We start from the raw sequence: 72,089 nt of genomic DNA on the forward strand, positions 1-72,089 counted from the left end.
AATGGTTAATGAGGCTCCAACTGCAGGTGTATAAAAGGGGTAATCACAGGTGTTGAGATTTAATGTTGGTGAAGGATAAGGTGTGTTGCTGTGTTATGTCCGTGAGTTTTTGTAGAAATGTTTTGTTTTGGCCCGTGCACAATAGCGCTTAACCTGCAGCTTTTTGCTTCTGAGTCTCTTCCTGCCAATAAAAATCTGGGCCGTGACGCTACCTTATCACACTTGGTGTTAGAAGGGTGATAGCGCCCCTAGAGACTCAGAGGAACTGCAGGGTTTTTGGGGGGAGGGGGGGATTGCTGTGGAAGACTGGAACGACCAGCAATGCCGGCTGGAGGCAGAAGGAGAGCCATTCTGTGGTGCCTGTGCAAAGTTTCCTTCTATGGGAATGAGGTGGAGTCGGCTGAGGAATGGCTGTCCACGAACCGGCCTTGCAACCGTCAGACAGAGCAACACCCCCCTCCCTCCAGTCCTTCCCAGTGCTGAGGGATGGCGGCCTGGACACCTTCCTCGCCTGCCTTGAGGACTAAGGTTGGTGCCTTGCCTGCTGGGAGTTGAGACACTCTGTGGCCTGCTGCCCCCTTCAGGGTGAAGAGGAGTTGTCACTTGCCCAAAGAAGGAAAAGGGAGGAGTGACCGGTCCCGGAGGTGAACGAAGGAGATACAGCCTGCCCAAGTGCCAGAGAGGGAGGAGGAGGAAGAGCCTCAAGTTGGTGCCTCACCTGCTGGGAGTGGGAACACTTTGTGGTCAACTGCTCCCTCTAAGAGGAGGAGGAGGAGGAACAGCTGCCGGCCCGAGGGCCCAAGAAAGGGGAGCCATCTCCAGCTGCACGTACGGAGGGGCCAGCGTTGATGCCAGCATTGCCGCTGCCGGAGTGCCCCGCACCACTGCCAGTATTGCCATTGCTGGAGTGCCCGGCACTACTGCCAGCAATGTTGTTTCCGGAGTGCCCCGTTCCGCTGCTAGCTGTGCCACTGCCAGCGAAGGGACCACCACCCCTATGACCTGACTCAGTGCTGATGGGTCGGAGCCCTTGATCCAGGCTCCCAGACACCCGCCAATGGTTTGCCTGGTCTCCTGCTGTGCTCACCCTGGTGGCCCAGATGTCGCTCCACGGTTGCCGAGGATTGCACATCTGCCGGCTGCTCCACCTGCCTGGTTTCCGGCCTGTGCTCCCAATGTCCGGGAGGCACTGGGGTCAGGGCCAACCCGCCCTCCAGCCCGCCCACGGGAGCCCACACGGAGAAAGATGGACATGAGGGGAGGGGCTAGATTGCGGCCAGGTGTGCTGTGCACATGGTGGGAGTTATGTGGCAGGGTGGAATATTGTGGGAAATATTGGATTGGCAGGGAGGGGGTTAATTCATCCTTGCCAGAAAGCACATGGGAATGTGGCTGGGGCCATAATTGAATGATTAATGGTTGATGAGGCTCCAGCCACAGGTGTATAAAAGGGGTAATCACAGGTGTTAGAGATTTAATGTTGGTGAAGGTGTGTTGCTGTGTTATGTCTGAGTTATTATAGAATCTTTTGTTTTGGGTCTTGTGCCTATTTATTTTTTAGTAGTGTTTTGTTGTTATTTGTATTAGTTGTAATAAACATACACAATAGCGCTTAACCTGCAGCTTCTTTACAAATTCCTAAGATATTCATGATAAAACATTTTTTAAACAAATTGCCCGGCGGAAGTGCATTTATATATATATATATATATATATATATATATATATATATATATATATATATATATATATATATATATATATATAATTACCAAATACTTAACATTCCCACTGCATTATTTTTTGGTCCATAATTTTGCTCACCAGTAACAGAATTGCATTTCCCATGTTCTTCTAAAGCCTGTACTGCATGCACTCAAGTGTTGAAACAGCACATTTTCTCAGTCCAGGTATTTCCTGTGGGAACAGGTATTCCCCAGCGGTGACAAAGTTTCTATGTTCTTTCTACAGTCTACTGTAGTAGGAATGTACCATCTATCTTAATACAGGAGTTATCACAAAACAATAAATATTTGTATTACATTTATTGTCCGTTTTATTATTTTTATAATTACTAAACTAGCAGTTTTATTAGTTTACTGTTTATTAATGATCTTGGAGAGGAAAATAAAAAGGTGCTGCTCTGGAGATCCGAAACGCAGGGCACACTTGGTGCAAGCAAGAATCCAACTGTGCCATCATCACAAGGCAGTGTTTCTACAGAAATATTCAACCCATCCAGTGCAGTGCTGTGATCCCTTTTCAGTTCACAAGGCAGCAATGAAAGGTAAGAGCTCAGAGTTACTAAATATTTATTAAGAATTGAAACGGAACACTTCAATTTATCCATAGTTTTGTTTGGAGTACTGATTTTTATATCTTGAAATGTATTTTTCATCAGTTTTTTGTACTAATTAATCTATACATTATTCACATAATGTAGCCGTTCTATATCAGATTTGTAAGTTAGTTAAAGAGTAAGTACCTTGAAGTATTTTCTTACAGTACAATAATAGTTTTTTTTTTCCCCTTTGGTGTTAGCAATCATTCTAAGTTATGTTGATCCAATGTTAGGTTATAATCTTTTTAATTAAACCCATTCATACCTTAATTTTTATAAAAGTTTCCCTTGGTGTACTTATGCGCAGATGTGACTTATGAACATTTCTAGTTTTTTGATCAGCATTACTTGTGCTGCAGTGAACAAGGCAGCACAGCACCACTTTGTTGCCAAAGCTCAGGCTGAATATCTGAAGGACTTCTATCGTTATATAAGTGATATCTCTTCCTGTAAGTTCTCTCATTGTCCTGCTAGATTTTGCAGAAAATTATTCATTTATCTGTCAAGATGCAGTACAGGGCTTCCACTGGGAGAATTCCCAAGCAACATCCATTTACCGTGTCGACCCAGGGGACTTTTTCGACCTGAAAAAAGAAACAAGGACCAAGGGTCACAAATGGCGATTAGATAAAGGGGCATTCAGAACAGAAAATAGGAGGCTCTTTTTTACACAGAGAATTGTGAGAGTCTGGAACTAACTCCCCAGTAATGTTGTTGAAGCTGACACCCTTGGATCCTTCAAGAAGCTGCTTGATGAGATTCTGGGATCAATAAGCTACTAACAACCAAACGAGCAAGATGGGCCGAATGGCCTCCTCTCGTTTTGTAAACTTTCTTATGTTCTTATGTACTACCGCCAACAAGAAAATGATGAACTTCATTGCCTTTAGCCTGTGTGTAGTGAGCTATGAATTGGATCATGGAGCAACTACAGTACACTGTTTTATTACCACAGTAATGCAATACCTGAAGTCAAACTTCCCTTCTGCAGGCTATGTCTACTACTTCAGGGATAGAGCAGCTGCACAATACAAGAACCTAAAAAAACTGCCACCACCAGGAGGATTTTGGTATCAAAGCGGTGGAAATTCTTTGCTACCAGTCATGGAAACAGCCCCTGCGACGGCATTGGTGGAACAGTAAAACTACTGGTAGTAACAGCCAGTTTGCAAGCTACTGCTTTAAACCAAATATTGACTCCCCATCAACTGCACACATGGGCTGAGAAAAACATCAAGGCAGTGAAATTCTTTTACATTTCCACTGAAGCTGTTAAACAACACTCAACAATACTTGAGCAGTGCCTGTCGGTTGCCAAGACCATCACAGTTACCCGCAGCTACCTCAAGTTTGTGCCTCTGAGTAAAGAGGAATTGGAAATGTTTCGTCTTTCAAAATATGACTTTATTACACATGTGCAGGCAACAGACTCTTAAAAAAGGTTCCAGCAGCAATTGATACTGGGTAGTATGTGGCTGCCATGTATGATACAGAATGGTATGTGTGTGTAATCACAGAAAGGTCTGATGAGCACACTGATGTGCTGGTGATGTTCATGCGCCAACACAAACCCTCAGGCATGCTGACATGGCCAACTCAGCTGGGTGACTGCCATGTGCCTTTTCATCACATCCTGTGTTGTTTTCCTGTTCCTACTCTAACTGGTAATGGTGGGAGGCATGATTTCCATTACACGAGAGTAGATGTTAAAACATCATGCTGATTTGAACTCGGCTCTCGCCAAGATAAGCACCAACTAGTGGTTAAAGAAACAGGCTTGTAACCAGGAGGTTCATGGTTCAAATCCCACCTCAGCCACTGACTCATTGTGTGACCCTGAGCAAGTCACTTAACCTCCTTGTGCTCCGTCTTTCGGGTGAGACGTAATTGTAAATGACTCTGCAGCTGATGCATAGCTCACACACCCTAGTCTCTGTAAGTCGCCTTGGATAAAGGCGTCTGCTAAATAAACAAATAATATGTTCAGATGCTGTAAGCTGCCACTCTGTCATGGTTATCATATCAAAATACAATCCATAGACATAGACCTTTACAAAAATCACAATTAAATTTTGCCACCTCAGGTGGTACCGATATGTGAAAATTCTGATCTTGGCCCATGGACTATTTGTTATATTTTAGTTATTTCTTGTTTGATGTTTTCTGTCCTTCTGCCATTTTCTCCCATTTCTTCCTGTATTTCCCAAAATTAAATTTTCCTGGTGTTTTTCACTGGCCTTGTTTGCATTGTGAGTGGTTCTTATTTCAGTTATTCAAATGTTGTGTTTTTGCTTTGATATGTTCTGTATTAAGGTGCTTTAATCTTGGTTCAGTATCTGGGGCTGGATGTATAAAACGCCTTAGGATTTAAGTTATCACTTAAGGATACATTTGCCCTTAGCTAGCATATTGACTTAAATGTGTTATGCTGCTTTCTGCAACACCCTTCAACACAAGGAACATTTAAAGCGAAAACTAAGGCTTTGTTATGCAACTGGCACTGCTCCTCTGTTCTAGTTGTCTGCCATAGATATATTTAACAGGCTAGGTAGGGCAAAGTATTTTTTTTTTTTTAGAAGTAACAACCAATACTTTCTAGTGCACTGTTTATTGCCTTCAAAACAAAAACTTGATCCGTAATACTGACTTTGCAAACCATTCAATTAGATGTCTAATTCCACCTGGAGATACTTTGTTTTTGTTCACTGATCCGTAATACTGACTTTGCAAACCATTCAATTATATATGTAATTCCCCCCTAGAGATACCTTTGTTTTTGTTCACAAAAACAGCTTTCTAGTTTCTGAGTGCTGTCTATCTTGTCTGAATATTGCAGTTACTTTGTATTGTGTGTATTATGTTTACACTGTAATCCCTATTGGTGTGTATTAGGCATCCAGTTGCATAAAAAATGCAATAGCACTCATTCCAATTTAATGTAAAGCAACATAACTGTTATACTGAAATTCTGCAATTAAATCTTGGGCCTGTTCTAGTATGTCTTACTGTTGTCTGTAATTTACTTTTGTTTTAAAGGAGAAAACATCTATGTTAATGTTATAAAAACAAACACATTATAAGTGCTTAAGGTACCTAGAATTATATTATAGTAGAAATGTTGTTAAAACAATAAAAAAAACATGACAGACTACAGCAAAACACTTTGAAAATAGGGCCATAGTCTTTTCTTTAACATTAGTAATAATGTACATTCGACAACTAATTTAAATGTTTGTCAAACGTTCAATACAAATTACCCTCTATCATTTTTCAATAAAACTTATTCAAAGACGAATCATTACTAGTGATAGGATTCTCCATCTAATCATCATTTGATTGTGTGGTTGTGTCCAGTAAATTTGCAGATCACTCCTTTTGGCTAAAAACGTGTCAGTGTCAGGGCAGAAGCCCTGCTGCTGTAAATAGTGTGTGTGTGGGAATGTAAGATTGGCAGAGATGGGGTTAAATCGTACCCTGACAGCAATCACAGGTGTGGCCATTCCCCAATTAGGTAATTAGTGCTAATTGGGGAGTGGCCACATGTATATAGGAAAGGAGAAATCCTTCCTCTGGGAGAGGGCGTTTTGGTGAGTGTAACCTGCATCTTAAATTTGTGTTTCTGGGTTAGTCAGTGAAGGGAATGCCCAGCCTGACCTCAGTGTTATTATTCATTATTTTGTTTAAACCTGTTATTTTGGCTCCTGTGCCTTGTTTATTTGTTCCAGTATTTTGTTTGTTAATAAAAGTGTGCATACACGCTTGAACTGCAGCTATTCCTGACGATATCCTGCCACATTTGTTGGCAGAGTGGGATTGCACCCCCTGCAGGACTGCAGTTTAAAAAATTAAGTAAAAAAAATAAACTAGCAGACAAGTGGGAGCAGAAGCAGATGTGTCTGGAAGCTGAAGAGGCTGTACTTTGTGGCACTTGCCTGGAGATTGGGCACTGAAAAGAAGAATGCCCATATGAAAACCCCTGTTTTGTGAGGGTGTACGCGAGTTGAGGTGGAGGGCTCTTCACCTCCTCTGGAGACAGTAGTGGCTCCTCCCTCTGTGGCTGTTGGAACAGTAGAGCAACTTAAAATTATATCACGTTATTTTTTACATACAATTACCCATTTGGGATTTTACTGGAGCAATCTAGGTAAAGTACCTTGCTCAAGGGTACAACAGCAGTGTCCCCCACCTGGGATTGAACCTATGACCCTCTGGTCAGAAGTCCAGGTCCCTAACCACTACTCTACACTGCTGCCCACAAGAAAAATCTTTTGTAGCAAAAGTTGCTTTTGTGGATGAGGAAAAAAATTTACAAGAAATAGATGTCTACAATTATTTATTAAAGCATTTATTTATTAAAAAAAAAAAAAAAGTCAGGAAAAAAAATGAAACCGTGAGCACTACAAGACACCTCTCTCTAAGTACTGCTGAAATGAATACAATTGAAGCCGATGAAGAGCGGAATACTACAAAAGTAACCGCTTGGGCTGTGCCAGTTAAGTTTTTAATGATTGTTCAGCACAAACAGAAAATAATATGGAATGGAAAACTGCACCTAAGACTGAAATAAACACAGTTTTAAGAAGTTTCTTTGCTGAAGTGATAACATCAGCTGGCACACTGTATTCAGTTAGCAGCTACACAAGCTTGCGAGCTGGCCTGAATCGTTTTTTAGAAAACTGTACATTCCCTGGTACAGTCAACTTCATGAGACAAATAATGAAAATATTTTGATAAGTTATTTAATTTATTTGAATTTATTTAATTTATTATTAAAAATAATTTGTTTATCTAAATTCATTGGAACTATTACATTTATTGGAACTATTTTTCCTAGCGTAGTAATATATTTAGGAAAAAATAAACCTATATTCATTTTTAAATAAAATGTGTCTATCTTTATTTCTATAAAATAATAACCCATTTTATAAGTGCAATAAGACACTCCAGGGTGTTGGTTGTGCTAGAATGACCGCACTTCCAGGGGCTATTCTACAGCCTCATGCCTTACTACGCCCCTGGGCATGCGGTTATGCTAGCATAACCAACACCCTGTCATGCCTTATTGCTTACTTATAACACAGCTTGTAAAAAGATCTGCTTCGATCTTCAACTTCATCTGGCACAACGTGGACCCGAGGGTGTTCGACAACTAACAAAAACATCTTTTGAGATCCGAGAGGATGAAAACAGACTTGAATATGTGTGCCTCGCATATAACGAGATCAGAAACTCACCTCAAGATCCAGCTTCAGCATCCATCACAGCTGCTGTCCTGCCTTTCTCAGTGTTATTTGAAACTCCGTCCAGACCATCAACATCATTAGCATGTGCTCCGTTCTCTAGTTTCAAGATGCCACTTTCGATGCATAAATTCACAATAAACGTGCAATTTATTTTTTAATAAGTGAACAATAAATTAAATTAAATTAAATGTGGGACTATATTACGCTGTGGATGTATACACAATATAAGTTTTTGTCTTAATTTAATGTGTTTTAATTCCCCCTAATGACAGGTAGCCGTGTTATAAGCGGTATAATCCACCGAAGATATATACCACTTCTGGGGTGGTTTATATCATGGGAACCATATGGCCCATCGTGGTTTAGCTTATACCTCACATTATATATATATATATATATATATATATATATATATATATATATATATATATATATATATAATTTTAATGTTGTTTTTTTATTACACAAAACAGATTATAGGAAAAAATTAAACATTTTATAAGGGTTATATATTCAATAAGTGCCTTTAAAATGGTTCTTACAAAAATAGCAGCATGCTGTCGCCCCCCCTCCATGTTCCAAAAAAGCTTATTCTATACTTCTATACGACGTATGATGTTTCAATTAATACATCGAGAGTGTGAAAAATACATGTTTCCTTCCCTCTTTTTGTTGCCATGCTCCTAACACGTGGGTTTGTGCGAGCCCTTTTCAGGAATTCATAGGTTTGATGCTACACAATAGAAACTGGACAGATGCACAATTCTTGCAGCTTCTCAGAACGCACATGCTGCCTTAGAATTTAGATTGAATCTGCCCACCAATTTCACTTGCACTGTATTTACTGCTGTGTTTATATAAATGGCTAAAGAAAACACCAACAGTTTGCTTCCACTTAAACATGCACAAGGTAAGAAACATTAACAAACACTTGAATGTCTTTAGCTATAGCTACTTTGGTTGCTGATCTCAATTTTGGTTTATTTAAAGCTACGTTGTAGTACTTTACTAAAATATAACTTTTAGTTGTATTGACCTGATTGGCTGAGCCAGTGTCCAATATTCCATCAGTTTACTTAAAATATGACAACATGTGTTTACAAGGATTTTAAAGGCAGCATACACTCTATTCTCTTCTCCCTCCTGATTGTACCATCCATTGTTATTTGAGTAGTGTATTAAGTCTTCTGACATATGTAATGACTGGGTCAGGAAAGCACAATGTACAAAAAATAGTCTGAAGTTTTTATAGTTATCTACAGAATAACACAACATCACGCATACCAGATTTTTGTGTCAACTGAGTTTACAGATATTTGTGACCGCAATACAATCTGAAATCAATGTTATGTACTGTCCTATTGAACAACCACAATGTACATTCTTAATGTCACAAACAAATGTTTATAAAATGGTCTAATGAAATGTAAATATCTAAATATAAATAAATTGTAAAATATAGCAAGTGAAATAACAGAATGTGGCAATATAATTCACAAAAATATATGTGGTTGTATCTCATTGGATCCAATGAATCCCAATATGTTAATGGTGGATCTAAATACTTCCACTATTTAACTGTATTAAATCAGGTTTATAAATTCAGGGATGATCTACCATGGTTTAGATAATTAAAATAGCCCCCAGCAAAGGTTACTGTACGTTTTCACGTTTGTTTTAAACTGAAAAATACTGACTCCAAAAATAAGCCAATTTTAGCCACATAAAAACAGTTTTGTCTTTGTTATACTTTCACTGGTAATATGTTTACTGCATTCCATCCAAATAGATACTGCTCCATTTTCACTCTGTTTATTATGCCCCCAAAAGCAAACCAAGATAATCAATATTTAGAACATGTCTAGCTAAATGACAAAACCTGCCTACAGCCGAATAGCTTTGATATCAAATACATTTCTTTGGTTAATATTCATAAAATTAATTAAATACTTTGTACTGTGGCTTCAGAAAGCATGTAGACTGATTACTGCACCCTTTGCTATTTTTGTATTATCTGTGTGATACACCATTTAAAGAATCAGTTGTTGGCGCAGATGTATATGTTGTCCTGGAAAGTCAAATTCACAGACTCCTCTTACTTAAGCTGTTGGAGCCAGTTGATTTTCACCGTAACAATCTGAAAGTATCAATACTGTGTGATTTTAAGCTAGTCAAACATACTGAACATTGTTAAATGTTAGTTATTTGAACTATGTATAGTATGCTTACTACAAAAATAAATATTGTTTCTACACCCCATCTTGCAAAAATATTTGTTACTGCAGGGGAAATGTAAGGCATGACAATTGAAGTTCAATGGAACAGAGGAACAAAGTTATAATGCAAGACATGCAGGACAAGTACAGTAATATACCTAAAGACCAGGTTTAACAAGCAGTCACCAAGACGGTTAAATAGAACAATAAAACATACTTAGAAAAACAAGGTTGTATATGGCCTACATGAAAAAAGGAAAATTGGGAAGATTATAGGAGTATACTGGAAGTTAGGAAATCCAAAAGAGATCTAGAAAGAAATATTGCCAGTGATGCTAAACATAATCCTAAACAAATCCTCCAATATTATAAAAGTAAAATAACTGAAAGTGGAGTTTAAGGTATTAAGGGATGAATATGATAATGAGGTCTGCAAAATATCTGATGTTTTAACAAATATTTCTAAAATGTTTTCACCAGAGAGGATACACATAATATGCTGCCAGTTTGTGCACACACACATGTCTTAAATATTTCAGCATCAGTGAAGCAGTGGTATTAAATCAGCTACATAAGCTAAAAAAAGGACAAATCACCAGGCCCTGATGAGATTTATCCAGGGGTGCTTAAGGAAGCAGGGGTAGAAATATGCACAGGCTACTGTCATGAATAGTTCTATAGAAACTATTGAGGTTCCTGCAGACTGGAAGCTTGCAAATGTTATACAGTACCAATGCTAAAAAGGGGGACAAGACAGACACAGATAATTATATACCTATTAGTTTAGCTTCCATAACATGCAAAATGATAGCATCAGTATTAAGAGGTAAGCGTGAAGACTATTTATACAGCAACCGTATTATAGGGGACAGCCAGCATGGATTCAGAAGAGGGAGGTTGGGCTTAACTAACCTGCCTGCCTTTTACAGCTAATGTAGAAGATGGCAGTGCTTGTGATATAATTTACCTTGACTTTCAAAAAGTCCCACTTGAAAGACTGGTACTTAAATTAAAATCAGCAGAAATACTGAGGACAGGTAACTGGATACAAAACTGGTTAGAAAAAGAAGGCAGTGACATAAGAAATTCTAGAACGAGAAAAGGCCATTTGGCCCACCTATGCTCGCTCGCTTTGATGCAAGCGTGGTCTGTTAGAGGAAAAACAAAAGAAAAACCTAGCCAAGTTAGTAGCAGAAATTAAACCTCTAGGAATCCATAGCTAAACGGACCGCCCTCCTCCATGAGGCTAGCTAAAAGTATTAGTATGGTCACAGAGAGGGTTATACAGTATTGTTCATGACAGCATCCAGTCTACTTTTGAAGGTGCCGATAGTCTCTGCTTCAATGACTCTGTCCAGCAGCCTGTTCCAATGGTTCACCAGCCTTTCCGTGAAAAAGCTCCTTCTCCCCTCAGTTCTGAATATGCCCTTCAGCTTCCACCCGTGGCTCCTGGTTCTGTTCTCTGTAACCTGTGAAAAATAATTCTCAGCACTTCTGTACTCTCTCCAATGCTTCAATGTCTTTCTTATGATATGGGGACCAGAACTGTACACAATATTCTAAGTGTCTATAAGAAGTCTATAAAATCATAAATGGTATAACCCAAGACACTACTTGAAATTTAGCAATGAGACTAAAACAAGACAGCATATATGGAAGCTGAGTAAAAGTATGTTTAGAACTGAAGTTAGGAAGCTCTGTTTTACAGGAGCGCTATAAATTCATGAAATAGCCTACCAAGTGACGTAGTAGGATCTAAAACACTGGGAATGGTGTGCTAACAAGGGATGACCCTTGAACCCTTGATGGGTCGAACAGCCTTTTCTCGTCATGCTGTATACTGTAGTTTAGATCCCTTTAAAAGCTGTTGAAAAGAAAGATTTCACATTAAATGTATATACAGTAGCTTTGGTTGAAAAACAGTTCCTTACATGGGTAATTGTATGTAAAAAATAATGTGATATCTTGTAACAATTGTAAGTCACTCTGGATAAGGGCGTCTGCTAAGAAATAAATAATAATATATAAAAATATATGACTATTCACAGCAAGACATTGGAACTTATTAATTATCTTAAGATTAGGGCCAAATCTTGAAACTGAATCCTACAGTCAGCACTCGGATATATGACACTCGGATGCACGTCAGTTGCGTTTTGTCATCCTTGTATTAACAAACAAATCAATTCCCATTATATATATAGAATAAATTAATACACTTACCCGTCATATGCGATTTCCGACTCCATCACCAGTTTTCTGATACAAAGCCCATCTCTTCAATGTTACAATTTATTTGATTATCCGTCACAGCCCACGTTTTTTTTGTTCTTGCATGCCAAATCAGTCTGTATTTATTGTGCAGTTACACAGCTCTTCCTCCAGTTTCAGGTGACGAAAATGCAGCCAAAACAAAGCGAACGAGACAAGCTACGGTAATGTAAAACAGTTAATCATTAAACAGTTTTAGATACTGTGATGTATTTTTTTAAATCCGTGATCTTTAGTTACTTTTGTGCATTTTCATTTGCAAGTGAACTGTGACATTAGGGCCTCATCGAGCACTATATTCTGTAATTTTGAATACTGACTTTGGATACTGTTTTAATTCCGGAAGCTGTGTTGTTGTTTTTAATCTTTTGCTAAATTGCATTACCTTTTACGTTTTACGCAGTTCTGTGCATGGGTAACATTTTGTTCCCTTTCAAGTCGAAAATAACCATCAAGGTATGGGATATTGCCGTCAGGCAGTAGGGATTGGCTGAGCTTTTATTTTAAAGCTGCCGATAGGCCTCTGCGTGAGCTGCCACGTAAGCCCGCCCCCCTGGGAGCTTACTATACGCAGCGCGCAGAGACTCTCTTCCTCTTTTGCCTTCAGCCTATGTAGGACATTGAGCTGGTAAGTTTTCTCTCTGAGAGATTTACATCACTGATTGTACTCGTCAGCCTTGAGCTTGAGAAGCTGGCTACCGCCCCTTCTCTGAGTTGATTTCAGTGTTCGCTCTACTGAGCATCATATATATATATATTTATATATTTATATATATTGTTTTCACCTTCACGCTTTGCTTCGGCATTGCGTTCTTTCCGCGTTGGCTCTCTGTCTTTCTTACATATTAATATTTTATTAATATTGTTTAAATTTTTTGTTATTGGGTTTTTGGTATTGTCTATTCTCCCCGTAGGTATAGAATAGAGTTTAGAGGACACGTTGCGCGCTTGGCTAGGCCACGCAATTTTTTGCAGCCTCGGTCTCGCCTCCGCTAGACACGGAGTGCAGCCTGCTGCTAGCAGCCACTCCAATAATACCACCCGCGGATTATAACATCACACCGCGTGGTTGCTGTACGACTGTAGCTACGCTACAAATATAATCTGCACTTTAGTGCGGCTGCAGTTCCTCTAAAATAAATAAATAAATATATACTAGGAAGACTACCGCCAATTGACTACCGCCAACTGCACTTTTCAGTTGCCCCTTTTAACAGCAGGTAAGTATAGCACAACACCATTGTCTTTTAGACTGAGACACTGTACTAGCACTTAGCGTCTCCGCTCTGCGGGTCAGCTGACGTTTCGGCGTCTAGTGCATAGCGTCTTCACGCTCAGTACATGCGCTCCGGCGTTTTTCGGTGTCTTTGGTGTAGCGCTTCAGCGCTTTGTGCTTAGTGCCTCGGCACTTGGGGCTCGGCGCATCGACGCTTGGCGCACGCACCTTGACGCTCGACGCTTCGGCGCTCGGTGCACATGCCTCGACGCTCGGTGCACGCACCTCGACACTCGACGCTTCGGCGCTCGACGCTCAGCGCACGCACCTCGACGCTCGACGCTTCGGCGCTCGACGCTCGGTGCATCGACGCCTCAACGCTCGGTGCACGCACCTCGACGCTTGGTGCACGCACCTCGACGCTCGGTGCACGCACCTCAACGCTCGACGCTTCGGGCGCTCGACGCTTCGGGCGCTTGACGCTGGGCGCGCGCACCTCAACGCTCGACGCTTCGGTGCTCGGTGCATCGACGCTCGGTGCACGCACCTCGACGCTCAACGCTTCGGCGCATCGACGCCTTGACGCTCGGCGCACGCACCTCGACGCTCGACGCTCGGTGCATCAACGCCTCGACGCTCGGTGCACGCACCTTGACGCTCGATGCTTCGGCATTCGACGTTCGGTGTTCGACACCTTGGCGTTTGGTGCACGCTCCTGACGCTTGTAGCTTCGACGCTTGGGCGCCCAACGCAACCCATCGACACACAACGCTTCGGCGATCGGGGTGTCTAAGAATGTCTGGGTTCCACCGTTGCGTCACCTGCGAGGCAAAATTGCCGGCGAATGACCCGCATGAGGACTGTGTGGCATGCCTGGGACCAGAGCACGCCACGTCTGCCTTGGCAGACAGCTCGTTTTGCGCATTGTGCGCTAATTTTCAGCCGCACACTCTTCGCCAGAGGGCGAGGAAAGCGGTTGGGAGCCACTCCCCCTCCTTGGGGTCATCTTACACCATGTCTGTCTCGCCGTCGTCTGCAGCGACTCCGCCTGTCAAACTGCGGATATCCAGGAGCCCCTCCCAGCGTACAGCTAGCCAGAGATCCCCAGACCATAGACGTGCTCGGGAACGCTCTCGTAGCCCGTCTACCCGACCCCGCAGGGAACGCCCTCGCCGGTCACGGTCTTGCTCCATGTCACCACGCCATAGGGGACACTCCTGTTCCCCTCGTCGGGACAGGCGTTATAGGGACAAGTCAGGCGTGGCAGAGCTCACGTCAAAGATGTCCCAGTTTATGGACGTGATGATGAGTCAGCAATCGCTGCTCATGTCTCTGACAAACATGGCACCACGAGCCACTGACGCACAGGTCGGGCTGACTGCCAATCAGCCAGCGTTTCCGCCACAGCCTCTGGCGGCCCCGGTCGTCCAACAACCCCAAGGGGTGTGGGGCGTAGATGCCATCTCAAGGGATGCTTCAGAAGGGGAGCCTCTCCTTGAGGAGGACAGTGTGAAAGCTGAACTAACCTCCCAGCACTCAGAGCAAGACACTGAGTTGGAGGTGCTGGACACCAATGATCCCTTGTGGTCACTGGTGGAGCGAGCAACTCGCCACCTGGGGATTGAGTGGCCAGCCGTGGAATTACCTCGGCGGTCACTGTTTGAGTCGCCGTCTGTACAGTCTCCACAGCCCAGGACGCTCCCAGCCTTCCCTGATTTTATTAAGGAGGTACAGTCCACCTGGGGGGCCCCAGCTTCTTCACCGGCAACTTCACGGAAGGCTTCCGCGTTTGCCATGCAGGGAGCGAGTGAGGCTGGACTGGTGTCCTTCCCACCAGTTGATGCTGCCTTTGCAGCCCTGGTTAGAATGCCGACACTCTCGGGTCTAGCTAAAGACCCTGCATGTCCTAACAGACAGTGCAGGACCACGGAGGTTCATTTAAAGAAAGGCTATTCAGCGGCTACAGAGGCAGTTACGTTGTCCAACGTGGCCAGCCTCCTTTCAGTTTACCAGGCGTCGCTGGTGAAAGATCTCCCGGAGCACCTATCGGTGTCTCTGAGGGCGGAATTGGCGTTGGTCGCTCAACTCCTAGTCAAGATAGCCCAGCTAAATGCACGGGCTCAAGGCAAGAGTATTGCATCCCTGGTAGTCGCCAGAAGGCAGCTCTGGCTCTCGCAGGCGAGAGTTCAAGCGCCTGACAAGGCCCCATTATTAGATGCTCCTATTACACCGGGGCACACGTTTGGCCCAGCGGTTGAGGAGATGCTACAACGCTCTGCTAAAGCCCGGGAGGCATCTCAGCAGATGGCGAAGATGTGGCCGCGTAAGCCCTTCCAGCCTAAGCGCCAACAGGAGCACCAGTGGCGTAGAACACCACCGCAGCACCAGCCGCGGCCACGGGGTGCTAAGACCTCTCCCTCAAGTAAAGCAGCGCGCGGTCAACCTCCATTTGCAAGACCGCAGCGCGGAGGGTGGCGCCCTAGAGGAGGTGGCAGGCCACGCCCTCGTGGCTCTGGCCAGGCCCCTCGCGAATGAGCGCAGCCGAAACAGCCCTGAAATCTCCAGGCAGCTGTTAACCCACCCCTACACTGTCCCACTGCTCCAGTTCTGGCAACAATGCACCAACGACATCTGGGTGCGCAAAACTATATCCACCGGGTACACCCTTCAGTTCCGGTTAAAGCCTCCCCCCTTCCGGGGAGTAGTCGTAACTGCAGTGAAGGACTTGGTTCAGTCCTCAACTCTGAATGTGGAAATACAGGCATTGCTCAAGAAGCGTGCCATTCAACAAGTAGACCCTGCTCTGATCGACCAGGGGTTCTATTCCAAATACTTCCTAGTGCCCAAAAAGAGCGACGGGCTCCGCCCTATTTTAGATCTGCAAGTACTGAACAAATACCTGCGGGTGTTATTGTTCAGGATGCTTACGCACAGGCACATCATCCAGTCAGTCCGACACGGCGACTGGTTCACCACCGTGGACCTGACAGATGCGTACTTTCACGTTCCCATCTGCCCGGGTCACAGGAAGTATCTGCATTTCGCATTTCAGAGCAGCGTATACGAGTTTTGTGTCCTTCCATTTGGCCTGTCACTAGCTCCTCGAACCTTTTCGAAATGTATGGATGCCATTCTAGCTCCCTTGCGGGCTCAAGGCGTCCGACTGCTGAACTATCTGGACGACTGGCTCATCTGCGCGCAGTCGAAGGAGCAGTTGGCACAGCACACAGTGATGGTTACAGACCATCTTCAGCGGCTAGGTCTGAAGGTCAATTCAGAAAAGAGCCGCCTCGTACCGAGCCAACAGACTGAATTCTTGGGTCTGCATCTGGACTCAGTGTCCATGGAAGCGACCCTGTCGACACAAAGAGTTGCCTCGCTGGAGCGGTGTCTCTCCCTATTCAGGTTGAGAGAAACAGTCAGCATGGAGCTGTGTCAGTGCATGCTGGGGTTGATGGCTGCCGCCTCGCAAGCCCTTCCTTTGGGCTTACTACACCAGAGACCTCTGCAGGCCTGGTTCAGTGCCTTCGCGTTGCATCCGCGGAGAGACAAACACCGCAGGTTGACGGCATCCCGAACCTGCTGGGAAGCACTGCGCTGGTGGAAAGTTCCGTCGAACATCCGCCAGGGCGTATGCTTGGGTCCCATCTTCTGAAGGGAGGTTATTACGACCAACACTTCCAACCAGGGTTGGAGAGCAGTCTAGAACGGGTCAGGGACTCGCGGAGTGTGTTCAGGACCCTGGAGGTCAGCCCACATCAATGCTCTGGAACTCAGAGCGGTGGACCTCGCCCTTCGGCACTTCTTGCCAGTGCTTCTAGGCAAGCATGTGTTAGTGCGGTCAGACAACACCACAGTTGTGGCGTACATCAACCGCCAGGGCGGCTTGCGGTCCCCCGGTCTTCACCGGATGGTAACACAGATGTTGCTATGGGCACAACCGCGTTTAACCTCTCTGCGTGCGGTTCACCTACCGGGCAGAGTCAATTACGCAGCGGATCTCCTATCCAGAGGAGGCCCTCTTGCAGGCGAATGGCGTCTTCACCCTCAGGTGGTAGAGCACATCTGGGAATGATTCGACACAGCACAAGTAGATCTCTTCACTTCGCGAGAGACCACGCACTGCCCCCTATGGTTCTCGGTGAAGGACCTCGACAGCCCCCTAGGAGTCGATGCACTGGCTCACGAATGGCCACCAGGGCTTCTATACGTTTTTCCACCGATTCCGATGCTCCCCGCCTTCTTAGCGAAGGTCAGGGTAGAGCAAGCGACAGTGATTCTGATTGCTCCTCGGTGGCCTCGGAGAATATGGTTCCCGAGTCTGGTGCAGTTGTTGCACGGTCGCCCAAGGGAGCTCCCTCTGCGAGCGGACCTGTTGTCCCAAGCCCAAGGAGGGCTATGGCACCCGAACCCCAAGCTCATGCAGCTATGGACTTGGCCCCTGAGCGGGAGCACCTGTCAGCCCTAGGGCTTTCTACGGCGGTGATTTCGACCATTCAGAGCGCCAGAGCACCCTCTACTAGGTCGCAATACACGTACAAATGGCAGTTGTTTCAGGATTGGTGTCTGGCAGAGGGCCACGACCCAATATCCTGCCCTATGGCAGTGATATTACAGTTTCTACAGAAACTGTTAGATGAAGGGAAATCTCCCTCTACACTTAAAGTGTATTTAGCCACCATATCGGCTTGCCATGTACGCATTGACGGTTTATCACCAGGTTGCCATTTTCTGGCATCGCAGTTCCTGAAAGGTGCAAGACGTTTGCGGCCTCCAAGGATGACCAGTTTACCGTCATGGAGCCTTGACGTGGTGCTAGAAGCCCTTACCAAGGCACCGTTCGAGCCTCTCCACAGCGTGGATATGAAGCTCGTGTCTATAAAAACTGCGTTTTTGCTGTCAGTGGTATCAGCCAAACGCGTGAGCGAGTTACATGCACTGTCAGTGCATTCATCATGTACTCGTTTCGCAGGAGACGGTTCTAAGGTCTCTATGCGCCCAAATCCAGCCTTTTTACCCAAGGTCATATCCCCGTTTCATATGAACAAATCAGTTGAGTTGATGGTGTTCCATCCTCCTCCTTTTTCTTCCCCAGAGGAAGAACGGTTACACATGCTCTGCCCCGTGCGGACATTGAGGTGTTATATTGACCGCACAAGGATGGTGAGGCAAACAGAACAATTGTTCATATGCCATGGTTCTAGGACTTTGGGTCAGCCGTTGTCTAAACAATGCCTTTCCCATTGGATAGTGGATGCTATTAAATTAGCTTATGAATCTGCAGGCCTTCTGCCACCAGGACAGTTGAAGGCGCATTCCACTAGGGGTATGGCGACATCCTGGGCCCTCTTTAGAGGGGTGCCGGTGTCTGACATTTGCGCGGCAGCCAGTTGGGCTACACTGCATACTTTCATGAGGTTTTACCGGTTGAACGTACTGGATTCCTCTGCTCCACTATTTGGAGCATCTGTGCTACATTCTATGACGCCTCAGGATGCGGACGTATAGAGTGGTTGACAATATGGTGTTGACTATTCCACCTTAGGACAGGTGTCATTGCGAGCATAGACGCTGAGGCGCAGCTCCGCATATGCGTAGATGTATTGTCTACGCAGTTGCGTTATGACGTAAGTCTGTCCTACTGCCGAGTATCCTCCCTCGAGACGGCTTGGGTGCACTGTTCCCATACCTTGATGGTTATTTTCGACTTGAAAGGGAACGATAGGTTGCGGATGCAACCCCGGTTCCCTGAAAGAGAAAATAACCATCAAGCCGCGAGGTCGCTCCGGAAGCCTTCACGGCCTGAAGAGCAAAAGACGAAGAGAGTCTCTGCGCGCTGCGTATAGTAAGCTCCCAGGAGGGCGGGCTTACGTGGCAGCTCACGCAGAGGCCTATCGGCAGCTTTGCTATAAAAGCTCAGCCAATCCCTACTGCCTGACGGCAATATCCCATACCTTGATGGTTATTTTCTCTTTCAGGGAACCGGGGTTGCATCCGCAACCTATCGATTTCATTTTTCTGTTGGGTTATTAAATGGGGAATTTTACATACTGCTACAATACGTACCGGATTTAAAAGTATGTACTGTATTACAGTCCACATGTAGTCTCTTTTGGCAAGTGAAAATCATAACATTCTGAATTAAAATACTACTTCTGTTGAAAATATAGTACTGTACCAACAAAACCAATTACAGTACATCTAAATGGAAGCCTTCTTATTTTAAAACAGTCCTTTCAGCTATGTATTTTTTATAATGCATCTTTTTTGTATTGCCTGAAAAACGGACAAGGGTTGGAATGGGCCAAAATGAAATAATCAGATATGCGTCACACGCATTTAACCATCACTGAGTCAACATTTTATAGGGTCGGATAATTGAGTGCTGACTAATATGTTAATAGGAAAGTGTTACAGAACATGCTAATAGAGTTTATAACAAAATAAAGTATGTACAGTTGCTGTCTGCTGTGTTGTACGTATTGCTATAATATCTTTATCAACATACTGTAGCTGTGATTCTATCAACTTTTAATTTTTTTTTTATTCACAAATCCTTTGTCATAAATTCACCCGTTTGTCTAAATCTCACTTAATTCTACAGAACAAAGCCATCTTTTGCTAAAAGGCAGTTGTTTTTCTATATTAAATTCAACTAACACCAGAACATTTGGATTTTAAATCCTAACCTCATTAGTGTAACTTTGGGTTAAACTTGCATGCAAAAAATGACCCCGACTTATCCCAATTTTGATTTCTGTAATTTGGAGTTTGAGATTGTACTAGAATCTTGTTGTCTGTAAGCTCCAATGTACTGTAGCTCTGCAAAACGAAACAAAGATTAACTCACAGAAACAAAGTAACTATGTAGAAAGATAATGACTATGATAAATAAAATGGCAGCATTCAGTTTCAAGATTTGGCCCTAATCTTAAGATAATTAATAAGTTCCAATGTCTTGCTGTGAATAGTCATATATTTTTATATATTATTATTTATTTCTTAGCAGACACCCTTATCCAGAGTGACTTACAATTGTTACAAGATATCACATTATTTTTTTACATACAATTACTCATTTATACAGTTGGGCTTTTACTGGAGCAATCTAGGTAAAGTACCTTAATCAAGGGTACAGCAGCATTGTCCCCCACCTGGGATTAAACCCACGACCCTCTGGTCAAGAGCCCAGAGCCCTAACCACTACTCCACACTGCTGCCCCATATTGATCAGCTTTATGTTTATTAGATCTGGTGAACCAGGTAAAGACCCATTTTCTGAAAAAAACAAGCACAAAGCAACCTGTTGCATGAAGGAGCAGTTCAATTATTGTTCTAAAAAGCTTTTTGTTAGTTTGTTACTGCCAAGAGTCCTGCTTAAAAAATCTGTCTTTGTGTTGCTTTAAAATGGGGCTCATGATCCTATTACATATAGACTACATTTCTAGATTATGTACATCCTCTTTTTTTGTTCTGATTATGTTCTAGTGTAATGAAGAAAATCATTTCCATACACAAAAAGTTACATATGTCTACAGTAGGTATGTTTTTATGATTTTGCTTCAACCGACAAGGTTTAATTATTGTATTCTGCTGTGACTTGTTCACTGCATTAAACCTGTTTTTATAAAAAAAAAATAAAAAAAAATCTTTAAACAAGCGCATTGGAAAATGGCAAGACATAATACATTTTAACCACTAACAAACAACTATTTACATTGACCAGAAAGTTCAGACTAATACCAGTGCAAATGTTAACAAACTTCCAGTGTGACATTCCTCTGGTAAGTGTTAGCCTGTAACAAAAGATTTGGAATTTGACTTATCCCCTTAAAAAGTGTGTAGGGGTCCTGTGATTAGGTTTAAGTCCCAGTAATACGTATTCGACATAAGGAAGAGCTAGCTGCCTTGCAGAGTACAGTAAGTCTCAATCAAAACTACTATTTATGATACAATTCAAATACTTTTTATGTTTTTATTCATTCATGTACAGTAAGCTTTTTCTATGTGGAATTTGGAAACTCAATAAAAGGCTTCTAAATCTGTAAAGGTAATTTATTAACTTTAGGAATGGCAACAGCTGAATGGCACCATGTTTTAATGTAAAACATTTAGAAAAAAACATAACTGTTTCATATGTAGTCTTATTGAGCTGGATTATCCCCTTTCTCTTACCCCTTTGTTTAAATATTCCAGTTAAAGGAATATTTAAGATGAAAACAAATGTAATTTAAGAATAAAATGAAAACATGAAACAGAAATAATTACAAAGTATGATTACAGAAACAGTTTTGGTCTAATTAAAATATAATGCCTTCTTAAGCAATGTTCTTTAGTGTGTGGTACCATGACTTAAAGTGCACCATGTGTGCTACCATATTGTTTAGGTGAAAATACTATCAAACTATTGCAGCAATTGTGTTAGCATAGTCAGTTTAAAAATATATACATTTTAACCGAACTGTTTAATCAATTTCTACCAAAATGGTTTAAACATTATGTTTTATATATGTAAGTTGATTCGATAAGGATTGTTGCAAACCTAAAATGCTGAGCGTCTGCTGCCATCTAGTGTTTTCTAGGAAACATTTTCAAATAACAATTAAGGTGTTTTTTATTGTTTGTTTGTTTTTTGTTAAATAGGGTGAAGCATAAAAACAATGATTCTCCTAGCAAATGGATTGATGCTGTGTGCTGTATTCATTCTGTCGGAGACTGGAGTTTTGGTAAGTGCTATTAAAATTATAGATTTTAGTTAAGATCCAATCAAGATGAAAGGAACTACCAAGAAACTATCTGAGCTATGACAGTAAACCCATTACAGTGGGTGTATGAAAACCCACACCCTGTTGTGCTAATTCCAATTCCATTCCATATAATAATTGGCGGAACCAATTTTGTCCACACAGCTACAATCTTATTTAGAAATGATGTGCCTGAGCTATGTTATAGTGGCTATAGTAGTACATCTAGAAAGCATATATCACATTTTATTAAGATCCTGAAATTTAACACAGCAATAAAGATTTTTCTAGTTGTTGATATATCTAAACACGGAGGAAAATATGTATCTATTTTTGACATATCCAAAGTTTTACAACAGTTTCTAAATAAATTAAACAAAAATCTGAATAATTCAAATGTGTTTGTGATATATTATTAATTGAAAATAAAATTACTAATGAAATGTAAAAACTGTATATAGAAAACAAGCGATGGAACATATACTGTACACAAAACAAAATGTACAGTATTTGATTAAGAAACAGATACTGTTTCCTTTATGTAGTGGGCTGCCTTTGTACAATATTTTAAGCTTTGTTTTACCGAATAGAGCACAGAAGTCTCGCCACATATTACGTTGTAGGCATATATCTGTCTCTGAGATGTCAAGTTGTACCAACCACTTCAAAAGCAATTTTGGTTTACAAAGAAAGCACAGAAGAGCAGGCAATATGTATGAATGGCCCAGTCAAAATCTCAAAACCTTTAACCAGACACATGTCACACAAGTCAAACAAAGTGTAAATATCAGGACAAGGGAAGCACAGTCTTGCATCTTTCTTTCAATACTGTCACTGTTGGGTGTTTAAAGCAGGTTCATCCAAAAATTCCAGAAACCTTTATTTAGACTGTGGCATTTCCTGTAAATGTGATCCATCACACTTCTTACCATTGTATTTTTTTTAATTTAGTGATGTTAATAATATGAGTTATATCAATATATCACATATAATATAAGAAAAAAAAAAGTTCTCCTAAGACCCTTTTAACTATTTGCGGGTTGTTTTTGCCTCCCTCTCAGATGCTATTTTATATTAAAGGATAGGGCCTAGTTGGTGTAAACAAAATACAATATTCTAAAATTACATTTGATAAATAACCATTCAACACTGGTCAAAAGCAGCACTTCTAGACACCCAACCTACTCCCGCGTCACAGACTTGTGTGATGACATCCTTCAAAGATCCAGCAACATCTTAAGACACGTGACAATTATAGCCATAGTAGCAGAGCAGACATTTGAACAGAACAGTTCAAAACCCTTGCTACAACATTGCACTGGCCAATAGGCTGAAGGTTTGCAGGTTATTCAATCCATATGAATTTCAGGCCTTAGCATACAGTCAGCACTCAGATATCCGTTACCCAGATACACGTCAGTCGAGTTTTACCATATTTGTATTAAAAATCAATCAAATTTACAAATATAGAGCCAAATTTACAAAGTTGCACCTTTTATGAACAAGAGTCAGAAACACTCATACATGTTTTTTTCTCTTGTAGAGTTTCGTCATTATTTTGGAATGATTTTTGTACATACAGTAAAATTAGCTTAATGTCACTCTGGTTAATATCACACCTGCTTATTATCCACATTGAAAACATACAGACCACAATATAACGGGAGTCAATAGAAACAAGCTCCTGATAATATCACTTTGGTTAATGTCACACTCTGCTTAATATCAAGGAAATGTAATGTTATACAAATGATTTCCATCCCACTTAATATCACTTCAAAATGCTGGCATCAACTGTACTGTATTTTGACACATTCTCTATATACTGTACTCGACAGCCTTGTGGTCACATGATCACCCATGTGACTCGTAGATAGGGCTGGGTATCGGCAGTGTATTCATGATACGATACATATCACGATACACATTAAATGAAGCATGAGACATAAAAATCACGCAATTGCCTCATTTGCTTGTGCAAGTGTTTACAATAACACGGTTAAAGTACTTTTTTTGGTCAAATAAGCTTCACAGCCTGTTTTGCTTTTGTTTCCTGTTTATTCTTTAAAATGTTTTTTTTTTTATTTAAAACAAAATTACAAATCAGGGCTCCAGACAAAGTTTTTGCATTAGGAGCCAATGGCTCATAGGCCAATAAAAAAAAAAGGTCACCAAATCCAATTGCTGGTGCCACTTAAGGAGCAAGTTGGTTGCTATCATATTCAACTGCTTAAAATCCAACAACTTATTAAGACAGTAAAGTGATACTAAAACAGTAACTTCATGTCTGTACTCACTTGTTTGTTGCCACATTCTCCTGAATGGTTAATCTATGCAGCTGATGACTGCAATGAACTCAGCATGTTTATATTTTAAATATATAAAGTGTCTAGAATTGGTGACGGCACTTCTGATTTTTGTAGTTGTAACATGTGAAATAGCAAGCTGCAGCTCCCATACAGTGTTCGTGAAGTCCTGATCTGACAGCATAGAACACAGACAGCTCTTATGATACTGTTTATTTTTCAGTAAAAACAAGTTTAAATTGCAGTGAGTTGGTTCTGCTATTTACGATATTACATACTAAATTTTTTACAAAACACTCGCTCACACTTGGTCACCGTCACAACTGTTGCATGACACTGGGGTTACTGTATTCTGCTGGTGTTAATACAGTACCTATCTGCGCTTACAAGCATTTGTATTAGATGAAATTGTTATTATTAGTTTATTTATTACCATCCTTCTCATGCTTCAGTTTAATAAAACATGCGATACATGTTTTTCCCCCCCTAACTGACTGACATCACAGCGCATTCATAAATAAAGGCAGAGGCAGCATTTTTTTTGCTGCATTTGCAACCATTTGCAGTCTAGAGGCCTGTAACTAAAATTATCAGTTATCAGTGTAGACACAAATTAATGCATGCTCATGTTTATGTTGACAGATCAAATTTTACTTAAATAAAAAAAAATGAAAAAACAGTGTATTGATACAGGGGTCACTGTATCGATAATCGTATCATCAAGAAAAATATCACGGATCATCGTGTGAATTGATGAATCGACACACCATTACTCAAGATCAGAATGTGTGTTCAGTGTTTCAAATCTGGGCACTTTGACATTAATATTTCCATAGCAACTCCCACCATCAGGAACCAGAATGATATTCCTCACCTGGTTTGAGGCACAATAGCTCTCGCATGGATAACATTGAAGGTTTTGCCACAGCTGACTCCCTTATTAACATCACTAAAGACATTAGAAAACAAAAATGTTGGAAAGAGATTAGCAGTAGAGCTATATTCTAAGTTGCATCATGGTTGATGTGGCATGTTACATTATACTTGATGCATTATCTTTGTGTTGCACCACACATCAAGTACAAGTGTAAACTGATAGCAATTATCCAAAAGACTGTTCTGTATACTTTGTATTTGGGAAACATGCATCCTCTGTGCATTTCACCCATTGTGCTTTTCCACAACTACACATACTGTAGCAGGGTCTATAGTAGTGCATTTCTAAATAAGTTTTCAAGAAGTGTCCAAGGCCTTTGCAATTCATCTTAAAGTGTTACAGTACACCCTGCAAAGTTTACAATGAATTAGTGCATTACTTTACATTTGCTGTGTTCTTTGTTATCTATATCGCAGTGTTATATATTTTTAAGTATATTGCCAACTCTTTTGACATTTTGTATCACACATCAGGGTCATAAATCAATTGGGCAATGCAATTCTCAACATTTACTCGGGAGCATTTACAAGGAGAAAAAAAAAACATTTCTTACAAGGATCACAGTGTGTCAAGATCACGCTGCCTCCTGCAACAATTCTGTTTTTCTGTTCCCATAATATGACACTGATTTCAATCAGAGCACCAGCATTGTTGCAGGAGGGAGCATTTATTTAGCAGATTATTTGTTTATTTAGCAGATGCCTTTATCCAAGCCAATTTACAGAGACTAGGGTGTGTGAACTATGCATTAGCTGCAGAGTCACTTACAATTACGTCTCACCCGAAAGACGGAGCACAAGGAGGTTTAGTGACTTGCTCACGGTCACACAATGAGTCAGTGGCTGAGGTGGGATTTGAACCGGGGACCTCCTGGTTACAAGCCCTTTTCTTTAACCACTGGACCACACAGCCTCCTAGCATGAACTGGATACACCGCAATGTTTAGAAGAGAAAATATCTTTCTCCTGGCGAACGTTTCCAAGTAAAAGATAAAAAAAAAGTAATTGCCTAGTTGATTTACTTATATTGTGTGAATAAAGAAAAAGCGGGAAAATGGACAACACAGGATACTGCAAAGATAAAGTAATGTGTTTCTTGCAAACACGTCAGGGGGTTCTGTAACACCTTAACCTACTCCTGAATCTGATGTCTTTCTTTCTGAAATTGACACATGCTTTTTGAAGGCCTCCACAAGCAGCAGCAGCAGCAGCAGAAGCAGAAGGATGCTGATCAATGACCATGGGACACTGATAACAATAATTAAAAGAAATAACCCAGGTATTTATAACCAGTTTTATCTATAGCTGTTAGCAGGGTATATTCTCACTGACTTACCTAGTGTTTACTTGGATACAATATAAACAGCTGAAGTGCTTCACACACTGTATTAAACATATTTTGAAGTGTTACATGTTAAGAAAGTTAAAGGTGCTGTCAATACTTTTATGAGATCTATGTTGGGCACTATGTGCGGGGTTTCCATGGAACAATACAAGTAAGTCTCACCTTTTTCTCACGGTTTTTTGGTAATACCTTTCGGGTTGTTATTTATTTTCGATATGTAACACATATGGTAAACAGTAATTCAAGATTCATCAAATGATATTCTGCCATGACATATTAGATTATACCAAACAATAGAAATAGACCATTACTACTCAGTGATATATACAATTGTAACAACTTATAAACATATTCATTTATACATTGATAGTCTAATACAGAATGAAAGCAAGTTAGATGGTGAGTCTCACAGGAATGCCCCGGTCCGACCCCTTGTTCTCTCTTAAATAGCCTTTGTTTGTAATGTTGCTGTTTGGATGTGGTTACCTTCAAGAACTGAAATTCACAGCCTGTACCCTCTTCTATGGTCTCTATAGGTTACATAGACTTCAAATTCCCTTTCCCCAAATGTAAACACATTCTTCAAGACACAAAACCGCACCCTAGCAAGAGGGCAATGCAATGGTTTTCAATGAAGGCGGTTACGCGCAGTGGCAGAGGGACGCGCAAGAGTATTTCAACTTTTGCCACGATGCGTCGTGACGTAACCTACCAACAGCCAATCAGGGAAAAGTAGGAGGTTCCTTTGCGATAAAGAAATAAAAAAATAAAATGGAGGAAAAGCTCTTAGCTTTAATTTCAGATTTCCCGGCATTGTATAATACAACATTTAATAGTTACCGAGATATTAATAAAAAAGCTGCAGCATGGAGGTCTGTGGGTGTACAAATGGGATTACCGAGTGAATATTAAATATACATAATTACGTAAATGAGATCATATATTGTTTGTGCTAAACTCCACATTGAAAATAATTATGCACCTGCTACTATAACGTAAGCATTTTTTTTTTTTTTGGATAAATTAACTGCAGACAAACTTTTAAAAGATAAAGCAAAACGTTTTATTTGGTGTACATATATTATATTTTAACAGTTTTTAACAAAATTAATAAACAATTAGGTTTTATAAAAAAAAAATATTTATAATGTTTCGCTCCTCAGTTTTGTCTTTTGTCAGTGTCTTCAGTTCTGTCAAAAGAGTTTTATTTTCCCGCTGGCATTTACTGTTTGTTGCTCGGCAACCAAAAGCCACTGACCTGCAGCCGTGATGTAACAACGGACCGCCCACTGACTTTACCCTGCCGCGTTTGGTGTAAACAGTACTGCAGCGCAGCGCGCAAGCAGGCGGCATGTGTGCCGCGTCCGGTGTGAACGCCCCTTTACACAGATTATACAAAGTACATTATATAGAAATTCCAAAAATACAAATACACAGATTATACAAATTAAATGTTATATAGAAATATAGAAAATTAAAATATCTCCAACAGGGTAATTTGGGTTTCCATACACTTTTCTTTTAGGGAGAGAAATTCTCCTTCAAAATGCAAGCAACCTAATTAATATTAATATACTGGAGTGTATATTTAAATGTTTCTGTCTATTTGGCCTGCCTCATTTGGCCACCAAAAATATAACAAAAAAAGCAAGGGAAACAAAACAAAAACCTAGACATAGCGTTACACAAATAAAAACAATAAAACAAAAATTAAAATAAAAAACAACATTCAATAAGAAAGCACTGTGTACTATCCATGTATTATTTGCTAAACATTTCTTGACTGCATATATATTTATTATAAACCTATTATACACTTACATATATATGTTTTCATTCAGAACCGTAACTTCAGCAATTCAGATACTTATATGGTAGTCTATGTGCAAAGGTAAAATCTAGCACATTAGGTTAATGATATAAAATCCAGTCAAAATGTTTAGTACAGTACATTTTCAAAATACTGGTAGTAAATCTACAATAGGCTACCCTACTCGACCATAGTTACCACTACATAATAATAATAATAATAATAATAATTTTAAAAAATACCTTCAAATATATATTTTGTTATTGGGGATCCAATATACTGGTTGGCCATTCAAGTTCAACAAATTCAGTATCAGTTAGTATCAGTAGATACAAATCCACCAAGCTATTTGTGTGACTTTCTGGAACTCCACTCTCTAAGTCTTGCAGCAAGCTCAAATTCCTGGGACCAACACGTTTTTTTTTTTTTTTTTTAGTCTGAGGGCTCCACAGCCACTCTCTATCCAATGGCCAGCTCAATTTCCATCCTAAGTTGAGTCTGGCAGGCAAAAAGCCAGTTGATTCCTGTGTGGTGTTATGAATGGCCAGTCCTAACCGTGGCAGGAATTCATCCCATTGGGCATGGTCTCCCTGGACATATTTCAGCATTGTCTTCACCGTGCTGCTCATTCTTACGACCCAGTTAGTTTGTGGGTAGAATTAGGTGAGATGGAGCACTATAATCCTCCAAGCAGCACATGAATTGTTCCACTCCTGGGAAACAAACTGTATGCCATTGTCATACAGCAATTATCACGGTGCTCTTCGTCTGCAAAATACTTAATTTTTCAAGCCCAAATTTAATGCTATTTTTAGGGGAAGAGCACAACCAAGAGATTATAGGGTTTGAGGGAAGCAGATGCTGAACTTCAAGGCCCAGTGGTGGAGGTTACAGATGCTGCAAGTGCCAGGCAGGTCAGACAAAGCCTTATAGATTACTTTTTTTATTTCGTAAGAATTGGTTATTGGTTGTAACTTTACTCCCCCCACTGTGCTTTGATTGGCTGGGTGCATGAATTCGCTATTTGATATGCGTTAACCCACGCATGAGACCCGACTTCTAAATCATGTTTTCGTGCGCTATCGTGGCGGTTTGCTAACACTGTCATTTTTGCCCTAGCGAAAGTGGTTGCGCATATATTTGCTAAATAGGGCACTTTAGTATTTTATTTGGTAGATGTTGGGGGGGTTTATATGCCACTTTTTCCTAAATATAATCACTTATAATATTTCACTCACTGTCCTCTTACTACGTGATTATCAGGACCCTTTATATGCCTGTAATGGTTTTCATAAAAAGGAAGGGCTGTAGATACAGGCATACATGATTCTAGTTGATAATTTTGGATGACCCCTTATATCAACAGAAATTTTATGTACATTAAAGTACTTCTGAATTTACATTTAGGTATTTGATATACTTATTTATTTTGTTCATTCAAATGTTTGAACTGAATAATTCAGGAAGGAATTTTTAAAATATGAAAGGCAGGAAATAGTGGCTCCAGCATCCCCAGCTCCAGCTCCGCTCCTGCTCCAGCATCCCCAGCTCCAGCTCCGCTCCCGCTCCAGCATCCCCAGCCCCAATTCCGCTCCCGCTCCAGCATTCCCAGCCCCAGCTCTGCTCCGGCTCCAGCATCCCCAGCTCTGCTCCCGCTCCAGCATCCCCAGCCCCAGCTCCGCTCCCGCTCCAGCATTCCCAGCCCCAGCTCTGCTCCGGCTCCAGCATCCCCAGCTCTGCTCCCGCTCCAGCATCCCCAGCCCCAGCTCCGCTCCCGCTCCAGCATTCCCAGCCCCAGCTCTGCTCCAGCTCCAGCATCCCCAGCTCTGCTCCCACTCCAGCATCCCCAGCTCCAGCTCCGTCTCCAGCATCCCCAGCTCCAGCTCCGCTACCTGCTCTAGCATCCCCAGCCCCAGCTCCGCTGCGGCTCCAGCATTCCCAGCCCCAGCTCTGCTCCCACTCCAGCATTCCCAGTTCCAGCTCCAGCTCCGCTCCTCCAGCTCCAGAGCTCAGCTCAGAAAACTGTCAAGTTCCCCTCCAGCTCCAGGGCTGGAGCATGGTCATAGCTAAATGACAGCTTCAATGCAGCCCAAATAATGGTTTATGTTTGATACATCAGCTCATCTGAGATTAAAGAGGGCTTTTTATTTTGCCGCTCTGTCCCAAAGAGAACTACTTCTGAGGAGCTTTTAAAAATTTTAGACGGGTAGATGATGGATAAAAACACTGAGTGGAATTGTTGAGTTGGGATTTGTGCGAACGGGGCAAAAGCCATGAGTGGACGCAAAAGTGGACTTGCAGCTCACATAAAGGCTGTTGCACCACATTGTGTATAGCGTCATTGTTGCATTCATAGGGAAGCGCAGAAGCCATGCCAAAGAGCTGTCAGATGAATTAACCGCTGCAGTAAAAAATAAATACATAAATAAATACATAAATAATAATAATAATAATAATAATAATAATAATAATAATAATAATAATAATAATAATTTTCTTTCTCATGCTCTCAATGAGTTTTGCATTCTACTTTTTCATCTTTACTTGCAGGGGAATTTCTACAAGACAAATCTAATACAGTACAGTGTTTAGATGAAGATTACTATTTTTTTTTTATTAAGTACGTAACAACACACAAGAAATACATATTTAAGTTTCCCAACAATCAGCAAGATTTAGTCTCATGATTCTGAGTGAAAACTAATAATAGTTTTTTAAACTTTTTTTATTTGTATTTAAATCGTAACATTTATACTTTTATTAGTTTTGTCATTTATCATCTCTAGATACATTACATTGATCTGTGTGATTAAAACCTTTACAGTAAATTAAATACATAGACTATGATGTAATTACGATAATTGTGTATATATATATATATATATATATATATATATATATATATATATATAAAGGTTATATATTTTTATAACCTTTTTTCTACTTCAGCACAACTAATTGAACTTTATTAAGTCGATATAATCAGTAAAATGTGTGGATTATAAAGAAATTCTTAAATATATTTACAAAATATAGTGATACAAGATGCTGTACTGCTGGATTTAAAATGTCATATTTAGTCCCTTTATTATGTTCTCATTAAATTAATCAATATCTTCTGATATTATTTCTATAGTTATACTTTTTCTTTTTTTTTTTAATTTAGTCGTTGCCAATTCGTTTTTTTTTATTATTTTCTCCCCAATTTGAAATGCCCAATTATTATTTATTTTTTTAGGCTCAGCTCACCGCTACCACCCCTGCGCTGACTCGGGAGGGGCGAAGATGAACACACGCTGTCCTCTGAAGCGTGTGCCGTCAGCCGCCCGCTTCTTTACACACTGCAAACTCAACGTGCAGCCGCCTCAGAGCTACAGCGTCGGAGGACAACGCAGCTCTGGGCAGCTTACAGGCAAGCCTGCAGGCGCCCGGCCAGACTACAGGGGTCGCTGGTGCACGGTGAGCCCAGGACACCCTGGCCGACCTAACCCCCCCTCCCCCTCTCCCCTCGGAGACGCTCGGCCAATTGAGCGCCGCCCCCTGGAAGCTCCCGTCCACGGTCGGCTGTGGAATAGCCTGGACTCGAACTCGCGACGTCCAGGCTATAGAGCGCATCCTGCACGCTAGCGAGTGCTTTTACTGGATGCGCCACTCGGGAGCCCCATAGTTATGCTTTTTTTAAAAAAACTTCCTCAAATTTCACCCAATTAGCTTTCCAAAAATGAAATCTTTCCACATCTTCCATCTCTTTTTAAATTAATTTTCTATTAATCTAAAAAAAAAATTAAACGTTTATATGGTTTCTGAAGTGCTTTATAATGTTCCTCAGAGTGTTCTTAAAAAAAGGACACCAATTCCAAAATGCTACTGTAAAAAATAGATTTGTAGTGGATTTTTATAGGAAGAGTCAACTACAGCCCAAAAAACCTGGTCCTGGGGAGCATCCCACTGAAAAACGCTTGGTTAACCACATATATTATAAGATATGTATGTAGTCTGTATTTTCCCTTTTATTGATTTTTTTCTTTTAGTACGGGTATGTTTATAAATTAATATTACAGCTGCATTTGATGCAATACCAAGCATTGCCTTCAAAGCTGCCATTAACTGAAACAGCTTTCTTACTAACTAACTAAATAACTGTTATTTGTCTTGTCAAAATTAGATTTTTTTTTTTTTTGCCAGGGTTATTAAAAAAAAAAATTACATCTAGCATTTCCATAAATTCACATCTTTCTAGTCCGTGCTCATTCTACTTCTTGTGTTTACTGGTCAGAAAAAAACAAAAAACAAAAAACTAATTTGGCCTTTTTGCTCCGCATAAAAGTAACGCATTGAATATTCCTCACTCGGTTGGAATGACTAAATTAAAACAAACAAACAAACAAACAAAGAACCATTAAAACAATAGTTTTAGTACTTTTAATTTTCAACAATATAAAATATGTGCTAAAGTGTTGCCAGGGATTTAGGACTAGCCCTATTGTTTTCATATTATACGTTTTTGGAGAGGCTTGCTGCATATAGTAACAGAAGTTAATTTGAAATAAAAAGAGGCTATATTTGTTGCTTTACTTGTGAACTGTATTATTATTATTATTTATTTCTTAGCAGACGCCCTTATCCAGGGCGACTTACAATTGTTACAAGATATCACATTATACATTATTTCATGTATATCACATTATTTTTACATACAATTACCCATTTATACAGTTGGGTTTTTACTGGAGCAATCTAGGTAAAGTACCTTGCTCAAGGGTACAACAGCAGTGTCCCCCACTGGGGATTGAACCCACAACCCTCCGGTCAAGAGTCCAGAGCCCTAACCACTACTCCACACTGCTGCCACTACTGTACCGTAGTGTAAATAATTGATTTCAGGTCCATGTTATCATATGGGTTTATTCAGCCAGGTGTAATATCTCGCAAGACCATAGGCGTAATTTACACAGGAGATGCAGGGGACATGTCCCCCTCACTTTTTCAATGATGGGGAAATGTCCACCTCACCTTACAGGAGTACTACAACTTGTATTTACTTCCTCTAGCGCTCAACGCTGCCTCAGGGGCCGGTTGCAAAGGGACCTGGTCCTGGATCCAGGCTCTGACCTGAGCGGAGCTGCAGTGCTCTTCCAAGACTAAAGTCATGACTTCCTAATTCCATGACTCAGAAGCCACTGAATAATATAGCTATTTGCCACACTCATCACTCATGACAACATTGTGCCAAAAATGTATTGTCTTTGGATCTATTAATTACACATACAAGGGATGCAATGTTTTGTTATACTTGTTTGTAACATATTTTATTATTTCAGATAAAATAATCTTCATGCATGCCCCACCTACGGAAACTGTCCCCCCCCACTTTTGAAACCAAAGTTTTCACCACTACACAAGACTATCTATCAAAAGGAAATTCTCTTAACACTATTTCTGGAAATAATGTGTACAGTCTGTTCTGACGCCATCATATTTAACCAAAATGCTATAAATCCTATCGACTGTGCGTCACCAATCCTGTTTAATTTACATGTCACAGCCCACCAGATGTGTTATGTAACATCCTGTACACTCCAATCATTTTAGTATTTTTTCAAATTGCTTCCCACCCACCTTGTCTTTGTATTCCGGTGTGTTTGTTATATATACAAGTGAAGTTGGTGACTCTGTGAGTGCAATACGTTCCGTTAGAAATGCATAGATTAATTTGCTACACAAGGTAACGGTTGCGGTGACCAGCACTGGTATTTACATTTACTGGATCTGAGGACGACCCAACCCCCAGTGCATTATTTGTCAGGATCTTGCAAAATCCTGCAAAACTGAGACGCCATTTCTCTACAAAACATTCAGAATGTGAAAAAAATAACTTTTTTGAACAAAAGAAACAATGACATTCCTTGATGAACTGGTAGAGAAGATTTAAGCCCAGGAATCTCATTACAGTAAATTAGTTTCAAAATGCTGTTGTGAAAAATCTGTGGCAAGTGCTCCTTTGGAGAAATCCAAACACCAAGGTGGTCCCTATATTGAAAAAAGTTGGGAATGACTGGACTAGATCATTTCCACTCAACTGTCATACAAATTCCTTTTCAATGTTTATAAAAAGGTAACATATTTTAACATAAATAGAATTGCACATAGAAATAAATCACACGGTAATACATGATTCATTACATATTCAAAATAATGCATTTATTAATTTTGTTTTAATATTTCTACCACAAAAAATAATATACAATTTCGAAAAGGTAAAGTTAACCACTATCATTACATTATTATAATAGGTAATAACAAAAATACAGAATTATATTAACTAAAGTGTATGTCTTATTAAAAAGTGTTATTATTAATACGATGTGATTTATGTATGTAGCGTAGGCCTACATTAGCAACAAAAACTTTACAGAAAATTGACTTTTTAATAAAGAGTTTGACCATTTTTTTTAGGTTTAAAACTGTTTGCTGTATTTTGCAAATTTATGTTAACAAATTTAAAACAGCCGACAATTAGCCACAGACTGATATACAGGGTGTCCAACGATTAAAGTTAACAGATAGAATATGCCAAGTCAACTGGCATGAACCCCTCTTTTAATTTCAGAAATTCGCGCATGTACAGGGAAGGCGATATCAACTTTTTTCACGGCCTACCAATTTCTTGTGACACTGGCACCCAATACCTCTCAACCATGAAAGCCTCTCCTTGTATGTTTAGTAACTGTGGTCATTGCACATCGTCCGTTCAGTCCTTGAAAGGCAGTGGAAACAGTTTGATTGTGAAGGAACAGCAACAAGCTGCTCCATATTCAACTGGAGATTGTAAGCACAAATAACTGCAGCGTAGGAACAGCAACTTAGCTTAAAAGAACACCTTTTTGAACACATGAGCTCTGCCTCCAGAACCCTCCTGCGACTTTCCAAGCCCAGTGGACAGGCTGTAGGTAGAAACCTGGCTGTACTGGTACCTGGCAGTTGTGGTTCTCTCAGGCCCGTGTGTCTGAGGGAGATAAGACTGCGCTGCTAGATGCTCCTGTCACCCCCGGACACACCTTCAGTCCTGTGGTGGATGACATGCTGCAGCACAATCCCATCTTGCAAGACAGTCTACCATGCAGTTGGTGGATCTTCTCTCCAAGCGCCACCTCCAGTGCGCGAGCAGGGCCAGCAGCAGCATTGGCAATCTGGGCACCAATGGCGCCCCAGATTCCAAGCTCCACAGGGTCAGGACTGTCCTTTCCCCTCTGCTGCTGCGGGAACACCAGGCCCCTCTAACCGAGGGTTTAGAGGAGGCCAGCATAAACTCAGGCACATTGCACAAAAGCAACAGCCACAAACTGCGCCACAGAAGAATCAGCCCTAGGGGTTTGCTGCCTCAGGCCCAGGGCCCTCTTTCACCTGGAACACTGGGATACAAGCACCACAGACACGTGGGTGCTCAACACTGTCAAACAGGGCTACGCCCTTCAATTCCAACATGCCCCTGCTCCATTCTGGACTGTGATAAAAACATCAGTCACAGACCCACAAGCTGCTGCTGTGGTGGCTCAGGAGGTAGTGTCTCTATTAGAGAAGCAGGCAATTCGCATTGTAGACCCGTCAGAAACCAACAACGGGTTCTCAAAGTACTTTCTGGTGCCAAAGGAGGATGGAGGCCAAGACCGATCCTTGACCTCTGCTAATTAAACCTGTACCTGAGTCAGAGGTGGTTCAAGATGCTGACTATGCAACGGCTGTTGCGATACATTAGGCCAGGCGATTGGGTTACTACGGTGGACCTAAAGGATGCTTATTTCCACATCCCAATAAGACCGGCACACTACCTACAGTTCGCTTTTCAGAGGATCGCATACGAGTTTTGTGTCCTGCCGTTCGGCCTCTCTCTGGCTCCTTGTGTCTTCACGAAGTGCATGGAAGCCATATTGGCCCTGTTGAGACTCAGCTACCTGGACAACTCATCTGCGCCACGTCTCCAGAGCAAGCACGGCTTCACACAGACATCATAACTAGTCATCTGCGCTTCTTACATCTGGTGGTGAACAATGCAAAGAGCCAACTGACTCCTTTTCAGACAGCCTCCTACCTGGGAGTGAGTCTAAACTCAGAGACAATATTGTCCACTCTGTCGGACGACAGAGTAATCAGAATGAATGCTTGTCTAAAGTTTTTCCAGCTCGGCAGCAAACTGACAGTGGTGTTATTCCAGAGGCTGCTAGGCCTGATGGCAGCAACCTCTCAGATCCTCCCCCTGGGCTTGTTACACATGCACCCCTGACAAGCCTGGTTCAACCACCGGGTCCCTGTACCCTCTCTGAACCGTCATCGTCTGTTGACAGTGTCCCTTCGCTGTCTGCAGACTCTCTCCTGAGAGAGAGAGAGAGGTGATCACAACGGACGCATCCAGCTCGGGTTGGAGTGGTGTTTGGCAGAGCAGGGGAGTGCAGGCAGTGTAGCAACCCCCTTGGAAGGGATGCCACATCAATATTTTGGAGCTGCAGGCAGTTTTTCTGTCCCTGCAGAATTTTTTGGAGGAGATAAGAGGGAGACATATGTTGATCCAGACATCAGTGGTGGCCTACATAAACCACCAAGGTGGTCTACGGTCACCCAGCCTACATCGTGTGGCCCACAGGCTTCTGCTATAGGCACACGAACACCTCCTCTCCATCAGGGCAGTTCTACTGTTTAGTCTACTCAGTAGAAAAAAGTTCTCCCAAGCTCTCTTTATATCCCATAACCCTTTGAGTGTGATAGAGCTGAGTATCTTGGTATATAGCATATCTTTGGATTGAGGGGAATTTCCTTGCATATAATAACAGCCTAATAGAAAAGAAAAAAGCCACACTATATCAAAAGAAATATGACATTATTAAGAAAGTTTATTCCAATCGGACTGCTGTTATGTAAAAGTTGAAATAAGTTATAATGCTAACTACAACATCAAGGAAATTGAACCTATAATAGATGGAGTAATGTCATAGCAAAATACATCAACTCAAAAATAATAACTCAATCAAATAGTATGTCAAAGGGGCATAACATTGTGGATATACCAGAGAAGATACATTTTGAGGGAGACTGGACATGTCCTTTTAAATTCACAGTTCTTAATAAAATTAAGGAAATCAATTTAAATATTCTACAAAGGATTTACCCAACCAATCTAGAGAAGGCCATACTTTCTGAATATTTCCCATCAGTGCAGTTTTTGCAGCGGTTCTATTGAACATTTGTTTTCCACTTCTCTGTCTTTTAAAAATCAGTTGGATTACTTGATTAACTTTTTTATATTACAGGAAAGCATCATATCGACAAATGTAAACATAAAAAATAAAATACTGTGTCTTTTATTAAAAAAAGTGAAATATCATATGACAGCTTTGTACCTGTAAAAACAAGAACATCTGTAAAACTGTTCAACTGTATTACTGTTATTTTTAATACATTTTGTAATACCCCGGTGATGTTTATCAATAAAAAATTAATTAAAACAATATATAGAATATCTTTACAGAAAGTTTCGCAAGGTTATGTCACAAACGATATCTTTACTGCTGAAGTCTTGTGAACATGAGCTACGTCTTTCAGACACGTTTCCAAGCAACAAAAAGAAAACCTATTTTTTGTTTAATCTGAGCTGCTTTTAGCATGAGAATACGGTTTACCTACCCTTTTAAGTCGTACCGTGTTTTGGCTGTGCACTTCCTATAGCGTGAGGAAAGAGAGGGATGTGCGTACATTCTCAAGACAATGGAGAGAGAATTTGAACTTTCTAAACTGCATGGAAACCCTGCCATTAAAACTTGCTAGATGGAAGCACCAATGATGGGAAACAAAATTATATGAATTCTACCAGGGTTGCTAATACCTATATATTTGGAAATGTATATGTATTAACACATCATTTTTATTTTTTTTGTTAAATCTGATAATGTTGTTTAAAAGACCCTTTTTAACAAATCATTTATGTAGGTGACCTGTGTCTGTTGATGAAATGTTCAAAGCCAAAAGGATCATCGTGTCAAGTCTTCACTGGAAAAGATGGTACTCAAAAACCAAGATGTGTCTGTCCTAAAACATGTCCAAGGTATGTGTGTATCAGTGCTGTTAAAATGGTGTGTCGGCAACTACTTGGAACTGGTTGGAAAAACAGCATAAATATAACTTAACAGCAATGTACAGCATATAAATTATGCAAGGGGTATATTTGGCTGCCCCTCAAAAATAAATAATTTCTGAAAAAGGTTATTTTTTTTCATATTTGAAATTTCTGAGTATGTTTGTGGGCATTTTCATTGTTTTTTATCTGAAGAAAAAATGATAGCTGTGATAATAATACATTCCTCCCTGTTTTTATAATAATGATTTCACCACCTTTCATTTTTATGTTTATTATTTATATTTTATTATATATTTTATTTTTATTAATGCAGAAGTGTACAGCTATGGCCAAAAGTTTTGTATTGCCTAGAATTTTAGGATTTAGACAATAAAAATAAAAATAAACTATATGAACATAATTTAGATCTTTTATTTAACATCATGTAATCAAAGAAACTATAAAATGATATTGTAAATGTCTAACAGAAGCTCTTAATAGTAATACAGTATTTCGTGTTAAATTTAAAAATGTCACATTTTTCATTTTTTGTCAGTTTTTCGTAAAGTATATGTTAGCGTAACATTATTCAGCAGGTTACACTCGACTTTATTTCTATAGGGTGATGCAAAACCTTTGGCCATAGCTGTACTGTACTTGTTATAAAAGAGAGCAGTTTATGTTAAATAAATGATTGAACATCTTCTGCTGAAAAACACATAATAGTAGTAGCTTTCAGATAGATATTGGCATAAGCCCTTTTGTTAGTTTTTGTTACAGATGATTTTAGAGCATATGAAGGCAAGAGACAGTGCACTGGCTACAGTCAGACATGACGCCTAAACACTTCCTGCCATTCAGTCCTTTTCTGAAATGCTGACAGACATTGTTGTGCAGTTTTGAGAGGTCTGGATTACTGTTCTCTGGGGGTTAAGTTAAGGCCACCACACTCATTTCACTAGTGAGACAGATTTCAACACAATAAAACTAAATGGAGGTTCCCAAGTCACATCGACTTGGTATTTAAAGTAGTGAAGTATTTCAATACCATGATGTTTTATGGAGTCTTTGCTGGTACATATATTTTTTTTTTTACAATTAACAGAATTTATTTTTTATTCTCCAAGTGAGCCACACCCTGTTTGCAGTAATTATGGGCGCCAGTATGACAATGAATGTTTGCTGCACAAAGAAGCCTGCCGGAAACACAGACAAATCACAGTTTCTTATCACGGAGAATGCTTAGGTAAGGAGCATGTTCACTGTACTTAGACAAATCACTGTTTCTTATCACGGAGAATGCTTAGGTAAGGAGCATGTTCACTGTACTTAGACAAATCACTGTTTCTTATCACGGAGAATGCTTAGGTAAGGAGCATGTTTACTGTACTTAGACAAATCACTGTTTCTTATCACGGAGAATGCTTAGGTAAGGAGCATGTTTACTGTACTTAGGGCTAATGTTTTTACTGTTTGAGACCAACCCAACAAGACAATACTCTATCTTGCATTTACATATTGTCGATGTTAAGAATATATATAAATACAAATAAGTTGCATTTATAGTATATAAATAAAAGTTGTGCCTTGTCTACTGTAGAGTACATTATTCAGCCTAATTATTATTATTATAATTATTTATTTCTTAGCAGATGCCCTTATTTGGGGGGCGATTTACACTCATAAACAAAAATACATTTCAAGAATCACAGTACAAGTATTAATACAATTAAGAGCAAGATAAAATACAATGACTTCGGTTCTAACAAGTACAAGTATGACAAAATACGATTCAATAATGGAGCAGATAGCAATGTTAGTGATAGTTACATCAGGATATAATTAAATACCTCTATCACTCTCCTCCTCAAAAAACCTACCCTCGACCCCACCTCCCTCCAGAGCTACCGTCCTGTCTCCCTACCCTTCCTCTCCAAAACCCTCAAGCGGACTGTACACCGCCAGCTCTCTGCTTTCCTGACCAACCACTCTCTGCTCGACCCTCTCCAATCTGGCTTCCGCTCTGCTCACTCCACTGAAACCGCCCTCCTGTCTGTCACCAACTCACTAAACTCTGCCCGAGCTGCCTCTCTCCTCTGTCCTAATTCTCCTCGACCTCTCTGCTGCCTTTGACACTCTATTCTACTATCATCTCTCGCTGACCTGGGGATCTCTGGCACTGCTCTGGCCTGGTTCTCCTCCTACCTCTCCAACCGTACTTACCAGGTAACCTGGCATGGAGCAACCTCCACACCTCGCCCTCTCTTAACAGGAGTCCCCCAAGGGTCAGTCTTGGGTCCTCTCCTGTTCTCTCTCTACACCCGCTCCCTTCAGAGTACTGTAATCTGCCAAGTGTTTAATCTGTAGTATTTTGTATTTAATCATATTCTGACGTAACTATCACTGACACTGTTATCTGCTGTATTATTGAATTGTATTTTGTCACACTTGTACTTGCTTGAACCAAAGTCATTGTATTTATCTTGCTCTTAATTGTATTATTACTTGTACTGTAAAACTTGAAATGTATTTGCTTACGATTGTAAGTCACCCTGCATAAGGGTGTCTGCTAAGAAATAAATAATAATAATAATAATAAATACAAAATACTACAGATTAAATAACACTTGACAGATTACAGTACTCTAAAGTACAGGATTAAATGCAGTAAAATAGGGAGCAGATAAGAGCAAGTAAAGCGCATTTAAGGAAGAGTGATAAAGTGTCCAGGAGCTGTAGCAGACGGGTGGCGGACGCAGGTAGGCCAGCCAGGAGGGAGTTGCAGTAGTCTAGGCGGGAGAGTACCAGGACCTAGACCAGAAGCTGGGTGGCGTAGTTGGTGAGGAAGGGTCGGATTCTTCGTATGTTGCTCAGGAAGAATCAGCAACTGCGTGCCAGAGTGGAGATGTGCTGGGAATAAGAGAGGCAGGGGTCCAAGGTGACCCCAAGGTTCTTAGCTGAGGAGGAGGGAGAGAGTGTGGTAGATTCCAGAGGAATGGAGATAGAGAAATCAGAGGGGGAGGAGGGAAACAAAAGGAGGTCAGATTTAGAGAGGTTGAGTTTGAGGTGATGCAAGTGCATCCAGGAGGAGATAGCAGACAGACAGGTAGAGATACGGGAGGGGATGGTGGAGTCAGAGGTGAGGAAGGAGAGGAAAATCTGAGCATCATCAGCATAGAAATGGTATTAGAAACCATAGGATGCAATAAGGGGGCCCAGGGAGCGGGTGTAGAGAGAGAACAGGAGAGGACCCAAGACTGACCCTTGGGGGACTCCTGTAGAGAGAGGACGAGGTGTGGAGGTTGCTCCACGCCAGGTTACCTGGTAAGTGTGGTTGGAGAGGTAGGAGGAGAACCAGACCAGAGCAGTGCCAGAGATTCCCAGGTCAGCGAGAGAGGATAATAGAATAGTGATCAACAGTGTGAAAGGCAGCAGAGAGGTCGAGGAGAATTAGGACAGAGGAGGGAGAGGCAGCTTGGGCAGAGTTTAGTGAGTTAGTGACAGACAGGAGGGCGGTTTCAGTGGAGTGAGCAGAGCAGAAGCCAGATTGGAGAGGGTCAAGCAGAGAGTGGTTGGACAGGAAAGCAGAGAGCTGGCGGTGTACAGCTCGCTTTAGGGTTTTGGAGAGGAAGGGTAGGAGGGAGACAGGATGGTAGCACTGGAGGGATTATAGATTGGAAATAAGAACATTTAGCAGAGGAGAGAGGAGAAGAGAGAGCGGTAGAGGTCTAGGGCAGCAGGGAGTTTGGTTCTCTTCCATTTCTTTTCAGCAGATCGCAGTGTGGTTCTTGCTGAGTGGAGCACAGAGGAGAGCCAGGGTTGGGGCGGGGAGGGACGAGCAGGTCGGGAGGTGAGGGGACAGAGGGAGGAGGTGGGGGAGGAAAAGAGGGTGGAGGTAGCAGAGTCTACAGAGAGTTGGGAGAAGGAGTCGATAGGAGGGAGGTGAGAGAGAGTGGTGGAGGCAAGGACAGAGGGGGAGAGAGAGCAGAGTTTACGGCGAGAGGTGACAGTGGGGGTAGGAGGAGATGGGATGGGAGAGACAGAGAAAAAGAGATGAAATAGTGATCAGAGAGGTTCAGGGGGGTGACAGAGGGTGGAGGGGCAGTAGGCCCTGTAGAAGGTGAGGTCCAGTTGACAGCCAGCTTTGTGGGTAGGGGGAGATGGAGAGAGACAGGTCGAAGGAGTGAAGGAGAGGGAGGAATTCAGCAGAGTGACTTGGGTTGGAGAGATGGACATTGAAATCACCTAACAGGACAGTTGGGGTAGACAGAGATGGGAGGGAGGAGAGTAGATAGTCGAGTTCATCGAGAAAGTGAGCGAGAGGTCCAGGGGACGGTACAGTACAATTAGCAGGAGTTGACAGGGAGAGGTTAGTTGGACAGCATGAAATTCAAAGGTGTTAACAGAGTGAGGAGAGGTCGGAGGGGACAGAAGAGAGTAAAGAGAAATGACGGTCATTTCTTTAACTATTAAGCAGGGCAGCAGTGTGGAGTAGTGGTTAGGGCTCTGGACTCTTGACTGGAGGGTTGTGGGTTCAATCCCCAGTGGGGGACACTGCTGTTGTACCCTTGAGCAAGGTACTTTACCTAGATTGCTCCAGTAAAAACCCAACTGTATAAATGGGTAATTGTATGTAAAAATAATATGATATCTGTATAATGTGAAATAATGTGATATCTTGTAACAATTGTAAGTCGCCCTGGATAAGGGCGTCTGCTAAGAAATAAATAATAATAATAACATAAATATTGTGATATCAGTTTATATATTGGTTTATATAATTCTACTTTTTTTAAAAATTAAACTTAAGTCACACTCAGTTGTACATACATAGACAACTGTTTATTCAATTGTGATCAAACTTGTTAAGACATTCTTTAGCACAAGTTATTCAGTCCATCAGAATTAGAGGGAATGGGGTTATCCCTGTCTGTCTGTCTGTCCTAAGTCACACTTTGATTTGTATATCTACTGCATCTAGAAAAGCTCTTACAGTATCTAATAGTGAGTCATAAAAATAGGTATATGGTATGAAAATACTGTATGGCAAAAATATGTTTATTTCATTTTTTATTTTAATTTTGATTGGTTGTTTTTGGAAGCATTTTATATAGTTGTGGCAAAGTGGCTGCTGATTATGAACAGATACAGAGGTGATGCAGTGCAGAAATAATCACAAGTGAAAAACTGTAATCCAATTTGGAAATGTTATTTTTATTATTGCACAAATCCTGGTCTGGTGACCAAACAATAATCCTCCGCCAATACACCCCTGGTGTAAAGCTTGGCAGGAAAATAATAATAATGATTTGTAAACAAAACAAATAATAACATGTTATCCGCGCCCACAATTCTACTAACACAAATCACCAGTCCGGGTGCGTGCAGTAGTGCTCAAGGTGGGTGATAACAAATAACAGTGACTGTGGTATTGTTGTTCCAGGTAGTGCTGGCCCAAGGCGACAGCTCCAGAGACATGTTAACCGTCTAATGAATTTACAAACAAAAGGCAAATACTAACAATGCTACAAACAAACACTCACAAATACTTTTTTACTTTTTGGGAACTCTCCTGGTCCTCCAGTTCAGTGCGTCTCTGAACCCAAGTGAAGGAACTGATTACGAGTCTCCGTCTCCATTTATGCTGTCACGCCTGACCCCTTGGTAAACTAATGCAGCTGCCTTTACAATCAGCGGCTGCTACATTGTTTACCTTCCGGGTCAATATGTTCTTGCATCAGAGACTCGCCTTCTTTCAGACTGGCCAACTCCCCAACCCTGGAAAGAACTGTCAGTCCAGCCCGTCAAAAGAACTCTATTCTCGCTGCTTAGCGCTCTCACAGGTCGGGAGGGAGATTTACAACCAGAACTCATTATATTTCTGTCACATATCCCACCGCTCAGAGTGGAACCGAAGGAACACTCGGCTGAATCTATCTTTCCCATAACTCCCCCCTCCCGGGAAAAATAATCCGCATTTTGATGGTCTTACCCTGCACGGTATACCATATGGTACATGAAGGGCTGCAACGCCAGATACCACCGAGTTATCCGGGCATTGCTGTCCTTCATTGTGCTTAACCACTTGAGTGGGGCATGGTCTGTGACAAGATCAAATGAGTGTCCCAGCAGGTAGTATCGTAAAGAGTGAGTAGCCCATTTAATGGCCAAACACTCCTTTTCGACTACGGAGTAGTTGCATTCCCGAGGTAGCATTTTTTTTTACTGATGTACAGTATCGGGTGTTCTACTCCATCTACCTTTTGAGACAAGACAGCACCCAAACCCACATCCGAAGCATCAGTGTGGAGGATGAATCTTTTGGTGAAATCTGGTTTGATAAGAGTGGGGGCCTGGCAAAGTCTACGCTTAATAGTATCAAACACCCCCTGACACTCAGCTGACTCGGTGAGGTCAACTAAAGGGTTAACCACTGTGGCATACTCGGAGATAAAGCGGCGGTAATAACCGGCTAATCCCAGTAGTGACCTCACCTGAGTCTTGGTTTCAGGGATCGCTGCGTCAACCAAAGCCTGGATTTTAGTGACTACAGGTCTCACCCTTCCATTCCCCATTAAAAATCCCAAATATTGAGTCTCTGTCTTGGCAAACGCACATTTTCCAAGTTAGCTGTCAGCCAGGCTACCCTTAGAGACTGAAGGACGGCTGCAATCCTAGCCATATGCTCTCGCCAGGTGGAGCTGTAAATGACCACGTCATCAATATACACTGCTGCATATTCATGATGTGGGCGTAAAACCTGGTCCATCAGTCTCTAAAAGGCAGTGGGCGCACCATGTAGCCCAAACTGCATGGTTTTAAAGTGAAACACCCCCTCTGGTGTTGAAAATGCGTTTTTGTCTCTAGAACTGTGGGTTAAAGGGATCTGCCAGTATCCCTTCGTCAGGTCCAAAGTGGAGATAAACCTCACCTTACCCAGTCTGTCTAAAAGTTCGTCGACCTGAGGCATAGGGTACGCATCGAACTTGGCAATAGTGTTTACCTTCCTGAAATCCACGCAGAAGCGGTTGGTGCCGTCTTTCTTAGCTACTATGACAATAGGACAGCACCACTCACTCCTGGAAGGTTCAATCACCCCAAGCTCGAGCATGTCCCATACCTCTTTGCGAACGCCACTTCGTCGACTTTCTGGGATCCGGTAAGGATCCCGCACGATGACACCTGGTGGAGAGATAATGTCATATTCAACCAAATTAGTTATGCCGGGCAAGTCAGAAATAAGCTTATGCAGCTCCGGTTGCTGGTCTGGCACCAATTGTTCCCCCATCGGAATGATTTTTGTGCTACGAGTCTCTGGACAGGGGCCTAAATCATCCTCTATGTTGCATGGGACTATAAACAAGATCTCCCTTGCCTGCCAGGGCTTTAATAAATTTCACGTTCATTACGGCGATCGGGTTGTCTAATTTCATAATTCACCTTTCCTATAGCTCGATTCACATCAAATGGCCCCTGCCATTTAGCACATAACTTGGATTCTGATGAGGGAAGTAGCAGCATTACCTTGTCTCCTGGTCAAAAGGTTTGAATTAGTGCATTTTTGTTGTAATGCTGCTGTTGTCAGTGCTGAGACGATCTGAGGTTGTCCTGGGCCAAACGATGCTTTTCAAGCACATGCTTCACTACATTTTTGGATGAGCCTTTGTGCTCTTCCCATCCCTCTCTCAACAGATCGAGGATGCTGCGAGGCTGTCGGCTGTACAAGAGCTCGAAGGGGGAGAACCCTGTCGAACTCTGCGGCACCTCTCTCACTGCAAAAAGGAGGTAGTAAAGGAGCGATCCCCAATGTTTTTGTTCTTGCGTTACAAACCATCTCAGCATCGACTTCAAGGTCTGATTAAAACGTTCACCCAAACCATCCGTCTGTGGATGATAAACAGACGTCCTGATTACCCTATATAGTAATTGCCCCTTGATACTGAAATGTGGATATACTAGCGCCCCAGCGCCATCAACATCCTTACCTTCAATAGAACGGACCTGTCCCCAAGCGTGCACTAGTGACGGGTCATTATGTTGGCCCCACACTATGTCCGCCCTTGAGTACCACATGTCCGGTATATTGAGAGGGGCCGGAGTAGCATCTGCCCTTGATGGCCCAGTAACTTCGCCCTCTCGGTCACACTGTGTTCCGACTCCTTTTGACTTGTGTTTGTTACCATTCAAGCACTCTCCCACCAGACCCCAGCCTTGTCTCAGTGATGCTCCCTCTCATTTTGCGGTCCTTCTCTCTTTATTTGTTTTTCTAGGACGGAAAATAGGAGAAAACATTTCGACTTGAAAAGGAAACACATCACCAATTCGTTCCCTTTTCTTTTCTTCTGCCACGTTTAGGTGTGCGACTGAGACTGCCATTATTTGCATTAATTCTTTAAATTTTGGCCAGTCTTGGCCCAGAATAACTGGATGTGGCAACCTTTCCGTCACCCCTACCACCAGGTGATGTTTTATCGGTCCTACCGATAAATATACTTTTAGTGTGGGGTATGCTGCCGTGTCTCCATGGATACAGGAGATGGCCACCTGACCTCATGGCCGCCACCCGCCACTACACACCGCCCAAGAGAGCTGTTCTAATTAAGGTTTACTCACATCCCATGTCCACTAATGCATGGGTTTTCACATTGCCTAAAACCACATCAATCATACAAGGCCCCTCCCAACCATTTTCCCCGCGCTTACCTATCTTAGGTGCCCAGTTACACAAGACCACGTCACACTCCATGGCAGCGGGGCATGACCTGGCCAGATGTCCCTGTTGGTTGCAAAACAGTATCGGACAGTGAGCCCCCTCTGAAGAGGGCCCAAGATGTAGCCAACCCTCTAGTAGAGTGCGCAGCTACTCTCCCAGGTGGGGGTAAGCCAGCACTGTCATACGCTGCAGAGACTGTATCCACAATCCTGTGGGACAGTCGCTGTTTTGAGAGGGGCTGTCCTAGGGTCAGTAAACCATGACAAACAAAGAGCTGGTCAGAATGATGCAGGGCTCTTGTTCTAGCTATGTAACATCTCAGCGCCTGTACTGGGCAGAGGACCTATCCTCCTCAGAAGCAAACGGAGATGGCTGGAAAGACTCCAATTCCACAGACTGATTCATGTGGAAGGCTGTAATCACCTTGGGGAGGAAAGCAGGGTTTGTATGCAGCGACACCCTGCTGCCATCGCCCCAAATACGCATATAGGAGCTGAGCAGTGACAGCGCCTGGAGCTCACTGACCCGCTTTGTAGAGGTGATAGCCAAGAGGAAGGCTGTCTTCATAGACAGATGCTTCAACTCTATGGAGTGTATAGGCTCAAACAGGGCCTTCGTGAGAGCCTCCAGTACAACAAATGGAGATTAAATAAAGGGGCATTCAGAACAGAAAATAGGAGGCACTTTTTTACACAGAGAATTGTGGGATCAATAAGCTACTAACAACCAAACGAGCAAGATGGGCTGAATGGCCTCTCGTTTGAAAACTTTCTTATGTTCTTATGTTCTTAACATCAGGGCTCCATTCGGGGAGAATGGCCGTCCTGGAAGGGCATAACCACCGAGCACCCTTCAAAAAAACGGGCCGCTAGTATATGAGCACCCGGGACACTGAGTCAATGAGGACATGGCATGCAGATATGGCTGCTAGGTACACTTTCAACGTAGAGGTGGATCGACCTGCCAGAAACTGCAAAATAGTTGCTATAGGGCAATAATTGGGGTCATGACCTCTGGCCACGCACCAATTTTGAAAATACTTCCACATATGGTGTATAACACCCCTGTGGATGAGGCCCTAGTATTCTGCAGTGTACTGACAACTGCGTCTGAGAGCCCTAAGGCGGACAGACGGTCCCGTTCAGGGGCCAGACCCACAGTTGGAGTCTGCCTGTTCCTGGGTGCCGGAGGGTGCCTTGTGCCTGACTGAGGAGATTCATGCACAGCAGGATCTCCCAGGGCTGGCCTTGCAGCAGCTAGCAGAGGCTTGAAAACCAGAATCTCCTGGGCCATCTAGGGGCCACCAGGAGAACTGTCACCTTGTCTCCTGACTTTCTGGAAGAAGGCAGAGATCAGCTTTGGGCCACTCGTGGGCTTCTCTCAGCACCCATGCATTTATGTGCCGGGATGTCCAGCGATCCGACCAGGGTCTACGAACTCCTCTGTCTGCCCAGACTGCCCCCAGAGGTGGATGTGTCTGTCATCACCAATTGACAGTTGTGTATCTCTCCTATCCTTACGCCTTCGATCAGATGAGAGGCTTGCCTCCACCAGCGTAGAGCTTCCCAGCATAGGTGAGACACGGTCAGCCGACAGTGTCTGTCGCACGTGGGGTGTAGCCAAAAGGCACTGAGCCACACTTGGATCGGCCGCATGTGGAGTAACTCTAGTTGGGTGGCTGATGAAGCTGCGGCCATCAGACCCAATAGTTCAACACAACACGAATTATACTGTGAACCCTTGTTGAACAGGCCCAGATAGTTGCGAATGGCAGCTACTCTGTCGTCCGACAGGTAGGCGTGCATCGTAAGGGAATCCAGCTGGAGACCCAAGTAGACCGTACTTTGCACCGTTATTAATTGGCTCTGGCTTCATTGACGGTGAGACCCAGCCTCAACAGATGCTTCGTCACAATTGCTGTGTGGGACACTGCTCCTTTCTGCTACTGGGACAGATGGACCAGTCATCCAGGCAATTCATCACCCTGATACTTCCTGTGCGCTGGACGAATAGGGACGTGGAATATGCGTCCTTTTGGTCCACTGTGATAAACCATTCGCTCGGCCGGACAGCCTGGCGAGTACGGCAGATGCCAGCGTCTCGTTCTCTCCCGTACCAGAGTACAGGAGGGGAGCATTGAGGCTACCTGCCGAGATGCCTTGTGTTCTCTGTAAGAATGCTGCAGCAATTCTTCAACTGATGGTCCAAAGGAATGGTCATGGGAGGTAGGGGCTGCTTCTGAAGGAAGGAGCCACCTTCCCATGAGGCCGTGATCGAAATCGCATCATGGTCCTCCTCAGCAATGCTGACATCCAGTTCTGTAACATCTGGGGTGACCACTGGTGCAGGCGGGGTCAGCTCTGGGGCCAGCGTTATCAGCTGAGCTGGGGCCAGAGCAAGGGCTTGAGCCTGTTGCCTGGCCAGGGGCCCTCAACTCTGCGTACGTCTCAGACGTGCCAGCAGGGGACGTTGTGTAGGACGTGTAAGCGTGGACTTTAGCTATGCTTGATGTCTGCATAGCCCCAAGGGCGTTGTTTAAACACCGGAGGGTGTAGACCTGTGTATAGAAGCACTCAGGCACCAAGGGTGCAGAAGCACCGAGGACAATGAGTGAGGTAGAATACAGTACTGGTGCACGGAAGAATCGGGGCACCGAGTGCAGGTGTTATTGACGTGCTGTGGTGCTAAGCACCGAGGCATGGAGCATCTAAGCACCGAGGGCACCGAAGCACCGAGAGGCGTCTAGCCTAAACCACGTGTGGTCAACACAACCCGGGGTAGCGCATAGCATACACTGGGGTGGATACAAAAGCTCGAGTGGCAATCAGGAGAGCAGTACAGGGGAGTGCATGGTGCTGCACCACGGTGCAGCGCAGTGATAACCTGGTTCTGGACCGCAAAGGTAGTAATAGGAAAATATAGAGGCTTACACACACAGCAATTCAGCTATGGGAGAAACACATTCACCATGCCAGGCGGGTGACCAAGCCCAGTGGAGGAATCATGCTTGTATTTTTTTTTTTGTTGTTCAACTGCAAGACAGTGAAAGAAAACCACACATAAATGCACACAACAGCAAAGCTGTGAGAGTAAATACAACAGACACCACGGCAACGCGGGTGAACTGAATTTAAGCGCACCAAGAGGGCGGGCCGAGACAATCCAGCGGTCAACTCCACAGCGGGGTGCGGCAGAGCCGGGGTTCGGTGGAGGATCATTCATCTCTTTAGCAGAAGAAAACACAAAACAGCGAGCGCTGTAAGGTTAGAAAAGCAGACTGCAATCACAAAGCGATGTAGGCTGTTGAAAAGAAAAAGAGTAAATACAGCGCAGTTGTGCAGAGTTTATAGCTGAGTTCACAGAAGCGGGGTTTCTAATTCCAGGGCAAGTGGCAAGCAGAAAACGAGAGAGAGCGAGAGAGAGAGAGAGAGAGAGAGCTGTTTCACACAGTCTCGATCACAGTAACTGGACAAATCGAGGCACCATGTGCACCGAGTACCCGAGGGTGCTATGCGCACCGAGGTACTAGACACCTGCGTACCGAGCACCGAGTGGACCGAGCACTGCATGCAACAAGTGCACCGAGCACCGCGGGCACTGGGTACTGTACGCACCAGGGCACTATGCGCACCGCGGACTCCGAGCACCGTGCGTACTGTGTGCACAGAGGCACCAAAGCACCGGGGGGCAGCTGAAGCAGCGGTGCCTACCCTTTACCACGTGTAGTCACACACCTGGTCAACACGTAGCATGCACCAGGGGGGGACACAGGCCGAAGCCTTGCCAGGCGCGTGTGCACTGAGCACTGAGGCACCGAAGTACCAATTGCTGAGCGTGCACCGAGGTACCGAAGCACTGAGGGCAGCTAATGCAGCGGTGCCTGCCCTAACCGTGTGTATTCAGCCACCTGGTCAGCGCATAGCATGCACCAGAGGAGACACACAAGCCGAAGCCACCGCGGGTGCGTGTGTACCGAGCACCGTGTGCACTGAGGCACCAAACTACCAAGGGCTGAGTGTGCACCGAGGTACCGAAGCACCGGGGGCAAGCTGAAGCAGCAGTGCCTGCCCTAAGCGCGTGTAGTCACACACCTGGTCAGTGTGGAGTGTATACCGGGGGACACACAGGCTGAAGCTGCGACAGGCGAATCTGTGGACGGAGTACAACACAATAATACAATACAAACAATATTACTGGGGAGCACGCTGCTGTTGATTTTTCGAAGGCCCAATGCACCGAGGTGGGTGGGCTGAGGCAGCCGGCAAGGTCTACTCTACAGCAGGTCTAGTAAAAATACAGCCCATGGAGGACAAGGCCTGCTGTTTTTTTTTTGTTTTTTTTTAACCTAGCTGCTGCACAACACAGGCAGCGGGAATACCGCATGCCCACTACTGATGTGCCAGCTAGGGTATTTAGTCAACAACAATGCTATTCTAAGAAATAAATAATAATAATAATAATAATAATAATAATAACAATAACAAATATATATGTTTTTATATATATTTAAACTGCCACTCTGCAGCCAGCTGAGTCACTTGAAAGCGGGGGTAAGGTGAAGGCTGGAAAAGGCACTCACTTCTTTAAATCAGTACTGCGCAGGCAGTCGACTCACATACCACAGATAGGAAAGCAGCAGACTGCAATGCGAGCGCATGCAGGTTGCTGAAGAAGAAAGAAGAAATAGGCTGAATCAGGAGTCACTGATTCCGTGAAAGCGGCAGCCAACTTTCAGCCTGAAAGGCAAGGGAACTGCAGTTGACTCAAAATCACAATACGCTCAGTAGGCAGGACAAAGGCCGTCATCACAGGAAGGGGCCGCTCTGGTATAGAGAGCGCAGAAAATACCTACCAATAGGCAGGCATATCCCATACGTATTGTTTTGGTGGTTGTCTTCGAATTGAAAGGGAACATTTGGCCACAGCTGTATATGCAGAGTAAGTATATGCAACTCCTTAGCAGCAATCTTGGGGAAGGAGATAGTGGGTTCCTGTACAACTTTTGCCAATATGTCCTAGGTATTCCTGGAATGATACCATTTGCAGTCATTGCAAATCACAAATCTGGTTGCAAGCAGGTCATAACTGATGGAGCCCTCAGAGGTATGAAATGTATTGTGACACACTACAGATGTACTACAGTGGCCTAAATAACAGAAACCTACACACACTAAAACTGGGCTTCTAAATAATATACTATGTGTTTTGTGGAACAATAAATCTTCTACTTCTGTAATTTCAACATAAGCGGGTTTACAGTGTACTATATGTGTCTTTGTATCAGCTAAACAAGCACCATGCTCAAAGGAGGACTTTGCTGAATTTCCTTTCCGGCTGCTGAACTGGTTCCTGCATCTGAGAGAAATTGATGAATTTGGGGTAGTTAACGACACAACTACCCAGGCACTGATGACCAAAAAACAGAGAAAAGAGCTTGCCAAGGTCAGTGAGAACATAAAATTGTTACAAATCCATGCCATTATTGTAACAATACAAGCAAGAAATAAATAATAATAATAACAGGTGAAATAGTCAGGCAGTTTTAGTTCTGTATGTGTGTGCGTGCGTTTGTGTGTGGGTGTGTGTGCGTGCGCGCGTGCGTGCGTGCATATGTGTGCTAAAGCTCTTCCGTTTTGTATTTGTTTTGTGATGAGAAAAGCAGATGTCTTCTTGCTGTTTAATAATAAAAGTGTTCTCAATGCAGGTATTATTACTATTTATAATAATATGTGCATTTGTATTTGAAGTGTATTGTGAAGAGTCTACACATTGTTTTTAGTTTGTATGCATTTATAACTGTCGATTATTACCTGCCCAATATTCAATTAGAAATTGGTTGGTGATTGCAACTCTATCATTATAAGGTTAGGAAGCTTCCCAAGAGATATTTTATTGTCTTAATGATAAAAGCTGTTGTGGCACTGAAATGATGACTAGCGTGTCAGTTGTTATAAAGGAAGCTGAATAACTGTGTGTTTGTATCTGCAAGTAGAAATGTAAATGTAATAGAAAATGTGCTCTATATACAAAGCAGACTCTTGGGTTTAAGAATATGTTTTATTATTATTTATTTCTTAGCAGACACCCTTATCCAGGGCGACTTACAATTGTTACAAGATATCACATTATTTTTTACATACAATTACATCATTTTTTACACATTATTTTTACATACAATTACCCATTTATACAGTTGGATTTTTACTGGAGCAAAGTACCTTGCTCAAGGGTATAGCAGCAGTGTCCCACACCTGGGATTGAATCCACGACCCTCCGGTCAAGAGTCCAGAGCCCTAACCACTACTCCACACTGAAACTTCTCTACACTGTTTTGGCATCTAACAGAAATTACAATATAAGCAGACTCTATTTTATGAATAGGACACAATTGACAACTGATATACAGTATTATGATGAGTTTTGTTTTTTTCAGTTTTTTTTAGTTTTTTGTTGTTGTTGGTTTTAACAGTGGCAGTTTGAAGTCCTTGATGTAAACAAAGATGGCACGCTAAGTCAGAGAGACCTCATGGAGTTCCGTTATCGCCTTATGCCTCTAGAGCACTGTGCTGGAGAGTTTTTTAGGTGAGCAACAAGCCAGTGTCAGCATGTCTTAAAAACTTGATATATTTGGTAATTTTGCAAACTTTGCCCTGTGACGCTTTAAAATGGATTTGTCACTTTGCTTTCTTTTATATTACTATTACCATGAGGTTCAGGTGTTCCTAAAGAACTACTGATGTACCTGATAGAAAATGTCTTTTTTAGTCTTGAGTGCTTTTAAAATGTATTCTATTCATTGTTGATAATGCATATGTAACTGCAACAACTCGACGTTGCAGGCAGTGCCATGATAAATGACTCAAGATTATTGAAATCTAAATTATCTATAATTAGCTTCACTCTGGCCATCTAATGATACAAAAAAATATGTATTAGATCTCTGCACAGTTGAGAGGATATAGCACTTGCACAGTCAAATTGCAGTAATTCTGTTTGAGACTGAACAAAGGACAGATTCTTATTACTGTGGTTTGCCTTAACAAAATAGGCACAGTGGCCCAAATGTATCAAATCTTTCTTCCAGTGTGCAATTTGCACAATTTTTTAAGAAAATATAAACTTGCGAAAAGCAATTTGGCTTGTTAAATTACTATAATTAATCTGAAAACCTTTAGTTCAAAATTAATCTGGTACTGCTGCATTCCTGAGAATATTAAAAACAGGGAGCCAAGTGGTACTGCTAGCTAATTCATTAGCCATACATGCCTTGCACTTCTAGCTCAAGTGAAATCTCAAAAACCCCACACATGACAGGTAATACACCAGGAAACACTGTAACATTTATGGAAAGTACATTTAATACCAATATTTCATAACTCATGACTCACCAGTTAATCTATTGTCCAGACAAAGCTACATGCATCTCAAAACATTAATTGAGTTTCAGCACAACAGGCATAACATAGCTATTGCATAATTTAATTAATTAATCTGTTAATCCCAATAAAATTATTTTTATGTATTTGTCCATCTAACTCTTTAGACTGCTGCCCCATTTATACTTTTGTTACTATGGTTACAGGTCATGTGATGCCAATGGAAAACAAAATGTCAGGTTAGAGGAATGGATTTACTGTCTTGTGAAAAGGTCAGAGAAGTGGTATGAGGAGTTTATGGGTAAGTGACTTTGCTGGACAGTGTTAAGGTTTGAGCTGAACTTATCACAGAGGTTCACCTCAGGGAACACTTAAAATAGTTTAAATACACAAAACATCTATTGTAGTGTGATGTGCTAAGACTTACCACCTATTACCAGTATAAAAGTTTTGCTTACATTCATACAGTGGCACCAAACATTTTAAGTTTCAGGGCTTGCATAAGCTGCTTAGTGATATATCCCAACCCATAAAACACTACAAACAGCCCTCCCAACCCATGAAACACTACAAACAGCAATTACAAACTAAGTTAATATTTTAAATGGCTCACTTTGGCTAACTTCCAATTACATGTATAGTGTCAAACTGAAATTACATGTAAGTAAATATGTGTACTGTATGTTAAACATTAGCTGACATAATTAAACATGTGCAGTAAATAGTGTAAGTTAAATGTCATTTTAAAACTGTTGTCATTAAAACACAGTTTGTGTTACAGTTGTGTTACTGATTTATAATTGAGCTGTTGTAGCTTAAGAGAGTGATATGTGGTGCAGTGCTTGCACAGACAGTGGAGGAGTTATGGGGACGCCCTTGTTGTAGTACAAGCATGTTGTCAGTTTGTAACTTTGGCAGCTTCAAACTTGCAAGAATATCAGTTCATATTCCTGTTTGTAGAATCGGAAATGGCATAATCAAGTTACTGTATATCCAGGAGACACAAGAATAAACATTACTTGGACTGGTTTCACAAACATCTGTCTGGAAATGGTTTTCTTTCACCAATTGGCCGGCTACAATAGCATTATATTAATATTGTACTTTGTATTACTTGTAATTGTCTTTAAATACAATTTCATGTCACTAGCAAACATGGGTGATTCATCGATTTAATAGATTGGACGATTAATCGACCAATAGAAAATGTCAAGATTAAATATATGTATATTGCGCATTTGAAACGTAATGAATTAAACTCTAGGGACACTCTTGTACATTGGAATTTGTAACTAGTAGGGTAGTGCATTGGAAATAATTGAGAATATTTAAACAAAAAACATGACTATCAATGGAAATCCACTGTTGTGTAGAAGAAGGTTTTATGAAAATATATTTTCTGAAACAGAACTAAATTGCCACCTGTAAACCAGAATAATTGTTTTTTACTGCAAAGAATTTTCAATATAATTGCATTTTTTATTTCTTAATGTCAGAATGGATCAAGGCTGAGTTCTAAATGCATTAAAAGGGAATATGACAGCCCTACAAACACACACAGTGATCATTAATGCCCACAATCTATTTTGCTTTCATTTTACAGCAAGGAAAATGGGACCGAAGGAGATATGGCTCAAACCCAAACTAAAGGTCTAACTGCAAATCATCTACCAAATGGATTAAAGTTAATTTCAGTTTAAATCATGTGTAATGTTCTGTATCATTAACCAGCAGTGATTTAAAATGCAATGGTCATAAAATATAATTTATCTAGCTGTAAAAGATTCATTGGTGTAATACTGAAATGTTCACTTTATGAATTCCTAACAATGTTTTACTGTGAATCAATTCCTCTGTTATGATGTCGATGATAAAGTAATTTAATATCAGTCTTTGCAGTCTGTGTTTGGATAATATATCAGTTTAATTTAAGTACATTTTTTTATTTTTAACTGCACAGAAACATGACATTTTTGTAACCAAAGATGTAAAAAAAAATAGACCTCATCATATCGGTTAACTCAATTGAGGATACCTTGTGATGTAAATGTCTGGATGGCCACCACCATGCTCCACAAACCATTGGTTGGTTTTTAAAATCCATTTTACAGTGACTTAGATTACGTTGTCATAAACAGACATTGTATTTGAGAATGCATTTAAGCAACTCTGATTAGAAGATCAATATGGAACAAAGTAAAACCCTGGAGGGGAAAAAAAAACAGGTGGCCTATACAGTCACAGCTAATATGTCCATGGGGAGAAACCAGGAGAAACTATGACATGTCAACTGCAGCATCAACTTTCTGCACTATAGCCTCTAACCGCCTAAAATATCCTCACTGTTTTAGTGTTGAGATGGAATATCTAAAAGCTGCTCAGTTAATTTAGCAGGTATATTTGCTAGGCTGGTCTCATATTTGTTGTTCAAATCTTTGGGATCTTTAGCCAGACTATATATGATTCCTGGTTGCTTAAAATTATTGGAGATTCATTTTGATCTGAAGATTTTCAGGTTATTGTCAAATTACAGTAAACAATTTAACAAGACAAATTGTTTTTCACAAGTTTACCTTTTTTTTTAAACACACAATCACAACTTGAATAGCATGCATTGTATACAGGCAGCAGTGTGGAGTAGTGGTTAGGGCTCTGGACTCTTGACCGGAGGGTCGTGGGTTCAATCCCTGGTAGGGGACACTGCTGCTGTACCCTTGAGCAGGTTACTTTACCTAGATTGCTCCAGTAAAAAAAAAAACCAACTGTATAAATGGGTAATTGTATGTAAAAAAAAAAAATAATAATGTGATATATTGTAACAATTGTAAGTCGCCCTGGATAAGGGCGTCTACTAAGAAATAAATAATAATACAAGAAATAGTGTTGACTATAGATCCAGCTGTAATAATTATGCATGTATCTTTGAAATAGAAGCAGGTGATTAATGCAATTTACAGTATATATAATACAATGATGTCATCAGCTGAAATATATTTTAAAAGAAAGGAAATAGAAGTTAGAAATAAGTAAGCAGTGGTAAGTACAGTAATAGCATATTTGCTATGAAATTTATAAAATAGTAAAGAGAAGCTATTATTATCTTCAGATAACATCCTATCATGCTGATAATATCATACCTTGCTGTATATCAGAAGGATCATAAGATGGAATAATGCTACTGACACATAAACAAAACTAGATATGTGACATGTTGCTAAGCAAAATAAATGTCTCAAATCTCAATATCATTGTGACAGGATGCCTTGTAGGGGTGTGGAAGGGAAGTGAATAAACAGTCCAGCAAGCGTGATTTTGAATTAAACAGATGAGGATGTTTTATTATTTGTTGACGAAATAAAAAATAATGTGTATACAGGAATCTTGAAAGGAATCTGTGTGAACGTCGTCTTCCAGGAAAAGGTAACTGTTGTCCTTCAACATTGGAAAAGAGTTCTTCAGAAGACAGTCCTTTGTCTCTTTTTAAACTCCCAGGTTATTTTGCAACACAAACACACACACACACACACACACACACACACACACACACACACACACTTACACTTGCAGACCCTCTGCGCTGCCACACAACCTTCAACTTATGCATTTATGACAGTTAAGATACTGATACGTTTCCTCATAGCAGCATGTTACCTCCTGTGATAAATATATTGGTTTAAGATTGTATTTACAAACTATATAATAAAACAAAGGTATTATGAGGTCTTATCACAAGGTAAACAAAAATCATGAATGTACTGTATGCTTCACACAACAGTTCATTCAGGCAGGTTGTCAGGGATTATGTTTTTTTAGCTATTCAATGCTATTTCTGGACATCGATATATACTTAACAAGGGGAATGGCTTCTGTAATCGAATGGTAAGCGTGAAAGTAAATGGATGTATGAAGAAGTGTGTAATCTGTATCAGGGAAATGTAACATTTTTAGTGGATAACACCTGTGAACTTAAGAGAATCACAGAATACAGATGCATTCCAAATGTGAAGACACGACTACCTCAAAGCAAGTGGTCTGCTCATCAGTGGCTGAGGTTGAAACAATATGGCAGTGATTGCGAAAGCCAATCCAGAACCTTTATCTTAATTTTCTTCAAGAATTCCATAGTTGACTTAGCTGTATGCTTTGGGTCATTGTTGTGTTGGAAGATAAAATGTCTGCCAATCACTATCATTGTACTTTGTTGAATGTTTTGATACATGGCTGCATTCAGTTCCTGAACTGCTAAGACGCCCCATATCATGATCAAACCGCCTCCAGGTTTAACTGTAAGTACAAGGTTTTCTTCATTGAAGGCTTTCCCCTTTTTTTCTCCAAACATACTGTGTCCATTTATGGGGAAAGGTTATATTTTAGTCTCATTGGACCAGACAATTTTATTTTAGAATACTTCAGATTCCTGTTCATATTTCTTGTCAAATTTTTAGACAATTTGTTTCATGAATTTTCTTTAAAAGTGGGTTGCAGCAAGGTCTACGTGCATACAACTGTCTGAGGACCCTCACCCAATGAATGCATAGAAATGGAGTACCTTACTTTCATTGCAAATTACATTTTTCCTTTCTCATAAATAATCTGATAGAATTCACAGCTTCTTCTGGTGTTTTTGCTGTAAGTACTGTTTCAACTTTGAAGGTTCAGCATTTGCAACCAGATCTTTTTTTGTAATGGAAGCAAATCCAAACTGAATATGCTCAGTGTCATATTTTTAAAATGAAGATTTTTATACATTTAGTGAGAGGTTGTTCAGTTGTACCGGTGGCGGTAGAAATACTACTGCTTTCATTATGTTCAATGTCATTTCTGGGATGTATGAGAAACTGCCCCATAATTACTGTAATCTCACTGCAAATGCAACATGAACCTGCATATAAAGGTAAGCAGGAGCGGTATATGTATTTATGTAATGTTTTTTTATATTTAAAATAATAAAATGCATTCATATAGTTGCCTTTTTGTTCTTATAATCACCCGATTTTGTTGTAACATGGTACATACTGTTAGCGCGGGCAAGAGCTGATGTGAATTATATATTCAAAATACAACCCCAAAACCTAACAGCAGCAGTTGTGTAAATTAATTGATCCCCAGTCTGGGGAACATCACTTTGTCAGGGTCATTTGGGAGAAAAAATTGTAGGTGCTATGCCTCCCCTGAAACCATCTCTCTGTGCCCCAGTGGTCCTCGACCCCCAGTTTGGAAACTCCTTATCATAAGGCAGTATTTCAAAACTGTAGGAGCCATGAGTCACAGGTCTGGTTCTGAATCCTGCAGACTGCAGGTGTAGCATCAGACAAAGATTTAAAGAGGTGTTGTTTACTTCTGCCGGATATAATTTGGTAATTGTAACTCAACCATAAATGTAGAAAAATGTAATTCCTTGCCAAAATTACCATCTGTAGTGTAACTGGGATTATAGGCAATTATGTCAATAACTATAATCATTTGACCGCCTAGGCAGTGACAGGAGGATAATAAAGGCAGATGCAGCCTTAAAAAAATGCTATTTTTGTCTTACATGATGGCTAACCCTTTGATTCCCAGAATTGTTCCTGAACAACATAATTCAAAAGATGATCTAAATAACTGCTAATTTGATGGTTCACACTGCAAAACTATATACAATAAAGGAATTATATCAAAAGAATTAAAAAAAATACATGCAACCACATAGTGCAAGAACAGGTCTAGCAAGAGGAAATCCTAAAATGCACAAAGAAAATGATATGATAGTCAGCACGATTGATAATCCAACACACATAATAGCTGAAATAGCAGAAAAACAATTTAGGTCGCACATTGAGAAATTACCAAGCTATGTAAAGGATACAACACAATTTTTAAAAAGACTTGAACAACTAAAACACAACCTTCGAGAGAATACAATTTTATTTTGCATGGATGTAAAATCTTTGTACCCAAGTGTCCCTCGTAAAGAAACTTTAGAAGCTTGTCGAAAAGCACTAGATAATAGACTAGATAAATCAATACCAACAGCAGAGGTGCTGAACATGATCAACGTAGTTTTAGAAAACAGTTATTTTACATTTGTTAATAAGAATTACAAACAAAACGATGGTAAGCAATAGGATCTAAATTAGGAATGTATTTTGCATGGGATTTTGAAATGGGAAGAACAATTACTTAGAAAATCGGAAACCTTTAGAATACATTCAGTTTGTAGATGATATTTTTGGGGTTTGGACACATGGAGAAGAATCTCTTTTCCAGTTTCATAAAATGGCAAATGAAATACACAGTAATATAAGGGTGGACCTTCGATGGACAAGAAAAGAAATAGAATTTTTAGATACCATAGTAAAACTTGAAGAAGGTTCAATTGAGACTGACCTCTTCTGTAAACCTACTGACATGCATCAATATTTACACATGTCCTCTGCACATCCGATACACACTAAAAGGGCAATCCCAAAGGGTCTTGGAATAAGAATACGAAGAATATGCTCAAAAGAAAGTGACTATGTAAAACAAAGAAATGTATTAAAAACAAATCTTAAAAAAAGAGGATACAAAGAAAGAATTATAAGACGGAGTTAAGAAAAGTGGATAAACTAAAAAGAGATGATCTACTAGATTATAAAAATAGAGATAAAAAGGTCAAAAGAGTCCCATTAGTAATGACTTACGCTAAACTTTTGCCCAATATTTCTAAGATAGTTTGGAAACAATTGTGGATGCTACATAATTCAGAAAAATTAAAAAAGTATTTCTTAAGGCCCCAGTTGCAGCATTCAAAAGAGAAGCTAATTTAGGTGATATTTTAGTTCACAGTAAACATAAAAGAATAATTGACAAAATAGGTTCTACGAACATGTGCGCCAGTAGATGTAAAGTGTGTAAATACATGGACAAAAGTAAAAATATAATTAAACATAAGAACACCACATATCCACTAAAAACGAATACCTACTGTAAAAATAGCAATGTCGTTTATGGAATAGCCTGTGAAAAATGTGATGAAATCAAATATGTTGGAGAGACTGGAACTACTTTATATAAAAGAATTCAGAACCACCTTTCATTAATTAGAAATAAAAAAATGAATGAACCAATAGTACAGCACTTCACCAGTCAGGGACATGACATAAATGATGTAAAGTTTGTAGTATTAGAACAGCTAAAATTAGACAATGCGACATATAGAAGAATAAAAGAAAGTAAATGGATAAATAGATTGAACACGATTATGCCAGCGGGACTCAACAGAAAAGAATGAACTAATTAACTTCAATAAATATATAACATTTAAATAAATAAACAAAATTCATTCAAGTTGTGCATGCTAAGATGCACTAGGGAAACCAAATCAAGACTGATCCTCAAAGCCAGCATTGCATGATATAATAAAAATATAAGTTTATATAAAGTAATGTTAATTAAAATTAATACAGATTCAAAGATAGAAGTAAAAAGTGTGTCACAATATATAGAACACCATTACATCATGTAAGAATAAATCATGAATTTGAATGTAAACAATAACAAATAGTTGTCATGCCGTCAAAAACCTATAAATACCTCCAATGTTATGATTCAGACACAGGCTCCCTTGAGAAAGATATGTACAACATATCGAAACGTTGGGCAGCTGGCTCTTTGAGCTAAAATATATATATATATATATATATATATATATATATATATATATACACTACCGGTCAAAAGTTTTAGAACACCTTTTTCTAGTTTTTATTGAAATTTACGCAGTTTAATGTCTCAATGTACTCTGAAATTAAAGCATAGAACAAATAAACAATTGGAGATAAAAAATAAATCATGGAATCGTTTTGTTTTACAAAATTTAATCTAAATTTTTGACTCATCAAAGTAGCCACCTTTTGCAGATATAACAGCCGAACACACTCGTGGCATTCTTTCTACAATGGAAATCAAATATTGTTCGGAAAGGTCTTCCCAACACTGTTGCAGAAGTTCCCACAAATGTGTTGCACTTGTAGGTTGCTTTGCTTTCACCCTTCTGTCCAGTTCATCCCAAACCAGCTCGATGGGGTTTAAGTCTGGAGACTGTGCTGGCCATTCCATGATTTGAAGCCTACCGTCTTGTTCTTTTCTTCTAAGGTAGTTCTGACATAGCCTGGAGGTATGTTTTGGGTCATTATCTTGCTGTAGGATGAACCCCTGACCAACTAGGTGTATACCAGAGGGTATTGCATGGCGCTGAAAAATGCTGTGGTAGCAGTGTTGATTCAGGGTGCCACTCACTCTGTGCAAGTCGCTGACTCTGGATCCAGCAAAAGAGCCCCAGACCATCACGCTTCCTCCATGTTTGACAGTTGGTGTCACACACCAAGGAACCATCCTTTCGCCTACTCGACGGCATACAAAAACCCTGCGTGATGAACCGAAGATTTCAAATTTTGATTCATCGGTCCATAAGACCTTCTTCCAGTCTTCAGTAGTCCACTGGCGGTGCTTCATGGCCCAGGCAAGCCTCTTTTTCTTATTTTGCCATCTTAGCAATGGCTTTCTTACTACAACTCGACCTGTCAAACCTGCAGCTCGAAGTCTTCTCTTCGCAGTTGAAACTTAGACTTGCTTACTTCGACCAGTGTTAAGCTGTGCATGAAGCTGTTGTCCTGTGAGCCGCCTATCACGCAAGCTGTTGACTCTCAGAAACTTGTCTTCTGATTCTGTTGTGGCTTTGCGTCTGCCAGACCTCTTCCTGTCAGAGTTTCCTCCAGTTTCCAAGTGCCTTTTGATGGTGTAGGAAACTGTACTCACTGACACCTTGGCTCTCTGCAAGAGCATTTTGGGGTCTAGAGACTAATGCAGTGCTGCTTGTTATCTTAATCAGTTTTAATCCCTTTTGAACTTCCATTGCATTAGTAATTAAAAAAACTTTCAGTACCATCAGCCAATCAGCTTCCAGCTCTAGCGCGGTTCTATCAGATGGTAAATGCTCGCTGGAACGTCATCAACTGAATCACACTTAAAATCAGTCCACACAACTGCTGGCTTTGCCATTTGACTTGCTGTATTAAAAGCTTAGTTCACATCTATTGGACAGTAACTACTAAAGAACAAAGGTGCAATTGGTCCCAATTTATGTTATTGTCCACCAAAGCCAGCCAATCAGTACTTTGCTTTGATGAACGTAACCAATCCTGTACCTGCAAGCAACTGCTGAGAGCCAATCACAGCCTGTCAGCTCGATTAGAGCTCAGATAGAATCTTTCAACAACAACAAACCGAGACATGGACAGTTCAGTAATATTGCTCCATTTAGATGTCTGGCACTGTTCAGATAATCTATAAGCAACTCTGACAAGTAAAAAAGTAATCTGTTTATAAAGTTGTTTTTTTTTCTCTAATTATGTGCGTGATCCTTTATGAACATTTTGGGGATCCGTCGAATCATTACAAGTTACATCCAAATTTATTTTGTGAGAAAGTCCCAAGAAATTTGTAACTAGCACACCCCAAAAAAACAAAGAACCACCATTAGTCTTCTGGTATCCCACAATCCACTGCATAAGAAAGGGTTAACTGATTGTGAAATGATAGCGTCACGGCCCAAGCTGCTACCAACAGCAGTGTGGAGTAGTGTGGAGTAGTGGTTAGGGCTCTGGACTCTTGACCGGAGGGTTGTGGGTTCAATCCCCAGTGGGGGACACTGCTGTTGTACCCTTGAGTAAGGTACTTTACCTAGATTGCTCCAGTAAAAACCCAACTGTATAAATGGGTAATTATATGTAAAAATAATGTGATATCTGTATAATGTGAAATAATGTATAATGTGATATCTTGTAAGTCGCCCTGGATAAGGGCGTCTGCTAAGAAATAAATAATAATAACAGGAAGGAGACTCAGAGGCTGGAATGCTGCAGTTTAAGCACTAGAGCACACATTTATTAATCCCAACTGGGAACAAAAGAACAATAAATAAACAAACAAGAGCATGAGGGCCAAAATAAAGAGTTCAACAAGAAACACAACAAGGAATATATATATATAACACAAACACTTACAAAGGCCAGGCTGTGCAACACCTTCACTGGCTTATCTTCATACACACCACCACTAAACAAAGGGGTTTCTCCCTTTTTATATACATGGCCATTCCCCAATTAGCACTCAATTAGGGAATGGCCACATTGTTGGCAGGGATGGATTTAATCCAGTGGGTTAAATCCATCTATGCTATATTAATGTTTTATACCGTGCTAGCAGTGAACTATGATGGGCTACTGTTTTCTTTTCTCTGTTGGCTAGTGGAGAAAATGTATTTAACATCCAAATTGAAGTAAAACGTTAAAAAAGATATTGTCAGTCAGGGGACCCATAACCCTTTGGTTTTTTTTCTGCCTATTCATTTTTCCCACTTCCCATTATTACATACTTCCATGGCCCATAAATTAGTTTGTTTGGTATTATTCTCATTTTTGTTTTCTTCAGGATCATTCTGTTCTAAAAGTTTTAGTCGCATCACCTCCTGATTTCCTCTCAGCTGTGCTCTGGCAACATACAAACAGACATGGCTGCCAATTACTTTTACAAAAACCTGCCCATTTCTTCCTGAAAAACCGCCCAAAACCCACCCAATCAGGAGCGTAAGTTGTGACGTCATAATCACCTATTTCTAGTCAATGATGTTGTCCCCCATTGTAAACAAATAGCAACTACACTATTTGCAATTGTACTTTTTTTAAATGATGTTTTCTTTGCTTAATTACTAAACATTCACCTGAAATACTAACAAATCAATCATTCCCTTTATTTAAGCAGGTAAAACCTTTGAGAACAAATTTTCATTTGCATAACACCTGTCCAAGAAAGCTCACAAATTGCAGCTACATAAAAACACACAAACACAACCTCATCAAGACACATTAACTTTAAAGCAGTATCCAAGTGATACATAACATAAAATAATAATAAAGAATGCTTTTTAAGCTCACATTTATTATATGATTTACAGTGTAGCATTTGGTTTTAATATCAAATACATACATACATGTTTTCATAAATAAAATAAAATTAAATTAAAATCTAGATTTTGATACAGGTAGTTTATAAATAGGCAGGTTTGAGAAACACTGATGTTGGGTGTGTGTGTTTGTATCTTTTTCGTTGTAGTTTTTCTCAATTCCCCACTTTCATAGGCACAGCAAGCATAATATTTGTAGAAAATAAATAATATATAAAGAACAAAACAGTGATGTACTGTAATGTTTAATTGGGCGTTTTTACACTTCAAATACAGAACTAAATTGTATTAACAACAATCTATGTAAAGCACTAAAACATAACCCAACAATACTACTATGACTTATGTTCTTATGTTCTTATGTTCTTACTACTATGACTATTACTACTATGAAGTTCATGTTGTTCAGTGTTTTCCCTGACCCTTTCTTCTCCTTTAAGAATTCAATTGATCCCGGTTCAGCCATTTGTGTATCTCGATTACGAAGGAGAAACTTGTTAGCAGTAAGATCGGTTTAATTTACAGGTTTTGCTGTTTGCAGAACATAGAAACTGCAAGCAAACAATGGTGCAACATTTTAATAAGAGACTAATCTTTATTAAAGTTATAATGAAAAAAGAAATATGCTGAAACTGTATTACAATCACTATTCGTAATTTTATTAACATTAATAAAGACTAGTCACTTAATAAAATATTGTGCTGTTGTTTTCTGTTCTTCATTCTGCTTTTAAATGAGAAAGTCAGGACTTTGATGATTTAAAAGCCCATTTAATAGCAAAAATTAAACCGATTTTACTATTACTATTGTTATTACAGTATACCTTTTATATCATGGTATGGTCTCACTAGTAACACCTTATAAAAGTGCTTTTAATCTTAACGGTACTTAAAGCTGATTTTCTCTATTTTCTCTATGTATAGTGTGATTAGTCACTTTCCTGAGGTGGCAAAAAAAATTGAGGTAGCTAAAACTACTCAAAGCTGGTTTCATGTGTTTTCTCTATTTATAGTGTGCTTACAACTTTTTAGAGGTGGCTAAAACTAATTAAAGCTGTTCTGATCAATTTTCTCCATGTTAACTGAAACCTCTGAAAAAGCAATCATCAAATCTTAAATTGATTTGTCTCTCTTGCACACTATCTGTAAATTAAAAAGCAATCGGCAATCAGCAGCAACCAAGTAAATGAAAGAGAAATCGGCAAATCTGAAATTGATTCATCTCTCCTTGTACACTGAAATGTCTAAATGAAAAAGCAGTCGGGAATCGTCTATAGGCAACCAACAACCAAGTACAGTAAATGAAAAAGCAATCCGCAATAGGCAACCAACTTTACGTCCCTCGTCTGTAGTTCGGGCCAAAACGACCAACTGGTTGTATCTCCTGATACTACTAATAGTTTAAGTAAGGCTTAAAAAATCTGTTGAAATGTGGTTAACATTTCTGGTTTTTATTTATTGTAATGATAAGATCAATTGAAGCCAGGATGCAACTGGCATGTGTTAGTATTAAGATAGTTGCAGATGAACAGCCATCGACTGTCAGATCTAATGTGTGTGGTCGTGCTCCAACAACAGACAAATTCTGACCCTTAAAGACTGCTTCCCGTTCCCAGAAAGGATTGTATTTTTTTATATTTCGCCCATGATTTTGGCATCTTTCTCTTGGCGGATCTGAGGGGTCTCTGCTATTAATAACTCAAAATATCTAGCATACTTTTGTTGGCCTATTTTCCCACGAAAAAAAAAACAACACTTGGTGGATACTTGACAGGGCAGTGGGCTGTGTCTCTGTGTGGTCTTACTCTGAACCTGCAAAAATAGACAACCCATCTAGCATAATTCTCTTCTGCAAACCAGAATGAAAAAACGCCTATTTTGCCACACTGCACACAAGCACGGAAAAGTACACATGCCTGCACTTCCCTGTTCACGGGAAACATGCCAAATTTTAAAAACAAATCAAAGCTAACACGCTTCGATGCATTCCGCACACCCCTTCATCATCCTCAAAAATATGTAAATGGGTCGGAGTTATATTAGCTTTGAGCTATTACTAATGTAAACCTTTGCCTGGTCTGTAAGAATGGTTTTAAAACAGGATCAATGAATGAACAGTAGAGGAGCAAACTTGAAGTTACAGCTGCAGTTCACATTTACATGGTACCTGCGCACAATGTACACATTATTTACCCCTAACCACACAATTATTTACAAATTTCAACCCTAAAAATATAATTTTAATGTGAACATTTCAATAACACTATTGCAATATATTTTAAAACAATCTGAGACAATAATTTAGTGAATAATTAACCCAGATCTCATTAAACAATTCTACTATGTTGGAGAACCTTATCATTCTGTTATTTTTTTCCACGCTCTAAAACGTGAAGACATTGAGACATTAACAATTCATTTTTATTTTTAAACGGTCTCTTTATTTGTGGGCCATTTACATCTTCTTAACATTATTACTGGTCCCACTTTTATTGTGATGATATCACATTTTGGTAGATTTTTCTTATGTTAATGCAGAATATGTAAATATTTAAAATAAGGCCTTATAGCTACACTCCTGCATCCTAGTACTGCTGTGTGTCACATGGTCTGATTGACAGACCATGATATGATTAGGTACCAGCTAGCAGCAGTAACTTTTCATTCATGTTGCTGCCTTCAAAATATCTGCATATTCCAAATTGAAGTATAAAAAACACTTAAAATCCTCAACACATTGTTGTTTTTGTGTTTAAAGTTTGTAATATTTTTTTTCTGGTTAAATAAAGTTAAAGAAATCAGTCTAACACAGTCACAACTGACTGCAAATATGATAACCAAGCCAATTGGGGAGTTCATCATTTAAGTCCTCTCCCATCAGAACAAGATCTATTATAAATAACTAAAGTAATATTTATTGGCAACAGTGTATAATTAAGTTAAAACAAATATAGAAAGGTATCTTGATCCAAGAACATCTGATGCTAGTTTTCTTGTCATCGAAATAACACTTAACCTTCACAAGCACTCTGTATTATGCATTTACCAAACCTGTTATCTGTTATTTACCTTGCTTGTCTCTGGTTGGACATTATGGACATTATTGTTGCATACTGTAGAAAATACAAGTTTTTGTATTCATAAAGAAAAAACAGATTTCATAGTTTGATTCCATCTAAATTAAATAATCAGAATATTAAAAAAAAGTTTAGGTTTGGTAGCCTATGTGGTTGTTTGCAGCTTGCAGTTAAGTCCTTGAGTGTCTTGACTCCATTATGAGTTATCATAGAGGGGATTGTTGAAGTTTTCCACTGATCCGTAGTCGTTGTCATCGAAAAACCTTCCGTATGAGGAGCGCCTGCAATAAAGACGATTCTGTTAATATTCTGTATTTATTAAAAGAGTATCACAGTCATGATTCAAAGTGGCAGCACACATATAACACAATTCGTCTACCATCTGTCTATTTCCCATAGATGTCAAAATTGTACAGTGAGGTATGGTTTCTCACTCATGATTGCCATGTGGTTAAACTAGTCATGTTGTTTGTATGGAAGAGAAACTCCCTGCTGAAAAGCTACTTCCTGTGTAGTAAGTATAGTTGCAATTTCTGATTTAAGAATATTAGTATTGCCACATGGTTCTATAAATAATTTGCATTATTGTATCTCTTTAATAATAGCAGGGAAAGAGAGATGCTGACGTTTAATGATGTTTAGACTGCAAAATGAAGAAGTCCACACAGAAAAATGACTTTGAAATCAGTCTCAAAGTTGATTAAAGGGTTTATACTGTAAATAATTAAATAATACCATTCACTGCATCTTACTGGTGGCGAGCCTACATTTGCTATGTACAACTCATATGTGCAGTTTATAAAGATAAAGATGTTGGCAAACATTTAATTTAATTTAAAATATATATGTGGTACTATAAGGGGTTCCTTATAGCCTGCATGCCATAATTTCAGGAAGCCAGTTACTGTTTCATTTCCTAGGTAATTTCACCTCAGAAGTGTCTTTGGGGTCAAAGCATGTCACTCTGTATAAAGCATGTCCGTCATTAGGGAAAGCAGCAGGAGACAGGAAAGAAGGCAATGAAGAGGGAGGGATGGCAATACAAACAAAGTGTTCTTTAATGGAGTAACAAATATGATTTAAAAAATTAAAATATGCCCTAATATGTGGTTTATATGAGCTGGGATACAGTATGTATTGCATATTTAATTCTAAAGTGTGCTTACCTCATCTTAAGGTGATAGGCTGCTCCAAACACTAACAGCACAAGTGCAATAACTGCAGTGACAATGGCTATCACACTTCCTAAACAGCAAGAAATGCAAACACAGTACACAATGTTTGAGCACAGGGGTTTTATATAGACATTGCAGTTACTTAAATGGTGCTTTCTTTGTATTATATCACATCAAACCTTTTTCTATATAGTAAACCCTTCTAACATTCACTAATGGAGAAAAGTAAAGAGTCTGAGGGGGAAACAATACACAGGTAATTTAACCAATATTTCATTCATACTATGACAACTGTATTGTGCATAAACCAATAAATACCGTAATAACATGGTTAACTATGACAGACCGTTTCCAGACCATGCTTGCTGTATGGCACCACAGCCAAACTATGTTCAACTCATGGTTGTACTACGACCATACATCACATCCAGTCATTGTTATACCATGAATACTACAGGTTAAACACTTGGCAGATTACAGTATTCTGAAGTACAGGATTAAATGCAGTAAGATAGGGGGCAGATAAGAGCAAAATAAAGCACATTTACATGAAGGGTGATAGTGTCCCAGGATACAAACAGAGGAGTTCTACAGGTGCTGTTTGAAGTGAGTCTTAAGGAGGCGCCGGAATGTGGTCAGGGACTGGGCAGTCCTGACATCTGTAGGAAGGTCATTCCACCACTGCGGAGCAAGGGTGGAGAAGGAGCGGGCTCTGGAGGCAGGGGAGCGTAGCGGAGGTAGAGACAGTCTTCTAGTGGAGGCGGAGCGGAGAGGTCGAGTGGGGGTGTAGGGAGAGATGAGGGTCTGGAGGTAGCTGGGTGCAGTCTGGTCAAGGCATCTGTAGGCTAGTACAAGAGTCTTGAACTGGATGCGAGCGGTGATCGGGAGCCAGTGGAGCGAGCGGAGTAGTGGAGTAGCGTGGGCGAAGCGAGGCAGAGAGAACACCAGGCGGGCAGCAGAGTTCTGGATGAGCTGGAGCGGACGGGTGGCGGACGCAGGGAGGCCAGCCAGGAGGGAGTTGCAGTAGTCTAGGCGGGAGAGTACCAGGGCCTGGACCAGGAGCTGGGTAGCATAGTTGTTGACGAAGGGCCGGCTCAGGCAAGTGCGTGCCAGAGTGGAGATGTGCTGGGAATAAGAGAGGCAGGGGTCCAGGGTGACTCCAAGGTTCTTAGCGGAGGAAGAGGGAGTGTGGTAGATTCCAGAGGAACAGAGATAGAGAGATCAGAGGAGGGGGAGGAGGAGGGAAAGAAAAGGAGGTCAGATTTAGAGAGGTTGAGTTTGAGGTGATGTGAGTGCATCCAGGAGGAAATAGCAGACAGACAGGTAGAGATACGGGAGGAGATGGTGGAGTCAGAGGTGGGGAAGGAAAGGAAAATCTGAGCATCATCAGCATAGAAATGGTATGAGAAACCATAGGATGCGATGAGGGGGCCCAGGGAGCGGGTGTAGAGAGAGAACAGGAGAGGACCCAAGACTGACCCTTGGGGGACTCCAGTTAAGAGAGGGTGAGGTGTGGAGGTTGCTCCACGCCAGGTTACCTGGTAAGTGCGGTTGGAGAGGTAGGAGGAGAACCAGGCCAGAGCAGTGCCAGAGATCCCCAGGTCAGCGAGAGATGATAGTAGAATAGAGTGATCAACAGTGTCAAAGGCAGCAGAGAGGTCGAGGAGAATTAGGACAGAGGAGAGACAGGCAGCTTGGGCACACTTAAGTGAGTTGGTGACAGACATGAGGGCGGTTTCAGTGTAGTGAGCAGAGCAGAGGCCAGATTGGAGAGGGTCAAGCAGAGAGTGGTTGGACAGGAAAGCAGAGAGCTGGCGGTGTACAGTCCGCTCGAGGGTTTTGGAGAGGAAGGGTAGGAGGAAGACAGGACGGTAGCTCTGGAGGGAGGTGGGGTCGAGGGTAGGTTTTTTGAGGAGGGGAGTGATAGAGGCTTTTTTGAAGGCAGAGGGAAAGATACCAGAAAGTAGAGAAGTGTTGAGGAGGGAGGAGATGAAGGGGAGTAGAGCAGGAGCAGCAATAATACAGCAGCATGTATTACTTAATACATTAATGCTGGTAAATAATACAGCAGCATGTATTACTTATGTTGTAATCCCTGGGTTGGTTCCAAAATAATAGTCCCGTTCTTGTATCCCCTCATTAAACACAAAACACATTCACAAGTCTGTTTAGTGCGTGAATTAGTGATTGTGGTGTAATACAGTTTTACAGTGGCACAAGTGAAATGCT

At 41.0% G+C, this 72,089-nt stretch overlaps 1 protein-coding gene across 1 annotated transcript; it reads left to right on the forward strand.

Moving 5' to 3' along the window:
- The first annotated feature begins 21,137 nt into the window (after nt 1–21,137).
- Nucleotides 21,138–56,511, forward strand: LOC117408582 (SPARC-like protein 1). The gene is made up of 9 exons (XM_034927569.2): nt 21,138–21,207; nt 21,931–22,013; nt 26,459–26,552; nt 38,407–38,521; nt 39,661–39,779; nt 52,531–52,688; nt 53,716–53,828; nt 54,829–54,923; nt 56,226–56,511. Exons 2-9 carry the CDS (start codon nt 21,948–21,950, stop codon nt 56,276–56,278), a joined length of 813 nt encoding a protein of 270 aa, XP_034783460.2. The 5' UTR covers nt 21,138–21,207; nt 21,931–21,947; the 3' UTR covers nt 56,279–56,511.
- Nucleotides 56,512–72,089: the final 15,578 nt, after the last annotated feature.

This window comes from Acipenser ruthenus, chromosome 2, assembly GCF_902713425.1.
Source record: "Acipenser ruthenus chromosome 2, fAciRut3.2 maternal haplotype, whole genome shotgun sequence".
In the NCBI taxonomy this organism is placed as follows: Eukaryota; Metazoa; Chordata; class Actinopteri; order Acipenseriformes; family Acipenseridae; genus Acipenser; species Acipenser ruthenus.

Bases quoted from the DNA above. Each gene is read 5' to 3' on its own strand.
- LOC117408582 (XM_034927569.2), top strand. From the start codon at position 21,948: ATGATTCTCCTAGCAAATGGATTGATGCTGTGTGCTGTATTCATTCTG. The intron at 26,553-38,406 runs GTATTTATAACC...TCATTTATGTAG, and splicing joins AATTAAAAGAAATAACCCAG to GTGACCTGTGTCTGTTGATG. The intron at 38,522-39,660 runs GTATGTGTGTAT...TTATTCTCCAAG, and splicing joins TGTCCTAAAACATGTCCAAG to TGAGCCACACCCTGTTTGCA.